Below are 72089 nucleotides of genomic sequence, written 5' to 3'. Positions count from 1 at the left end.
GAAAATGGGCAGGAAAAAAGACAGAAATATGCAAGCAATTAATTATATTCTAACTTTACTACCTGACCTCATTAACTGCAATAGATCTGTGAGTGCCCCTTAAATGCCCATTTAACTGCCTATACAGATAATCAATGTAATACATTTCAATTGGACAGGAAAAAGTGCTCAGTTAAGGACCAGTGATAAAGCAGCAGAAAATGAGGAATCAGTAGAACATGGGATGACAACTGAAGACAGATGGAGACAAGCAGTGGAAATTGTACGAGGAAAGAGATTTATATATATATACCGTACATATACATATATATATATATATATATATATATATTTCCTTTTCACTACTTTGTATGATGCCTGACCTGAGTAATTTCAATGGCCCTGAACATATGTTGTGAGATTTATTATTAATATATCATTGTATGAGATGTATGAGAATTGGTATCCACAGAAAACTCCATGTGGAGAGGTTCACCAGGGAGACTTACTGAGAGGGAGAGAAAATAAGATGCAAAGTCTATGTTGGTCTCTAACAGAAGGGAAGTTCATCCAGACATTGGCTCAAGTGGGCTTGCAATGCATAATTAATTTTGGCTCGGGACGAGCCCCTGCTGAAATTATTGGTTGAATCATATATAGCATGATACACACCAACTGTCTTTCATTGAGGCTGCAATTCTAATTAGAAAAGCTCCCAGAGGCCTACTCTTGCTTTCACCGTGCCATGTTGGCTAATTGTTGGAGCTAATCAAACACTTGGACACTAAATTTCAAAATGGCAGGAATTCGACAACCAAAAGGGTAAGGTGATGCATGGATCAACTTCATAAAATGAAAGATCAACACATGGAAGCTAATTAAATGCTGGAGACATTTGTCTTTTCAAGACACTAAAGATTTCCTTGAACACTGAGGCTTTATTGTCAACCGCACTGCACTCAGTTCTTGGTAAATGGCTCCAAGACAGGCGTCTGTGACAATTGTTCAATAACGACCATGTCTACAAAGTTTCACACTAAATGCATTTCCACAAATACTGGCCCTCTGCACTCTCTTAACTAGCCTAAGTGTTTACTTGGTCTGTGTGTTATAAAAAGCCAGCTAATAATGAGCCCTATGTTCCCATTGGAATGAATACTGTTATGAATCTTGGGCGTACAGTTTATAATCACTTTTTTTCCATTCTCTTAGCTTGTGGCACATGGCCATTATTTTCAAAAGACACATTGTCATGCATGTCTTCAATTCAAAAAATCAATTGTCTTTTACATGACAGTATCATGACATATGAATCTTTTGCACAACCCTTTCATGGTTTATCAGTTATTTTGCCTATCCTATTCTTTTCATATTGTAATATATCACCAATAAAAATGTATCTTTTGTAACACTGTATGAAAAATTTTAGTAATTAAAATCAGATATCATAATTGCAATCCAGTAGTTTTGAAGCCCTAGCACTTATCCTTCTGCCACTCACACTTCGTCTTCTGTCAGTTCAGCTACACTATTGATAGCATTTCTAGTTAAGTTATAAGCCTCTGCTTCTTTTACTTTTTCACAATATTACTGTCAAACGTAGCTCCATTACACTTGCATTTAGATATACAGACTAATGTATTTATGTATGTATGTATGTATGCATATAATTCAACTGGAGTCACTGTGTCCAGTAATCCTTCATTTTAGATATAACTTTCTGAAAATAACACTAGCAAATAGGATAGGGAGATAATCTGAAGAAGACAGAAAAATCCAGATGGAGTAAATCGGACTGAAAATACATTCTTGAACCCAGTAGCATTATATTTACCTGGTTTCTTCCCAAAATGAGCAAGAACAAGATATTCAATTCTTGCTTCTTCTTTTTATTTATTTTTTATTTTGCATATATAAATACATTTTTTGTTATTTTCAGACTCAGAAAGCTGCATTCCATTTGTCTGGGAAAACAATATTTGACGTTTCAGCATTTTCATACAATGTCAGAATACTTTACAAACTACTAAGTTGTACCATTTATTTATTTATTTTTCTTCTATTTTTTATCCTGTAATTTGTCTAGTTAATGACAAAGCACTTTAGTCCCCACCCATACTCTCATGCACAAATATGACGGTGTATATTCATCTTGTTTTTTTAGCCACATATGTAAACTTTAGTCCTCCAAAACAGCACTCCCATTAGCATACGGAAAATATGGCACATAAAAGTGTGACTGAGTGTTTTCTTGGGGCTCGAATAAACATTAAATAACAAAATTAAGAAATGGAGGCATGTTGCAGAAGACAGCACTTTATTCTTAATTTATTGAAACAGCTCGCTGACAAAGTGGACACAAATCACTGACAACAAGCGCACATGCTGCCCATTGGCATACATGTATCTTGCCTACGTCATGCCCTGAGGGGGTAAAACACACTACACGCTCGCTCACACACACACACACACACACACACACACACACACACACACACACACACAGACACAGACATACACTGTGGAAAGTCACTTGAAATAAAATAATAAATACAGGTCCTTCTCAAAAAATTAGCATATTGTGATAAAGGTCATTATTTTCCATAATGTAATGATAAAAATTAAACTTTCATATATTTTAGATTCATTGCACACCAACTGAAATATTTCAGGTCTTTTATTGTTTTAATACTGATGATTTTGGCATACAGCTCATGAAAACCCAAAATTCCTATCTCAAAAAATTAGCATATTTCATCCGACCAATAAAAGAAGTGTTTTTAATACCAAAAAAAGTCAACCTTCAAATAATTATGTTCAGTTATGCACTCAATACTTGGTCGGGAATCCTTTTGCAGAAATGACTGCTTCAATGCGGCGTGGCATGGAGGCAATCAGCCTGTGGCACTGCTGAGGTGTTATGGAGGCCCAGGATGCTTCGATAGTGGCCTTAAGCTCATCCAGAGTGTTGGGTCTTGCGTCTCTCAACTTTCTCTTCACAATATCCCACAGATTCTCTATGGGGTTCAGGTCAGGAGAGTTCGCAGGCCAATTGAGCACAGTAATACCATGGTCAGTAAACCATTTACCAGTGGTTTTGGCACTGTGAGCAGGTGCCAGGTCGTGCTGAAAAATGAAATCTTCATCTCCATAAAGCTTTTCAGCAGATGGAAGCATGAAGTGCTCCAAAATCTCCTGATAGCTAGCTGCATTGACCCTGCCCTTGATAAAACACAGTGGACCAACACCAGCAGCTGACATGGCACCCCAGACCATCACTGACTGTGGGTACTTGACACTGGACTTCAGGCATTTTGGCATTTCCTTCTCCCCAGTCTTCCTCCAGACTCTGGCACCTTGATTTCCGAATGACATGCAAAATTTGCTTTCATCTGAAAAAAGTACTTTGGACCACTGAGCAACAGTCCAGTGCTGCTTCTCTGTAGCCCAGGTCAGGCGCTTCTGCCGCTGTTTCTGGTTCAAAAGTGGCTTGACCTGGGGAATGCAGGGATGTTTCTACTCCAGACTCAGTCCACTGCTTCCGCAGGTCCCCCAAGGTCTGGAATCGGTCCTTCTCCACAATCTTCCTCAGGGTCCGGTCACCTCTTCTCGTTGTGCAGCGTTTTTTGCCACACTTTTTCCTTCCCACAGACTTCCCACTGAGGTGCCTTGATACAGCACTCTGGGAACAGCCTATTTGTTCAGAAATTTCTTTCGGTGTCTTACCCTCTTGCTTGAGGGTGTCAATGATGGCCTTCTGGACAGCAGTCAGGTCAGCAGTCTTACCCATGATTGCGGTTTTGAGTAAAGAAACAGGCTGGGAGTTTTTAAAAGCCTCAGGAATCTTTTGCAGGTGTTTAGAGTTAATTAGTTGATTCAGATGATTAGGTTAATAGCTCGTTTAGAGACCCTTTTCATGATATGCTAATTTTTTGAGATAGGAATTTTGGGTTTTCATGAGCTGTATGCCAAAATCATCAGTATTAAAACAATAAAAGACCTGAAATATTTCAGTTGGTGTGCAATGAATCTAAAATATATGAAAGTTTAGTTTTTATCATTACATTATGGAAAATAATGACCTTTATCACAATATGCTAATTTTTTGAGAAGGACCTGTAGCTTATTAAAGATTTTGCTGCCCGATAGAACCATCATCATGGAAGTAAACATGGAATTTGTATTTTGTGCAAGAATTAAATATCGGATGTATATCCATTTTGTGGAGAAACATTTAAGTGCCAAAGTGTAAATGCAATGTGCATACCTAACTTTGTACAGTTTTAATAAATGTTTAATAAATATATTTTACATTTAACATTCATGGTTTATTTAAAATAAATGATTATTATCCCCTTCCAACATTTTCACCTTCAGCCCACCTGAGTAAATAAAGAGGATATTGGAAGTGTGTCAAGGTATTTAGGCTTTGCACTCGTAGAGAATGCAAAGCTGCTTTCACACAGAGAATCTGGAAATATTCAGGTAAAGTTGTTCCGGCATTGCAATATTTTTGTTCATTCACACTGCCAAAGATTACCGGTAATCTGTGTTTGCATTCACACACATACCGGAACATCCCGTAAAAACAAAATTACATCATAATGGCGTCTAATACGCATCCTCTGGAACCACAGCAGACGTTTTTTTAATATCGGGGAACCTGTTTTCTTTAGAGCAGCAGCAAAATAAAAATGTATTATTTCGTTTCTTTGCATTTCTTTACATAATGTGTATGCAGTGCATAATGCTTAATACCTCATAAGGTTATTCTCACACTTTAAAGATGCTGTGGCAGGGAGGGACAGGAGGAAAGGCCACTGACCGCGAGGGGAAGAGGGGCTTCTAGCCGACCGCCTGGAGTGGTCTGGGCTGCTGCAAGTGGTGGAGGAGTCTGCCGCCGACGACCAGGCTATGGCGTATCGGAGAACCGGCGAGAATTTTTTTTTTCTCTCTCTCTCTCCGCTGTCACTCCTTATTGGCTCCCGGAAAGGAGGGGGGATGTACATCATGGCTCTCTCTGGCCTGAAGGAAAGGAGGGAGGAGTGTGGCATGGAGGAGGATGGGGCTGGGCCGTGATGCTGCACACTTGGTCCCTAATCAGGCTAATCAAGCCCTCAAGAGGGATAAAGGCAACCGGAGGTGGCAGTTCGAGAGAGAGAGAGAGAGAGAGAGAGAGAGAGAGAGAGTTATGGGCAGCTGTCCTGCATGTGTTTATGTTTGTGCCTTTTTGTTTTATTAAAATATTATTTATATTGTCAAGCCATTTCTCGCCTACACCTTTCCATTGAACTGTGTTACAGATACATTTATTGTGTGATGAGTCTTTCCACCTTTCCAATATACTGGTGAAATTAGATTGTAGACTGTCACACAAAGTGATGTGGCATGCACTTCATTAAAATATATTATGCTTTTAATTTAAATGAATATAAAAGCTTTTAAATCACTCCAAGCTTCATACATTGGCTGTTTGTGGCAAATGTCACTCATTCATGTGCACATGCTTCAGGGTTAAGGATGAATTTAGGAGTTGATAGAGAATGTTTGTAGCAGGCGTTTTGAGATTGATGAACCCGATCTAAACCTATTTGGCTCTATCTGGTTTGGTCAACCTGAAACTTACTCTGAAATTCTTAGTTTATTCTACTAGCTTTGTGCAACAGGCCTTAGATGTGCAAACTATGTTTTGTGCTCAAATGATGAGTAACTCCTTGGTCTTAGGATCACTCCACTTCACAGCCATTGTTGTCGTCTGTACACAAACATTCTCTGCATTTTTCATCTACTTTGTTATAGCTCAAATGGTTTTATTGTTGCATGATACCTACGTCATCACAACATCAGACATCCTTCATGGCATCGGCTCTACTATTGTTCACAAGGAGAAGTTCCGGGATTGATCTTGGTAATGTTACTAGGATCTGATTCTGGGAACAAATTTTCTGACATTCAGGCTCCGGCTTGTGTTCACACAGGTTTCCCAGTGATTATTCTGTGAAAGACAGAGGTCTTATAGGTGGAAGCTTCACATGGCTCAGGTCTACTCAGATCTAAGACAAGCCTAACTTTTTATTCAAGATCTGGAGAAGCAGGTGTACAGTATATCCTGGTGATCTCTGACCCTTTTTCCAGGTGTGGAAAAAAGAAAGAGTAACTACTGGATTGTCCTCAGGCGAGCCAGGGATCAAAAGGCTAAACTAAAGCTGTACACACATATCTACTCTAAAATGTTGCCAACAAAGCAGCTGTTGCAAAGGTCATGGCAAGAGCAAGTTTGACTTTGATCTGTTCTCCACTGTATGAGTGAGAAATTGCATTACACAAGAAACCCCCATACCCATTGTGCACTGCTATTCACAATGATCTATTAATTTCAAAACTGAAAAAAAATTCAAAAAATAACAGGGGACATTTCATACTATCAGGTTTTCCCAACATCTGCACTCTCATTGATAGTTTACAAGGAAACTGCTACTCCCTGCTGAGTGTGAGTCTGCGATTCCACAGTTTCTTCTCCAGGACCTCTTTTGCTTGTTTTTGCTGGTCTGTCAGGAGCTCCACAAGCATAATTGTTTTACTTGAATGCCAGCTTAGTAATGGCCACCTTGTTTCCTCTCCAACGTGGATGGGGGAAAAAATGGTTTTGCCGTACTCTAGCCTGCCAGCACTGAATGACAGTTTTTTTTTTCAATGACAGATAATAAGGAGTATGAGCTCTTAGAGCAAAGAAGAGAAGAGTAGGAAGTAAACAGATAGATGGAGAAAAGATGATGGTTGAAAGATAAAATAGTATGTAGCGAGAAGAGAGGAAGCTTTTAGCTCTCAAAACTGTGGATAGGGTTTTTCTTGTCACTCTGACAGGGTGTTGACATCCCTTTGTATCGCAACAATGCTCAATAACACACATTCAGAGATGTACTGTACAGTGTTGAGGTAGAAAACTCAATATACTATGAATTAGTGTTTAACTGGGCTAGTAGAAGTATTAATTTAATTTGTGACTTTTCTTTAAGAATTCAGTCTTTTCATTTTATGTCATTTGTATTACAGTTATTCAGCAATCGGTTGCAATATTTGTGATATTAATATGCGAATACTAATACTAACAAAAATTAATAACTAAAATTAAACAGGCGTAATATTAATACTAATAATATTCAGGTTATCACACAAGACTTCCACAATATCCCCTGTTATTGGTGATAGCACTAAGAACTCCAGTTCCAGTACATTGACTCATTGTACACAAATCCTACAGTTGGCATTGCACTCCCTTCAGGATGACCACTTATGACTCCCCCATAATTTAAGCGCTTTAGCTTCACCTCACATTATAGCGACCAGACCAGGTTGATGTGTCTATACAACCAGGCCCTGCTATTCCTGGATAAACCCCTCCAGACTTCCCATTTACACTTTCTCACTATTCCCTTGCATCATACTGACTCAACACCCCTTTTCAGGTCAGCATTCTATTCTTGTGTGCTGACTATGAAAAAGTATACGCTACTGTATGAGAAGATTTTCAGCACTTTCTAAGCTAGTGCAAGAATTATTGTTTGTTGTTTCACCTTTATTCAGGAATTTGTGATCCCAATGTTGGCCTACACATAACCATTAATAAGTGTTTTTAGCATATGTAAACTGAAAACAGAGAAGCTATATGTTTTTAATAGTGGTCGACAGATATGGGTTTTTAATGGCCGTTGCTAATATCCAGAGAGCAGGGTGGCCGATTGGCCGATACAATGTTGATATATCACACAATTTAATATAGTAAATAACATAAACACAAAATTGCTTAAAAAAATAATAAACTCTTATGTATCAGTAAATTTATTCAATTTCACACAAAACTAAAAAATAATATTGTATTTTAAATGGATAGAAACCATTTTCTTCAGCTTTCTGTTTAGTCATCAAATGTTTTTAATTTATTTGCACATGAAGAAATTGTTAATATACAATATTAGAAAGAAGGAACTAACAGTAAACAGCAGTCCAGCAAAGCAAAGCTAAAAAGGAGCTGGCGCGTTACACCACAAAATGGTCCCGCGATATGCAGAAAAAGACATCGAACAACACCCCCCACCCTCGCTCAACTTTTGGGCCAGTTGCTATGTAAAATCCTGGGATGATTTCTCTTCCCAGTCCAGCACTGTCTCTGAACAGTTTGAAAAGCACAATAATTTCGTCCTACCTCCGTATACAGCCTCTGGAGGCAGCATTTTCCTGGTTTCAGATGCAGCCTTGAAGTTGCACTCACACGCTTGTGCAGATCCAGCAATCTCCTGAAAGTTAAAACAGACAGGATTGCCTGCTTGGATTGTCATCATGATTTGTGAATCAAAGGAACTTTTGATCCTGATACTGAAGTTTTTTATTCTGGCTGATAGAATATGTGCTTCAGAGGAAGATATTAGATGAAAGGTCGACGGGAAGAAAACACTGGATTTTCATGAGGTTCGTGAATGCTATCTGTTTAAACGAGTTATCTGCATATTTGCAAATATTATATAAAAGTTTTAATGTTATTTGCCTTTTATCATTAGAAAAGTTATATGGAACTGTTGATGAGAGACTGTTAGAATACGTGCTTTAGAGGTAAATAAATGCTCCACAGGATGCTGGATCTGCTGAAGTTGTGTGAGGTGTGTTTATTACATCTGTTTAAATGAGATATGTGCATATTTGCAGACAGTATATGATATTTGTTTTATTGATATTTGCCTTTAACATTATGATCTGCCACGGCTCTGATTTGCAGATCGTTTAAATTACACTGTTGCACACTGGTCTATTATTGTACTAACACAATGGCACGTAACAACAAAACGAACCGTGACTGGTAGTTTATATGTGTCAGTCCCTTCACATGCAAGCAGGCAATTTTGGCACCCTCAAGAAAAGAATCGGCCAAACGAAAAAATTAATCAGCTGATGCTGATAATTTAAAAAATCTGAATATCAGCCGATATTCTGACTTTTTAAATTATCGGCATAGGTTGATTTATTGGCCTCGGCGATATATCGGTCGACAACTAGTTTTTAATATATATTTTTAACCCTATATTGTAAAATATAATATCTGTGGTTTCCAACAGTCCCCATACCAGAAAAGAGCTTTGTTATGTGTGTACTTTTTGAAAAAGGCAAGCAGATTTTTAACAGATGCAAAGTGCTTTATTTCAGATGGAGGAACATGCTTGTTTATAGCAGATATTTTAGTTGAATTCTTAAAAACACTTAAATGCATGCTGTTTAAGGATTTGTTGAAACAGAAGTTTGAAAAACAAACTATGCAGGCCTTAGACTTCATCGCATTTGAGTCTTGGATAGCCTTGAAACTGGAAGCTATAGGATAGGAAATAAATTGGGCAAATTGTTCTGTGTATACACAAACTTGTGAACATCAAGGTGTCTGACATTTAGGCTGGACAAAAGAACAAAGACTGGACAAAAAAGAAACCATAAGAAAGCAAGAATAAATATAAAAATATATATATTTTTTTTATCTAAATCAAGTCTAAGTCTGAATAACCACCTCTGGCCAATAAAATGAACAAAAGAGACTTGTCCAGACAGCACATACTTGAAAATACTCATGTTAATGGTTGTTCGCATGACTTGAAGGCTGCTATTCTAGAGACAACCTCCACAGTTTTAAGGGCACAGTTGATGGGCAATAAAAGAGAGTAGAACAAACTGCCTGGAAACCCATGCAAATGCTAAGACACACTACATTTGTCATTCGATATAAACCAATTTGCTACACTTTAACTAAACTGATCAGGAGATCCCGAGACATCTGATAATTATTCTGCAAACAGCAGCTAAAAGTCTCTTTGTTTCATTCATTAAGTAGCACACAAACACTTACAAATTAGACATTTCCTGTGCCACATGATTATCGTCATTATTCAAGACTGAGCAGATTTACCGTGTCTACCACTGCCAGTGGTAGGCCACTTAAATCTTCCGTGAGCCATTGAGGGGTCCGATATGGAGATTCCAGAGGTCTGGTATGGGTGCCAAATGCTGCCCCGTTCCTAAGAGAGGAGGTCCTTCCTCAGAAGAATTTGCCAGGAATGCGCTGTCACGAATAGCGTGAGGTCTGAGAACCAAGTTTGGGTGGGCCAGTGTGGGGGCCACGAGTGTGACTTGTCCCTCGTCCTCCTTGACCTTGGGCAGACCCCGGGGCAAGCTGTGTGCCAGGACGTCTGTTTCGAGGGGGTCTCCCATCAGGGAATACCAGATCGGGCAGTGGGAGGATTCCCAGGAAGCAACAGGTGCACCTGTGCTTTGCCAAATCGACTCCAAATCAGCTGGACCATCTGGGGATGGAGTCTCCATTCTCCGCTGAGCATCACCTGCCATACCATCATGTACGCTGTGGCGTTGAGGATGCTCTGGATGTGAGTTGCCCACAGTGACCTCAGTCGCAGCTGACTACGGAGCAGACGGTTGGCAAGTTGTGGCATGCGACTCGGACGGAAGCCACCTTGGCGGTTTTATATACGTCGCTGTGTTGTCTGGCCGGACCAACATGCGCTTGCCCATGATCAACGGCAGAAGCCTCTGCAGGGCGAGCAGTACCCCCAAAAACATGAGGCTGTTAATATACCAACACATTCGCGGTCCAGTCCAGGAACCAGCAGCTGCGTACTGTTGCACACGGCAGCCTAACCTAGTTTGGAGGCATCTTTCATAACCACGACGTGCCTGGATGCTTGCTGTAAGGTCTGAAGAAGTGGCGGGAAATTGGTGTAATAGCAATGCAATGTGTGCGATGGTACCGTGCCCATCTCATGACTCATGTCATGAAGCCAGTGCTGGAGCGGTCTCATATGCATCAACCTGAGCAGCGCAGCCATCGCAGAGGACGTTATATGCCCCAGGAGCCTCTGAAATGTTTCAGTGGGACCACTGTACTCTGCCTGAATGACTTCAGGCAGTTCAGCACTGACTGAACACACTCACTCATGAGGCACTATCATGGAGACTGAATTTAACTCCTTCTCGCTATAAGAGATATTCTGAACCGGGGAGAGCTTGCTCTTTTCCCAGTTGACCCGAAGCCCTAAACGTCTGAGGAGCCTGAGCACCAAGTCCCTGTGTGAACACAGCAACTCTCGAGAGTGTGCTAGAATCAGCCAGTCATTGAGGTAGTTGAGTATGTGGACACCCAATCCCTTAACGGGACAAGAGCTGCCTCTGCAAACTTTGTGAAGATGCGAGGGGACAGGGACAGGCCAAAGGGGAGGACCTTGTACTGGTCATCTAAAGTATACCATAGGAAGACCAAGAAGTCTCTTTTGTGGCAACTCACCACACATACGCAACCTGCCGATGCCATATTGTCAACATAGCATAGCATAGCTAAACTAATAACATAGCACAGCATAGTCAACATAGCACAGAATAGCTAAGCTAATAAATTAGCGGCTTTTCATCGAAAGCCCATACTAAACCATAGTATAAAAGCGAGGTTAGCACCCAGTGGCCTGCTACAGTTAAATATGGCTTCTGTTTGAACAAACTTGAAGCGATTTAACTGTTTAAATTCTCAAATTTTAAACACACTTTTTTTGTCTCTTTCTCACTTACGCATGTCATAAAATGTTTCCTTCCTCTCCCCTTGAGTTGAAGAGCCGATTAAAATGTATAATTTGTTTCCTTTATTAGCACTTTTATGAATTTAAACTATTAGATAATAATAAGTCTGAAGCACTGCAAGTTTACAGAAACTCATTCTTATTAATTATCTACCATCCATCAGTTTCTAGCTTATTTTTTATTACTTATTAGCTGATTTATTTTAATTCACTTTTGTGTGTTGGGCATTGGAGCTAGTTCTGTTCTGTGGAGGGTCCCCACAAGAGCCGGATCATCTCAACCCCAAGCCCACAGTATAAGACTCTCACAGCTTCCCCACTGTGGAATTTTAAATTGACAAAGTCCCTCAAATACAATTTTTCTGTTGCACAACCACGATAAATGGGCACCAAGCCTCAATAAGTATCCCTGATATAGCTATTAAGCATAACAGCAGAACATTAATTAGTGGATTTTGTTCATTTATTCTTGTTCATTTTCCATTTTATTTTTAATTCTTTGTCTCCCTCTGACTTTGTCTCTAGACTGTAAACATAAAGGAGAGGACAGCCTATTGAACCACAGATAATTCTGGTTAAAATACCTGTCATCAATAAGAGTCATTTTGAAATGTCAAATCATTAACAAAATTGTGTGTGTTCTTCCTAGTCTACCCTCACGCAACTAATTTCATAATGTTTATCAACACAATCCAAATTCTGGCATCCAAATGCAGCCTCATCCATAAATAAATTGCAGACAGAAGTGCCAGGTAACTGTCACCGCCCCCCAAGCGTGCCTTTGAGGCATCTGTGGTAAGCAGTTCAACTGTACCGCATAAACAGGTGTATGGTGTCATCTCCTGCCAGATTGAAAAAAGAATAATAATTACACTTCACTAGTTGCTCACATTCACCAAAAACAACAATTAGCTGTTACTTCTTCATTTGTGTCCCTACACACTGAAGCAAACACCTAGCTTTAACAATACACCGAGGCATCTCTCCTTATTCTTCCACTACAGTGTGCAATGTTGCTGAAGACTGAACCCACGGCCCACTGGAAAGATTTGGAAAGGCAATACTGAGAGACAAGCAAGGAAAAATCACCAACTACCTGCCCCACAACCTCATAGGCCAGATGAAACAGAGCGACAAGAAAACCACCCATCTGACACAGGAAGTAAATGACCTAAAGCTGCAGTCCACAAAGATCCAAATTGTGCTAACACATGCCATGTGCCCTAAAGACCAGCTACAAGCTGAAGCCCAAGATCGATGCAAGGCATCCGAACAACTGGAACAAGCATCAATGAGAGAAATCGAATGGCCCCAGCAAGTCATGACACCTGCCAAGCACAGAGAGCATCAGGCTAAAGCCGACCAAGGGAACCTGGAAAAGAAACTCCAGCATGCCAAAGCCAACTGGAAAATGCCAGGTTTGATGTGAAAGGCATGAACTCTCGAATCAATGTGAATACGAATTAAGGCGAGAGCTTAAATGGACAGGCATCTCATAGGAGCACCCTTCAACAAAGCAGCATCCACCAACCAAAAGCTGCCATATGATGAAAGAAATGAGGCCCTGCCGCACAAAACCTCAGTGGCCCTCTTCAAGAACCCCTCTCCAACCGCAGTGGAAGGTTAAAAATCTTAACATACCCTGAAGCAGCATGTGGAATGGATTTTAAAAACCTCGACAAGACAGCAAGGAACATTGAAACGTTTACACCATATCATCAAATCCATGCTTACCTGTGTGACATAGACTTCCACCTGAATATGAGGCCTCAGAAGAATTTATACCTACTATGGATAACATCCAGCCATGAGGTACAAAGTTTTTTGAAAGACAGTCAAACCACACAAAGTCTGACTACAAACTTCTTAGAGAGGCCCAGATTAAATAATTTTCAGACACAGAGTCTGAGCAAGAACTGTTTCACACCCTGAACACCACACAGGGGAGGAGAGAGATCATATTTGCCTAATACCATAGACTATGACAAGCCTACTTCAAGTCCCAGTATGAACCTGAGGTGGAAGAAGAATTCAACTTCAAAAACAAATTCCTCCAAAACCTGCATCTCACAGTGAGCTATCATCTAGGAGTCACAGCCTGTCCTTGCACGATGACAGCTCAACAACTGTGTGACTTAGCACATAAGGCTTATTTTAAACAAAGAATTGCCTCAAGAAAGGCCCACAAGGCATCATCAGTCTCAAGCCTTGCCTCTCAAAACCAAGGGATGGCATCAGAAGATATGTGGCATCACATATCAGCCTCCTCCTTGATACTGTTTATAAGGACGGGCAATGAGGATGCAGGAATTGGCTGAACAGTCAACAAAGTTTAATTATATAAATTAACTTAAAACCAATATAAACAAACATGCAATGTGTGTTTTTCTTTCAAACCAGCGTCACCGGCAACCCCTTATCTCACTCTCCTGCTGATCAGCTGATTCAGCACTGGCTGTGCTCCTTCACGGTACACACAAACACAGAACTAAGCCTGCAAACCAGATAAGCCACATGCAGAACACTCACCGGTAATGCTGATGCTACTCACAGCATATTTCAAGTAGAATCCACCCAAGGCCGACCATAAAGACATTTCTTACTCATCCTGTCTCAAACAATGACAGGAATACTGGTGCCAAGCACAACACTGACCGACACGGCCCCAGCTTATGGACATAAAACTCAGCCATTAGCCTTAATCTCAACCAAATTCTAATTCACAACATGACAGAAACTCAGGAATACAGCATCTCATGTATGACGAGCAATATACAGACATCAAGAACTGTGTGAAAGACTTATATGAACTGTTGCTCCATTAGCATCGACAGTCACCTAGAGGATCCAGATTAGCCAAGACACAAAGCAACAATCTTCAAATGGGTCCACCGAAACCAAAGTCGACAGACAAGAGCTCCAAGACGAGAAAAGGCGGGAGCTTGAAATAGTCTGACAGATTAAAACAGTCTCACATACAGCCTGAAACAGTCTGACACATTTTAAAACAGTCTCACATACAGCTAAAACAGTCTGACAAAGTTTGAACTGTTCTTACAACACACCTTTAACACACCCAACAACTATAGGAAAATATCCAGCTGTTTTCATCATAGATAAAGCACCCAACATTACTGTAAAACCCCAGCATCAACATTCATTTCATACAAGTACACACTAACCACTCAACACAGGTTATGTTAACTTACACGCACATTATGATAGGAAACACTCAATCTGCAAAATGCTAAAGCTAATCCAATTACCCAGTTAAGAAAGTCAGTGGCACTATATCAATATTGACTGCTGTGGCAGGGCGGAGGGCGGGGCCGGGTCGTGATACTACACACCCGGTCCCGTATTAGACTAATTATGCCTCCGTGAGGTTTAAAGGCTGACTGCAGAGGGCCGTGCGGGAGAGAGAGATAGTTAGCGGACAAGTCCGTCATGTGTGTGTTTATGTTGTCTTTTAAGTTTCTCATTAAACCTATTATTTATATGGAAAAGCCTGTTCTCGCCTCCTCCTTTCCATTGAATACTTTACACTGGTGCCGAAACCCGGGAAGGAGGAGGGATACGCCGTAGTAGAGTTCTCGCCACTACCGTCCACCCCAACGGAGCAGCCGCGGCCATCTGCCGGGGGACGAGGAGCCCAGCCGCCTGAACGAGGACGATGGCCGCTGACCGTGAGGGGAGAAGGGGCACCTAGCCGACCGCCTGGAGTGGTCAGAGCCGCTGCCAGGGGCGCAGGAGTCGCCTACCGGCCACTGAAACGCGGCGGGGTTTAAGACCGCCGACCGCGAGCAGGGAGGGTCTCACTGGCGACCGCCTGGAGCGAGAGGACCGCTGCCAGGGGCGGGGGAGACCCCTTCTGTTCCCCGAGAACGCGGTGGGGTGTTTCCGTCCGCCAGGGGCTGGAGGACTACCTCAGATCCGCCCGGAGAGGCGCGGCTGCCATCCGATAAAGGGTGGAGGAGTGGCCGAGGAACAAGCTGCGGCGTATCGGAGAACTGGCGAGTAAGAGGTTTTTTTTTTCTCTCTCCTCTCTCTCTCTCACTGTCGCTTTGCGTTGGCCTTTATCCTCTTTTAAATTTTACAGTTTTTTGGGGGGTACTACACTGTTACAGGAAGTACCCCCATTTTAATTATTTCTGTTTCCCTCCCCTTGTCCCCTCCGTCGTCCAGGTATGGGGATGACCTGCCGGCAGACAGCACGGAAGGCACGCCCTCCCCCAGGGAAAGGGGGGGGGGTGTACGTCAGGCCGGGGGCTCCCCAGCCTGAGAGAACGAGGGAGGATTGTGGCAGGGCGGAGGGCGGGGCCGGGTCGTGATACTACACACCCGGTCCCGTATTAGGCTAATTATGCCTCCGTGAGGTTTAAAGGCTGACTGCAGAGGGCCGTGCGGGAGAGAGAGATCATTAGCGGACATGTCCGTCATGTGTGTGTTTATGTTGTCTTTTAAGTTTCTAATTAAATCTATTATTTATATGGAAAATACTTCCATTGAATACTTTACAACTGCTTATGCTTTTCATTCACAATACACCATGAATTCATAGAGCATTCAGAAAGCAGTGTGCAAATAAGATATTTATCCATTAAATGCCATGATATTGTGGACAAGAAACAGTCCCAACTAAATTGAAGGAACTTACCATGTTACACTACACAATTAAACCAAAAGAATGCAACCATTCATGTTTATGACTTAACATTCATTACTTCCCGAGTGAAGAGTGTCAAACAAAGCTCAATCACTCTGGTTTTAAATAGGTACTCCTTCACCCTTGGTTCTGAATCACAACAGAAACAAGGCGGAAGGAATTCTCCTAACTAAACTGATTAAAATCACATTTCCCAGTCAAATCCAAATGAGCCTTTACTGGTTTCCGAACCACAAAGAATAATTAAAGATAACATTAAACATACATACATTAAAATAAGCTTTTAGAATCTATCATTTCAGAATAATTTATGATATTATTAAACAAGATTTAGGGAAGTTAAAGTCAATAAATTACCACTGCATTGAAGTATGGTAAAATAAACAACGAATAATTATACTTAGCCTTTATTCAGTTTTATTAACACATGATAGAAAAGTAGCAGCAAAACTTCGCAATCGCAGAATGGTTTAATCAGTATACACTTCAGAATATTGTGCATCATTCATTGAGTGCATGAGTGCACTACTACTTCTGGGCTTAAAAGATACATACATGCAGAACTTTTTATCTTCTCTCTTCCATGTTCTACTTAACGACTGATGTGGCCCCACTACCAAAATAATTGCACACCCTTGCTCAATTGAATATGTTAGACTAATACTGTAAATTGGCAAGCAGATTTCCTTAAATCACAGCAAACACACAAAAATTCCTACATATTGTGAACCAAGGGCATAGCCAGGAAATTACATTTAGGTGGGCCTCAATAAAAATGGATAGGCCATGTTTTCGCGCAATGTTTTTTAACCAAATTTTACTTAACACCAGAGAAGCTGCACATTCAAATAGTTTTTTCACACTTTCAAGAATCAGAATTTATGTATTTGTTACACTATTTTATAAATATATATTTGAAGTCAAAGAAAAACCTCTAATATTCTGGGTGGGCCAGGGTCTAAGTTGGGTGGGCCACCCTTGGCTACGCCAATGTTGTGAACACACAAAATGCTATATCATAACTTATATATGTGTATGATTTTGCAAATCAGTATGTTCTAATCTGCAGGCACAGCATTTTGTTGTTGTTTTTAGATCGAGAAAAAAAAAAGCAATAAATGTTTTGTACCTAAAAAAACGAACTTTTCTTTACATTGTTTTAATAGCATTTAAACATGTTCCCTTTACAAAAAGCTTCACTAAGATGCTGCGCTGAAAAGCGCTTTGGGAACAATCCTAGGTGTGACCGAGCTGTGAATATGTGTGTAACACGTCAATGAACATTGACCAGAATTTATAGCCTCGGCTGATGAAATCATTAGATGCACCTATAGCCAGGCTATAAATGGATGCATCACCAGAGTGTCGTCAGATCCTCTTTTTACAGAGCGATTCTGTGTGTTTCCACCCCTTATCTCACTCAAAACTTTCTTTCCTCTGCTAGGAGTTAGAATTTGGTTTGGCAGTGCGCAGTGAACCTTTTCTTCTTTCTCTTCTTTCCAGAAAATATTTATATATATTTATAAAAAGAGAGAATGACTGAAAGCTAGGGCAAACGATGTTCCCCTGTTCTCGCTCTATAGCCGAAGACGACACACATCAGTTTTGCTCTGTTTGTTTGGGGGAGGTGCATGCTGCTCTCACGTTGCAGTGGGGCGGGTGCGAGCACTGAGATCTGCTTTCGGGCGAAGTGCTTCGCGCTCGCCTCGCTTGCTTCCGGGAGTCAGCTCTTGCATGGATTTTGCTGAGGAGCAAGAGACAGGTTTGTCCCTTTCTCTCGCTCTCTCCCCAAACCCAGCTGGTCCTTCCCATGATCTCGAAGCGCGTTCCAGCACCTCTTCGGTTCATGAAGGGACATCGAATCTCTACCCACCTTCGAGCTTTCCATCCGCAATAAAAAATCAGCGGAGGAATTGAGACCCCCAAACCCTCCAAGTTAGGGGATAGATTTTTATCTAGTAATCTGGGGAAGGGAATGCCTCATCAGTCCCTTCCCTTCTTTGATAACCTCCATGAAGTGTTTTCTCACTCATGGAGGAACCCCTATTCTTCCCGTGTTCACGTACCCTCGACGTCATTATATTTGACTATCGTGGGTGCTGAGGCACCGGGATATTCAGTGATGCCGCCGGGCTCGGCATCGTCACTCAAAAAGCCCTCTCTCCCCTCAAAGCCTTGTAGAACAACCTCCACTTTAGTGGGAAGGGCTTATCAAGCAGCAGGTCAGGCTGGTGCTGTTCTGCACACTATGGCTGTATTACAGGCGTACCAGGCTGACCTGCAGATCTTTCTCTCCGCACAACCATGCAAAAAGCCCATGCTATTGGCCGGTCTATGTCTGCCTTGTTCACCACGGAGAGGCACCTTTAGCTCAACCTTTCGGGCATCAAGGACAAGGACAAGGTTTTCCTCCTTGATGCCCCAGTTTCGCCCACTGGCCTATTCGGAGATGCCATGACCACGGTTTTCTCCAGGTTCCAGGAGGTGAAAAGCCATGAGGAAGCCTTCGGCAGTTCCTCCCTCGCTGCACTTAGGGGGCAGGTCCTTCGGCCCCCCAGACCCGCCTCGGTCCTGTTAGAAGGGAGACTCAAAAGCAAAGCGTGGCGAGTCGTGCTCCTCCTCCCAGGGATTGGGGACAGTCTCAGGACCATCATTTCTAAAAAGAGAAAACCCTGATGGTCTTGCGCCTAGATTTAGGGGTAGCTCCCCTCAGGATGGGGCGTGTGCTCCACTTCACCCCTTCCGGTACCCCTGCGAAGCCTCTCCATTCCCGCCATCTCTTGGTGTTTCGGGTGGCAGAGGCTCCCATCAAGAGTTGGGTGTTTTCGCTGCTCCCTGCATTTATTCAGGACGCGAAACACACAATTTAAGTAACTCGCCACCTTCCGTGTTTCAACAGTGTGGTTCTCACTACCGTAAACCATAATTGTCATGTCCACTGTGAACAGCAAAAAAATTAAAAAATTTAAATCTCCTGGTTAAAGGGGCCATAGAACATGTTCCCCTACCAGAGAGAGAGTTAGGTTATTACACCAAGTACTTCCTGGTTCCCATGAAGGGTGAGGGGTGGCGTCTGGCTTAGATCTTAAAGCTTGAACTGCCCAGTCTGGGTATTCATGTCCTAGATGCTGCCTATCAAGATGATCGTGTCTCAAGCCCAAAGTCTCGTTTGGCTGGTCACCATCGATCTTATGACGCACTTCTTTACTTCTTCATTTAGAAGTTCTGCCACAACACTGGAAGTTCCTGAGGTTCACTTTCAGGGGCGAAGTCTTCCAGTATCGGGTTCTTCCATTCGGCCTAGCCCTTTTTACCTGCACATTCACAAATGCATGATGCAGCGCCGGCTCCTTTGCCACGCCGGGGCATCCGCATTCTGAATTACATACGACTGGCTGATCTTAGCGCAGTTCCAGGAACTGGCAGTTCAGCACAGGTATATCGTCTTAGTTCATCTGGTTTCTCTGGGGTTTAGGCTCAACACCAAGAAAAGCGTCCTCTCTCCCACTCAGAACACTGTCTATCGGGGCATCGTATTGAGTTCAGTCACAATGCGGGCAACACAGTCTCCCACTAGAATTGAGTCCATTCAGAACACCTTGAGCAAAGTCAGGCTAGGTCAAGGTTGCACTGTTATCAGTATCAATGATTTCTAGGTCTCAGGGCGACTGCATCCTCGGTGATCCCTCTGGACCTTCTGCTCATGAGACTGTTTTTTTGTTGTGGCTCAAAGCCAGGGGATTTCTTCCAAGGGCCAAATCCCCTAGGCTAATAAGGGTTATGCACCGCGGGTTTTGTTCCCTTTCTATGTGGTTCAGACCCGCTTTTTACCTTGGGTCCCACTCTAGGTGTGTCTCGTTGTCACAGGCTGCTAACGACAGATGCCTCCCTGACGGGCTTGGTAGCGGCCTTAAGTTCATCCTGAGGCTGTCATGTCTTGGTTTCGGGTGGGCAATACAGCGGCAGCCTCTTACATAAACTATCAGGGGGATCCATGTTCATGTCGGCTGAATTTCTGGCGCGTCGGATTCTCCTTGGGGCCCAGGGCAGCTCCTGTCACTCAGAACAGTTTATACCCCTGGATGCCCGTATGTGGGACCAGATTTACTGTCCAGGCCAAAATACCGACTGGGGAGTGGAAACTCCACCCTGAGGTAGTGGAATAAATCTGGGTGAGAATTTTCAGAGCAGAAGAGAACCTTTTCGCCTCTATGAACAGCGCAATGTTTCCTCGATTTCTCCCTGAGTCACCCAGCCCCCTTGGGTCTGGACGTAATGACACCTACATGACCCGGAATGCGTCTGTATGCGTTTTTTCCCGGTCTCTCTGCTCCTGGGAGTCTTGGCCAGAGTTCCGATTCCAAACAAGAAGTACCTTCTTTCTCAGGCACAGGGGAATGTATTTCATCCCTGGCCCTTTTTCATGCTTGGCCCCTGTTGGGTACCAACTGAGGTACACAGGGCTTTCTCCTGAGGTTATCAAGGACAGTTTAAGTGCTAGGAATCCCTCCACTTAGAACTGATCTGGATAGATTTAACAGGGCAGAAGAGGACCCCTTCGCCTCTGTGAACAGCGCAATGTCTCCTCTACTTCTCTTCCCCCTGAACATAGTGGCGCTTACATGGCACAAAAAGCACCTGTATGCGTTTCCCTCTACTGAAGTTCATATTACAGAACCAGCTAACTGCCAGTTCTCTTCAGTTCTGGATTTTCTGTAGGAAGAACTGTCAGCAGGCACATGACCCCTCCACTGCCAGGATCTACGTGGCCTCCATTTCGGCTTGCCATGCCTCGGTGGATGGGGCGCCCTTTAAGAGGCATCCTCTACTCGTGTGCTTCATTCATGAGCCATGCGACTGAGGCCTCCTGTTAAGATTAGGACCTCTTCGTAGGACCTGGTAAGTAGTCCTTGATGGTCTGCTTAAGCCCCTTTTAAACCTCTAGAGTCAGCGTTTGGCAGACTTCTGACTCTCAAGCTGTTTTTTCTTATGGCAATTATGTCTCTAATGAGATTTGGGTACCTACAGGCTCTGTCTCTTTTGCCAGCCTGTTTAGAGTTTGCCCCAGGAATGACCAAAGCATTTTTGCACCCTCACCCTGACTAACTGCCTAAGGTGCCTTTCGCAAAACTCGCTAAGCCTTCTGCTCCCTGCCGTATGTAACGCCGGAGCAGTAAAGACTTTACAAGTTTTGTTCGGTCTGTACCCTTCAGACTTATGTCCACCGCATTGGCCAGTGGCATAAATTCAGGGCAGCAATTCTTCCCTTGGAAGCCATAACCGGGTGGCAGTCACCTCCTGGCAGACTATGTCACTTTGAGTGAAGGATGCTACTGGCCTGGCCTACGAGGCACATGGTCAAGCTTCGCCAGTAGATATTAAGGCTCACTCTACCGGAGGGCTCACCTCCTCTAAAGCCTTGGCTAGAGGTCTCCCTCTGTAGCAAGTGTGTGATGTGGCAGGTTATCCCCTCCGCACACATTCATTACATTTTTATAGTTTGGAGGTTTTCGCCACTCCGGGTTCTTATGTCCTTGAGCCTCTCACGCTCTTGTGAACACACTACACAACCGTAAGGGGTCCGGACAGCCACAGTGTGGCGGTGTAGGTATTATCTTTCACAAAGCGCTTTTCAGGGCAGCATCCTAGTGAAGCTTTTTGTAAAGGGAACGTCTCAGGTTACGTCTGTAACCCTTGTTCCCTGAAAAAAGCGGAACGAGATGCTGTGCTTCTTTGCTGCACTGGGATGCCCCAGGACTGCTCTTCAAAAAGAAGTATCTGACGACACTCTGGTGACGCATCCATTTATAGCCTGGCTACAGTTGCATCTAATGATTTCATCAGCCGAGGCTATAAATTCCGGTCAATGTTCATTGACATGTTACACATATATTCACAGCTCGGTCACAACTAGGATTGTTCCCAAAGCGCTTTTCAGCTTTTTTCAGGGAACAAGGGTTACATACGTAACCCGAGATGATTTAATCTTTTAAAAAACATCTCCACTTCATACAGGGCACCCCCTCTATTTTCAGAAGCATCCTCAGTGACTTTGATCTGGAACCGGGCCTGGATTGAGAACTATGGCAACACTTGTCCGAGGATAAGTGAGTAGTATGTTTGAGAGTTAATCACTACTGAACTGTCACTAATCAAGATGGGCATTGAATCCCTCTGTTTGGCCAGACTTATTGCATCTCTCCTAATTTAAAACAAATGCTTTAATTGGACACTCATTCTCACAATCTAGAGCCCACTGAAACCATGTTGCATTTCATATTTGGAAAATGGCCATATTGCATTATTGAAAGAAACAAGAAACTGATTTTTTCAGCAATTACTTTTTATGCTTTTGACTGTACTGATGATGCTGCAATATTCCCTTGAGCTGTGCTCTTGGAGCTCTTTTCAAAAGGCATTTCTTTTTACATAGGTATTTTTGTCACCTGCTATACAAGATTCCCTGTCACCTTTAGAAATGATACGTAATGGCGGGTTGAGCTTTTGCAGAGCTGCCTGTCGCCATTGTCAATATAAATGCAAATGAATATCAGGGTTCCGAGAGGCAGTGGCATGGTTTTGTCATGATAATGTCTGGCTTGCAGTGGGGAGAGGAGGTAGATCAGGTATTGAGCTGTGCATGATGCCTTGGGATTTGAGGATCTAAGGAAGATTTTCTAAAGTTGGGCCACATTAAAAGGTTTGGGCATGTCTTATGGTAAGAGAGAGGGAGAGCCCCCTCCTTTGATTTGGCACATTTGAGAATAGAGGTGCAATCAAGGATACCCTTAGCAAAAGCAGGGGAAAATAAAGTGCCCCAAGGCATTATCCATCTATTTATTCTGAATAAATGGTCATGTGTGTCAATGTCTGTATTTACAAAGTGGCAGAGTAGAAGCTTTTGAAGCTTGCAAGGAATGCAGGAAAAAGCTAATGGGATGCACCTGTTGTGCATCTACATTATTTTATATTTAGGATACTTTCCAGGTTTTCTTAATATTTATATTTTTTAAAAAATGAAGCCCTGCTCTGATATACTGTATATAATAGATGGCCAGGGGAACCATACTATTGTGGAGGCTGTTTGACAAAAACCTTACTGAAGCTCACCACATTACCTGGGTGATTTATGGACTCTGCCACTGAGTCTAAGTTAGCTCTAAACCAAAGAGAGACTATGCATACATCTCAATATTCTCAAAAACAAGATGATGTGACAACGTGATTGCATGAGATATATCAGCACATACTGTTGAATTACTTGGGGCATTTACACTTGGTCACCTCATGCATTTTCACTGATTGGATTGCTATCTGATCATGAAAGGACCAATAGTAAATGCTCTCCAAAACTGATTTGAGATGGATATAAATCCAATCACTAAAACTATATCCGGAGGTGGTTTGATACACATTCCATTCGAATCCTTTTGGCTTTTCAAACCACGTATGTAAACTTTACTCTACCCAAAAGCACTACATCAGGAAAATGTGAAACGTAACAGCTGCTACTGAGTATTTGCATAGGGCTCATGTAACTCAACAAATAATACCAAATTAAGAAACAAATGGAGGTAATAGGAGTGACAGGATTTTTTTCGTAATTTATGTCATGCAGATTGCTGTAGTGATGGGAAGTTCGGATCATTTTCCTGACTTGAAACTTTGAGTCTCGTTCAACAAAAAGATCCAAACTTTATTCAAGTAATTTCATTAATTTGAGCAGGATATAATTAAAATGTTACATTTTCAACAGCTAAATCCCCCCAACATGTCTAATTATGAGTTATAATGTTATAATGCAGCCAAGGACAAATTATGATAAACAGAAATTATTAGTTTACCTCTCGAGCCATCTGGTCCGAGTAGTTAGTTCCTTTGTCACATGACAGAGATAACTTGAGAGTTGATAATAATTTCTGTTTCCTGTGTGAGCAATGTATAGAGTATACAGCTGTCACTTGAGAAAAGAACGAACGTCTCGGACCAAAAGAGTTGTGAACTAATCATTTCTGTTCTCTGTACAGTGCCTATTTGGTTTTCACGTAACAAACGAACGTAGGTTACACAATGTGCGGCCAACGCAATATGAACAAATCACTCTCTGACGACAAGTCCCAGGGTGAAAATACATAGCATGCATAAAAACAGACACTAATGCATGATTCAAAGTCCCTTGAAATCAAATAATAAATCACATCTTTAAAATTCTCTGGCCGGAAAAATCACAGAAGTGAACTTGCATATAGCATGGGATTTGAAGATCAGATTTATATCTGTTTGGTGGAGATACATTCATGTGTTTACTAATTATGAGTCACTGATACTGCGACTTCTGGTAGAGTAATGCTGCCATGTTTGTCTGCCGGCTTCTTTTCAATATATTTAGATGCTTTTGATTAGTGGCCTTTTGCTGGAGTGACCTCAGGAAATTGAGTTTTATGGTTCTCTTTTATGGACAATCTTAGGGACTGTTGACTTTTTAGTTTGTTTTTAAATCTACGCTACACCAATTTGAATGAATAACCTCAAAGGAAATAAACACTGCTGTACTCACCGATGGTCTTCGTCGGGACTGCTATGTGCAGTCATAAATAGGCTGTATGATTCCCTGTCCATCGTCCATGTCCAGTGAGGCTGGAGGGCTTATACTTTGAACTTGGGTCGTGCTAGTCGAATCATTGAGGATGTTCTGCCTTCTGTTGCCCATCATGTCATTTTGGAGTTTTGCTGTTGGCACTTGCCAGTTTCAAGGGAGAGCTCCCTGCTTGTCTGCCGTTTCACACAATCATAATTTTTCCAACATGGGTTTTATATTACTCATCTCTGGATTTACGGCATTTCAATTCCTCCTCCCGCCTGTCAGATGGAGTATACAATTATTGTGCTGCACTTGGAATCACATGTCGCCCCGGTATAGACCCTTTGCAACCACGTGACCACGACCACGTGACGACACCATGCTGGACGGCAACATCACTGGATGCACAGGCTAAACACAGTAGTAGATGAGCGGGAAATTTGATTAGTTTTTTAAACAGTTTAATATAGATAAGATACCACTAAACTGCATGGCTTCTTCTATTGAAAAAGTTGTTGTGCCGTTATCGGTCGAGGTCGGGCATCTGCTAGGTCCTCACAAAGAGCGGTATTTGGAGAAGTTGGAGATAGCAGGTTTGGATACCGACCCATACCTTCTTCCTCCCTCAGTTTTTACAGAACTCATTAAATCGCCGGATCTGCCCGACTTCGGCCCACACGATTTGTAACACTACGTGGTAAACGGGGTATCGCCATACACGGGAGCTGATCTCAAAGCTTTTAAAAGTCTGGATGCTTACCAGTTCTTTGTAGCTGGCTGGGTAACAGGTACGCGATGCTATGCTAACGGCCGGGGAGCTACCTCATAATGGCAAAGGTAAGACATCAATCTATGGTTTATTTTGTATTAACATCTATTTTTTACTTAAGTAAAGATTTATATAACACGTAGCCTATGATTTTAGAGGACATTGTCGGCCGTGGCTTTTTAATGGATGCCTGGACCATAGACTATAAAAAGGCCTGGACGCATCCCTGCTCTGGGAAGTGCAGTCATTAATTATCGATCACACGTTAATCCATGCTGTAAACCACGGAGTATCTGTGATCAGTAATAACCACATATAATTGTAACATCTAGCCATCTTTATGTTATTATATTCACTGTAGCCTATGTTAAAATTTGACCTGGTAAACACAGCATTGTGATTAAGATGTATTCACAAGGTGCATTTATGGTGTCACTGCAGCAGTAAACAATAAAATTTATGTAAAAATAATGTATTTATGCCACTTTTTGTTTTTGTAGGTGCATTATAGCCAGTAAACCACGGAGTATATGTGATCAGTAGCCACATATAATTGTAACATCTAGCCATCTTTATCTGTGATTATATTCACTGTAGCCTATTTTAAAATTTGACCTGGTAAACACAGCATTGTGATTAAGATGTATCCACAAGGTGCATTTATGGTGTCACTGCAGAAGTAAACAATAACATCACAATAACATTCATGTAAGAATAATGTATTTATGCCACTTTCTGTAATTGTAGGTGCATCATAGCCAGTCACTGTCTGAAACCCAACTACAACCATGGGTATCTTTGAAGAAGGATGGGACAGTCTTGTGTGGCCACTGTACATGTAAAGCGGGCCTGGGAGAGGTGTGCTCCCACGTAACAGCTTTGCTGTACGCATAGACTATGCTGTCAAACATCTGGGAGACAAAAGCTGCACTGATGGGCCCAGACAGTGGGGACTACCTCCTTTGAAAGCAGGCAAGGCTTTGTACTGAAGAGGGATCGGGAATTGATTTCTCAAATCCTGCCAAAAAGCGTTGTGGTGTAAACAACCAAAGCCATTCAGGTTGTCCATCTGGGAAAAAAAGTGGGTGTGTCTGCAGCAGCTATAGAACAATTCTACAAGGCTCTGGATAATGCAACTCCAAACCCTTCTGAGAAGAGTGGTATACTACGCATAATGCCGCACTACTGTAAACAGTTTCAACCAAAGGTGGTGTCACTGGGTCTACCACATCCCCTGACTGAGTTATACAGTGCTCAGAACCGGAAGCTGTCTGCCTCGGACCTTGAGAAAAAATGTGATGCGGTATTCAATGATATGGAAGTCACACCAGAGCAGGTATAGTCATCCCTCTTAATCTCATATGACTAAAATGTGCTTGAAGGTGTCATGTCTTTAATTTCATCTTCTATAATTTACAATGTTGTAGGCAGTAAATGTTGAGGAAGAGACACGACAACAGGGAAAGTCAAGGCTATGGTTAGGTAGGGCTGGTAGGGTGACGGCATCTAGGTTCAAGTCAGCTGCAAGGACAGACCCTACAAATCCTTCCAAATCCCTAATTAGGCAGATCTGTTACCCTGACCTATGTAGATTTTCAACAGTTGCAACCAGGCATGTGTGACATAATGACACAAACATATAGTTTCTGTTTTTAATTTCACCATAGTGTAAGTGAGTAAAGAAATTAGATGTGCTTTGAACTTATGTTTCAACTATGGAAATGTATGCAATACATGTTGTGTTCTAATGTAGAGGGCCCCTGCTTTCTTAAAAAAACATCAAAGTAACAAACACAAGACAAAGAAATGCGTTTATCATTGGAAAATTTATTACAGTCAGTATTACAAATTATCAACATTAAATTACAAACATGCATCCCTCAATCTTTTTGAGTGCCCTTATCTATTTTTAGTCCCAGGTGTATGGTGAAGGTCCTTTTCCTATTTATTCCTAATGTTCCTTTTAAATGGTTCCTGTTTAGGGATGCACGATGATATCGGCACGACATCGGTATCGGTCGTTAAAAGCTTAAAATTATCATCATCGGCAGATATTAATATTTCTATACTATGCGCACGCGACGACTGTGAACGTAGCATTAGCACCAGCAACTTAAACTTCCAACATGTCAGCTGTGTGGAGGAAAAGACTCGCGTCAGTATCGAGTTCTCTTTCGGGCTTGAACAAAACATAACACGTACAAATTATGCCAAAATGTCAGTTTTGTCGAGTGTCCTCATAAGAGCAGTCTTAAATGATTTAAATAAAGTCTTAAATTAACGTAGAGAGTGAAGTGCACACTGCCGCAACAGCTTTTTATAAGCGGTGTAAAAAAATTAGTTTTGTTTTCAAATTAGCGCAAATTCAAGGCACAATAACAAAACAGTGCTGCTCCGCACGACCACCATTATGCATGCCCGTGCAAACACGCGCATTTTACGTTTGCCTTTAAATTAGTGGAATGTATCTTCACCGTCACATCCCTACTCCTAAGGACTGAAGTTTGAAGTCTGAACTTAAAAATAAAATGTGGCACAGGCATATCATTTATTCTCCTCATTTATTCTAAGTGAAATAATTTATCTATTTTTCAGGGGTGAATGTCTGTCTACATTTGTAAAAGTATATATTTATGGTAGAATCAAATGTTGTTTGTCTTTTGTATTGCCTTATCTACAACACATGAGTGTAATAAGATAAAGGCAGTACAGGAGAGAGACTTTGATTTGATTTCTCTTCAGTAAAATCAAAAAGCCAAAATGAGTTTGAAAATATCAGCATATCGAATATTGGCCAAAATCCAATATTGTGCATCCCTATTCCTGTTATATTTAATTTACATATTTTTAAACGATTCTGTGATAGAATATGATACAAGAGAATATTATGTGCTATTAAAATTAGGCCAATTTTGGGTACTGACATCTATAGTACTTATAGTTCTTAGGAAATGAGAGAACAAATCCAATGAAAAGAGCACTCAAAGAGTTACGATGACTTAATAACATTATTTTTCTAATTTACAGATGGGGATGTGAACATGAACAAAAAGCCAGAGAGACGTATGAGGCGTACACTGCACAACATCATCAGGACCTAAGTGTTCGTGATGCCGGTCTCCACATTGATACCTCCCGTCCCTTCCTTGGAGCATCTCCAGATGCCCTGCTGTCCTGCTCCTGCTGTGGCGATGGTATTTTGGAAATCAAGTGCCCACACTGTGCCAAAGACACCGGAGTCCTCAGTGCCACTGAAAAGAAACATTTCTGCATTGAGAACACAGATGGTACACATGCACTTAACAGAGATCATCAATACCACTACCAGGTGCAAGCCCAGTTGTTTGTGACGAGGCGGAAGTTTTGTGACTTCATGGTGTGGTCTACATCCAATTTTTTCATACAGAGAATTTTGCCTGATGCTGACTTTTTTACAGAAGCAGTGCAGAATGTCGAGTCCTGCTATAGGTCAGCCATTTTATCTGAGTTATTGGCCAAGACATATACATGCCCAGATAGACTGCTGTCAGACAAAACACAGTCCACAGACTCACAAGAATTGGAGGAGTAGTAGGGTGTTGTTCAAAACATGAAGTGAACTACTAGAATTGTTGGCTCTTTGTAAATTATAGAGTGTGGTCTAGACCTACTCTATTTGTAAAGTTTTTCGAAATAACTCTTGTTATGATTTGATACTATTAATAAAATTGAATTGAATTATTTAGTAAGATTTGCCAGTGTGTAATTCTACATGCATTTAATATCCTTTTATAAGGGACAAAAGCACGGTCAAAAGATTGAGGGCTGGTTTATTTTACAAAAACATCTTTCAACACGTTTATAAAAGCCAACCTAAATTAGAGAGAAGCATAGACATTTAAGTGCAAAATCTGCGTTGTTTTTTGTGTCAGATACAGATGACACTGTTAGACACGGGCGATCAGTGTGAATGGGTAGACTGCACAGCCCTATCACGCTAGATGGTACTTGCTCATTACATAGCTTACTCATGTTACAAATGACAATTTGACTGGGTCTCCATCTGGACATGGATGACGGTATGGTATTACAGAAATGAATTACACGTAACTGGGAAATTATTCTTACCTTGTAAAAAATACTCGCTGCAAATCATGGAGTACTTGGAGGGCTGCCAGTCCTTTCGGCTGATAGCAGCAACCCATCGATGCCTTCTCTCCCCATCAACTGGTATTCGATAAAACGATAGATTGGTTTTACCCTGTCTATTAGCACACCCCACGGCACAACACGAAATAACCATTTTATAACACGAACGAACACAAACCACACAAACACGAACTTGTTTGGCTTGCCGTCCGTCTACAGAATAGCTCTTCCGCCGTCCGTCATGGCGTTCAGAATTCGCGCGAGTAGAGCGTGAGGTCACGTGCAAAGGATCTATTTCCATCGAGGGTCACGCCAACATCCCTGCATATTACAGACTGATTCCTCTGACAACAATCACATACCGGCCGTGAAAGTGATATGAAGCTGTGTGTCAATTTTGATATTCTCAGCTTGCTGAAACGCACATCTTTAGTTCAACGCAAAACACAGATGTCACAACTATTAAGATGGCCCTCATTAATGCATGATCAGTATCAAACAAATATTTTATTCTGAATTACTTTTTTAAATTTTTACGATAATTGTACCTTTTATTCATCACTGAGGCTTGGCTGAATCCTGGCGAACAAATGGCCCTGGGGATCTAACTCTGCCAGGCTGTGACTATTTATATTCCCCACGGACTTCAGGGCGAGGAGGTGGCATTGCCACTGTATTCCAGTTTTGAGGTCCAATTATTAAAGATTGACTTCTTGGGTCCTGCTTTCTCCCAGAGGTCTGTACACAACTTCATCCATCAACTTTCGGGCTTTCTCTCTGGACTGGTCTCATTGTGATAGAATTCTGATTCTTGGGGATTTTAACATTCATGTATGCTGTCCATCAAATGAATGAATTTATCTCACTCACTGAGTCTTTAAACTTTGTCACTGGTCCTACTCACAATATGGGTCAAACGCTGATTCTTGTGTTATGTTATAGTCTTTCAGTATTCAACTTAGAGGTCTTAGATATTGGCATTTCTGACCTGTATTCAGTAATTTTTGAGTCTGTATCTACTTGTCCTCTCCCTACTTTTTCTCAGCCCTTACGTCACTCCTGGTTCATTTACTCATCTACTGCCAATCGTTTTCAGAATTGTAACTCATTTCACAGATGATGTTTTAGCTGGAACCAACACTGAATCATTGGTTGAAGCTTTTAATAAATCTTGTACTTTTACACTTGATAATGTCACTCTGCTTAAGTCAAGGAAAATCAATTGTTTTTCACAGCCTTGGCTAAATGATGTCACCCGCGCTCTAAGACAAAAGTGCAGAAAAGCTGAGCGCAAGTGGAAATGAGACAAGCTTCATGTCTCTTATGATATTCTAAGAGGGTTTAACTATAAGAGAGGTGTAAAGCAAGTGGAAGCCAAGTTTCATCTACATTAATCTCTGATAATGCAGATCGACCAAAGTTATAGTTCAGAACAATTAATTATGTTTTAAACCCAACTAAAAATGCTTTTCTGGACACCACCCAAGAGACATGAGAAAAATGTTAAACATGTTTTCTCACAAAATTGAGCAGACTAAAGGTGCAACTGTACCAGCACAATTTGATCAACCACTAATTCTTTCCCCGTCAAGCTCCCTGACTCACTTTGAACCAGTTGCGTCAGTTAGAACAGTTAGCAAATGTAGTCTCTAAGATGAAGTGTTCCAGTTACAAGCTGGATATTCTGTCTCTGTGCCTTCTTAAAGAAGTTTTCATGACTATCAGTTCCATTTTGAAAGCTATTAACAGCTCATTAGCAAGTGGAGATATTCTAAGAAATTTAAACATGAAATTCTACATCCTTTTTTAAAAACAACAATTACAGACCAATCTCTAAACTGCCTTTTATTTCTAATATCTTGGAGAGAGTTGTTTATTCAGAATACTCTTATCTAAATACATTTAACATTTTAGATACATTTCAGTCTGTTTCAGAACCTTGCACATCACTGAATCTGCATGTTGAAGTTCACCAATGATATTTTACTCTCCATGGATTCAGGTTCACCTGTTGTCTTAGTTATATTAGATATCAGTGCATCATTTGACACATTTGACCATAATATTCTTCTCAATCGTGTATGGTTGGCATCCAGGGTATGGCCCTCCTTTGGTTTCCTATCTAACAGAAAGGACATTCTCTGTTAATTTGGGTATATTTTCTTCTACGTCGGCTCAATTAGAGTGTGGTGTCCCTCAAGGCTCCAACCTACCCACAAAAATGGGTAGGTTGAAGGAGTTTTTTGTTGTGCCTACGCAGGAAATACTTGACTGTCTTACAATAGACCAGCTGTGGATTGTTATTGAACATTACAACTTTGAAATATCTTTAACTAAAAATAAAAAATTAACACTGTCTGATGAGGATGTGCTGTTAACGAAAGCCACCTCAACCCCACATGTGCATTAGCTAAAGTTTGAAAAGTTTACATTTCAGCAAATAATTGAGGAAGTTAAATTGGCACAAGAAGCTGAACTTTTGAGATTGATTGCTGAGGGACAAGCAGTCAAGTTCAAATGTTGAGCGATTATTGAATATCATGAATATGATTAAATTATTGCCCAAATTTAATGAAAAAGATACAGGTGTTTTTTTTTCTTTGTTTGAGAATGTGGCTGGTGATAGAGCATGGGATGATGCGGAGCGCACTCTCTTATTACAAAGTGTTTTTGAAGGTAAAGCACAAGAGGAAGTCAGTAGCAGATAGAAAAGGTGTATAAGACCGTAAAAGATGCTGTTTTAAAAGCATATGAGCTCGTCCCTGAAGCTTACCGACGGCATTTTAGGGGTAAGAAAAAGGGGGGAAAACAAACTCTTGTCCAGGTGGCTAGAGAGCTTACCGGTCATTTTCCTGTTGGTGTACATCTGTTGGTTTAAATCATTTTGAGAGTCTTTGTGATCTGATAGTGCAGGAACAATTTAAAAACATTGTTCCTGACCATAGTGCCACAAATGTTAATGTTCGCAAGGTCAAAACATCAGCCGAAGTAGCAGTTCTCTCGGATGAGTTCACATTGACTCACAAAGGTAATAGTGACTATATCCACAGGGAATGTCGCAAATATGAGGACAGGGGTAGTTCAACTTCACCAAAGTTAGATCAGAGTCAAAACATGGATCCAAACTCCACTAGCAACTACTGCCTGGAAAAGGGGCATTGGAAGATAGAATTTCCAGTGCTTAAATGTAAGCATAAGTCTGCTACCGAAATTATCATTCTCTTCTGAGTCGATTGCAAGGAGTAGTGTTTTGATCTAAGGGATTGGGTTACAACATTTTCTGCATCCATTCATAAAATTTAATTAGAATCAGATCTCGTGTAGTTGATATTTCTCTGACTTTCTTTACCTGTAGAAGGTGTGGACATTATTTTGGGAAATTATTTGGCAGGAGGACGCGTGTGATGTGCTGTCCCACCACTTTCCAGACATGTTCCACCGTGCCACTGTGCATCATTCCAACATGCATCGGGAGACACAAATTTAAATGAGCAAGAAAAATCTCTCCTCTTCCTCTGTCGATCTCCTGTAGAGAGCTGAATTCAGGTCAGCAAAAAGATGCAGGTTTGGCTAAGTTGTTTGCTGAAATTAGGCTCAATGAAGATCTAGAGAGTGTTGCTAGTGGCTATTTCATGCAAGATGTAGTGTTGGTTCATAGATGGTCACCATTTAATGACAGTGCCGTGAGCGAACCCATGTTTCATAGCAGCTGACTTGTGTGACTTGGTATTACAAACCGCTCATGGTGATATAGCCGGACATTTAGGGGTTAAGAAAACCTATGATTGAGTGATGCGCTACATCTTTTGGCCTCGCTTGAAGAGAGATGTGGATAGTTTTCTTAAAATGTGTCATACCTGTCAACTATACTGGCAAACATAATCAGGTCATAATGCCTGGACCACTATATCCTGTTTCCTCAGTGAACCTGTTGGAGAATGTAAATGGGTTTTGATGCAAGTTACTTTTAGCAGGTAAGTAGGCCAAATCAAAAATGAAAACATGGTTTGATCATAGGGCTGAACATAGAGAATTTAGCCCTGGTGATCAAGTGCTTGCGTTGCTCCCATGACAGGTTTAAGCAAAATTTGTGGGCCCTTATACAGATGTTTTATCAGGTGTCTGATCAAAATGATGTACTGTCAACTCCTGGCCATAAAATATCAACTCTGACTTGTAAATCTATTGAAACTTTATTACAGTCATGCATCCAGGTCGGAAGACGCTGTCCACGGTGCTGAAGTGAAGTCAGTTGCGCTGTTCACAGGAAATGTATGTGCCTCTTCCTCGCATATGGTGGCAGCTTGTGCTATGGAGGGGAATATTCCTGATGACTGTGTTGTCCAGCCTCACCTTCGTAATTCAGAAAAATTGGCAGAGTTGGAAAATATGTTCGGGCATTTGTCAAAGGTAAACTATGTAGTGAATGTCTCAATGAAATTTAAAACATACCAATTGAATAATCCAATTACTGAAAGAGAAGCATTGGCATTGATTTGTCATTTCAACATATGTACATATATGTGGTTGGAAGTTTGGTATCTGTGGTGGTGTTTTCTGACCACAATCCTCTTGCATTCTTGGCGTAGCCCAAATCAGCATCTTATTCGTTGGGCATTGTTCTTACAGCCATACAGTCTAGAGATCAGTCATATTCAGGAGTGGTCTTCTCTATTTCCTCTCTCTATCTCTCTCTCTGTTTGTATGTTTATGATTTATTAATTGATTTTTTTGTCTGTATCCAATGTTATGGCCCTGGGCGTTGATGATATGTTTGTCCACCAGATGGTGTTCCAGGGTGGAGTTTAGAAGCAGGTGTTCTGAATTACCTGAGATGAAGCTGGAATGAGCAGCCCATAAAAAGGTCTTTCAGCCCAGTGTGTTGACCTCCTCTCACCAGCACCTGGATCTGCATTTTTAATTGATTATGGTATTTCTTAATAATAATAATAATTAAAAAACATTTATATTTTATGTTAAATTGTATCCACGTTTGGCCACCCCTTCATGTTACTCTGCCTTGAGCCAGGTGGTTTGTAACTAGAGCATAGAGGAAATCATGAAAATAATGTGTTTGACAGTCTGTGATTTTACAAATCCTGCCACATTCTATCACAAGGACATTATGATACCAGAAGAGCATTTATGATGACAGCTCACTGCTTAAAAATACATTTCCAGGGAGAACAGTTGAAGATTACAGTTCTTGATTCAGAGGTTCTTGACTCAGTGGGAACATGTTGAGATGAGCCGATCATATATAGAATCAGTTACTGAAACTTTAACAGAGTAAACCTAATCCTGAATTAAGGGTACGGATGTGTTGGGGCTTGAAGGTTGTCAGCTAATGAAAATGGATTGAAAGCAGTTTTCGATATAAGAGGAAACAAACTGGGTGAATAGGACTGAGTGAGGGGTAGTGGATGGAAAGTGAGGTGGTATAGTTGACTAGATACTATACCCTTGCCCCTTGCTGTTCTTCTGTCATGCTGTTTTCACCATTTAAACAGCAATAATCTTCTTTAATGTTGACAAAAAGTAATCACATCTCTGGTCACTTTTCCCTCTAATGGTAATGAAGAAAGCAACCTCAGAAACATGGGTTCTGGTCCCATGGGAACCAGGACGTCATTGCTTTCACATAAACAATGATGAACATGATTCAGAGCATTTTTGCATTACATTTTTGCTCTAAAATTATTTCTAAACGGTTAGGTGTAGGATTGGGGGTTGGGTTAGGGGGTTAATAAAATATGCATTCCTTTTGACTATATTATATAATTTACAACAAAATACAACTCACTTTTGGCACCACTCTATCACCTGAAAACTGAAGCTCACATGTACCTAGTTTCATCTTCAGGTGGCACGCCCATGGGCACACAGTCTGTCCTCTACGTCTGATGCATATAGAACACAACACTGGAAAATGCTTTCTTGATCAACTTAGTGCAAATCTGATTGGCAGGGCAACACCCCTGTTTCAGTAAATTTATTCCAGTGACCTCTGACTGCTGAGACTTAGCCACCAGAGGAGCCAATGGCAGCACAAGCACCATCTTCTAAAAGGATTCTAAAAGGACTCTTCTAGCCACGGCAGTCTGAATGAGAAATAAACAACCAGGAGCCTCTCACAGTTCTGTTCTCAAGAGCTGGCCCACTTCCCTATGCTATCTTTCTGTCTCTATCACTTTTTTCATCCACCAGCCCATTGCTTGGATGTCTAAATATGAATTAAATGAAAAAAGGATATCATCTCAATATTCCTCTGTAAACGGAAGCTCCTCATACTTGTCTGTTCTCCCCAGCCATTCTCCAGATGGATGCAGTAGGTAGGACAGGTAGAGGGTGATGGTGACTATGGGTTTCTGGGTTGAAATCACAGTGGGACATATCCAATTTCAGCAACAGCTATCCTCTAATTAGTGATGTCTCCCTATGCATTTTCCCCAGCTGTTCCTTTTGTTGTGATAAAATAAATTGATACATGATGATGAACAAAAATTAACTGAGCAAAAATAAGACTTCATAAGCTAAAGAATATTGTTATTTTTGGGAATACAGCTCCTGCGAATAGGTGAGTAAAATTGCTATTTCAGGTGGGAAGCACGGAAAGCAATTTGAGTGAGGTTTTGATAAAGAAAGAGAAAGAACAACAGGGAAGAGGGAAGAGAGAGAGAGAGAGAGAGAGAGAGAGAGAGAGAGAGAGAGAGAGAGAGAGAGAGATTGAATGATGCTGATGCAAGGCTTTGAGTGGGGACCTGCTGTTTTAGTTTCACCATGCTGAGAACAAATGGCAGTAATCTGAGCCTCTTCTGTGCAAATAAATACCATGATGTGTCCTTTCACTGAAGAGAGAGAGAGAGAGAGAGAGAGAGAGAGAGAAAGGAACAAGAAAGAACACTGCAAGAGACAACATTGCAAAGACTAAACAAATGGCAAATTAGGATTTCCCTAATCACTTAAAAGAGCCAAAGCCAACAGAACACCTTGTGATTCCCACATACATTACACTGAAACATTTTGAAGCATCCCTTCATTAATAAACGACGTTCATGTACTTTTTCTAAGAGAGTTATTAAGTAATCTCTCAATATGCAGTCCCAAGTGTCCGTAAGGCACTTAAAGGAGACCGTACAATGATGCTGTACCTAGCACCAATCTACATTCAAACATTGCTGGTTGTGTGGATTTATAATGGCATAAGTGAAAATTAATCTAATAGTTTGACATTAAGACAAAGATAGTCAAGACACATTATGAAACTTGTGTTGTAGACTGTAGAACATTTCATAGTCATGTTTCATATTGTCCTAGAATCAACCTTGGCATGCACATGCTAGAAATGCTTCAAAGTCCTGCACACCTCAGTCTTCTCATCGAGAGATTAGTCATGTCTATTTATTTATTAATGGCCCTCTTTTTCACCTCTCTGCATCATGTCAAAATGATTTTTCCTCATGGCGCCTGTTATTTTGGAAGATTAAGGAGCTCAAAGTGGGGTGTTAACTCTCTCATACCCCAAGCTTAAGTGTGCTAATTTAAAGCTTGTAAAGAGCCCTGCACAGTGAGTGTGTTTACATAGACGCCAGAAAGCAGCTTATAGCAAAAACACAGCTTACTGAGGGAAAGATGCGTTCCTGTTACATATACTGTATAAGCGGCATACTCTTAACTCATGTATACATCCGGCTTGTTGAGAAAGCAGCGTTCTCCATAGCAACGTAATATCCTGTGAAGCTTATGTAAATTATGTAAATGTAGCTGTGTTAGTTTCCTTAACTTTCTGTTGCGACCTGCAGCAGAATTGCACAGCAATTAACTTTTATGTAAAACTCCTGGATTCCCTCAATATATGAGCACATAGATGCGGAGGTAAGGGCCAGTCAATAATTTACACTAGTATTTGTAGTAAATTAGTATTGTTTATTGTGTATGTGCTTTCCCTAATGTACTCCGAGTTATGTTGAAGTCTTTCTGCGTTGTTTACTTCTTGTTCGGCTCCATCCGATAACGTGTGTTACCCGGGTCTGTTCACACACATGCGCACTCTTAAAACACCTGTGAGAACGCTGCTTGTGTGTTTACATGGCCAGGTAAGCTGCATTCTGTGAAGAAACCTAAGTGAGTTAAACTACGTTCTCTTAATACCTTAAGTAGTGAAAGAAAACCAGCGTTCTATTTTACATGGCGTTTCAGAATGCCACTTTCTGAAAAAAACTAAATAAAGCATTCTTAAGTGCATGTAAACGGGGTCAGTGAAGCACCGGTCTAGGTCTCCATCCACTCTGTTAAGGCAGAGAGTATATGCTCTCCAACTTCAAGAGATAGTTCTCCAACAAATTAAAATTATGTTATCATTTACTTGCCCTCATGTTTTTCGAAACCTGGAAGCCAGTGAAGTCTTACGACAAAATAGCAACTTTTTGCCTGTATCATGAAAACATCCATTGCCAATGGCATGGCAATCTTCAGATTCATTTTTCTTTTCACCGTTATATGTTTTATTATACTGTGTAGTTACATTATACTAGCATATCCCATATTTAAATCTTCTAACCCAACCCCATTTCTAAACCTAACCACTTGTCAGCGATAAAATATATGTAACAGGCAGGTAAATGTAATCAGAATAATTTTATTTACATTACATACATTTGTATATTTTTCATCACCTAACCCAACCCTTGCACCTAAATCTAACCAATATTATAACAAAAATTTGACCAACCAACAATTTAAAATACAGCAGAATATAGAAGTACAGACTCATGCTGCATTTAAAGTCTCCTAAAACCATAATATCTGTGTGGGGAACAGAGTGAAACTGAAGATTTTAATCAAGTAAAATCTTTGAATTCAGTTTTTCTCATAAAAAATTGGACTAAAACTCCATCCGTGAAGCAGACTCACTCTCTGTCTTCCAAAAATGACTTAAAACGCATCTTTTCCAGGAGCAACTAGTCACTAACAAAAAAAAAAAATTGCACTTGTATATGTTTTGAATACTATTCTGATGCTAGTGAAACATTGTAATATGGCACTTTTGTACCACTGTCTCCTTAAGATGATTTGCTGATGTTTTGCTCTTTTGTATGTCACTTTGGATAAAACTGTCTGCCAAATGAATAAATGTAAATGTAAAATTGACTCCCTATTGAGTACCATTTAAAGCTTGCTTGTAAATGGAAATCCCCTGCCCAGTTTCATCAACACTACAATAACACTACAAAAAGTGTTTATGTAGTTCCAAAAGTTCAACAAGAAATAAGGTTTCAACTAAATGTTCTAGAATTGTGTCACTTTAATTTTAAGTAAGTAATTAAACATGCATCAAATAAACATGTATGTACATTTTAACCTGTTTGTTATTTGTCATCTACAGAGCTACAAAATGCTTATTTTTTTTAAATCCACATCCATTTGCTGTGGTTCTATGGATGTTTTAAAGTTATGAAAACATTTACTCCGGTGGGGCCCATTTGTGGGGCCTATATTTCATGAGTGATTGTGTGTACTCCTGGCTTACAGTAACAGCAGTTAAACAAAATGCAGAGCATGATACTGATCTCATTCTACGTCTTTCAGTGATCTGAAAATCACATGAACTCAAACACACAGCACACTTGCACACACCTTTTTTTCAACTATGTTTAAAATAAAATAGTTGTCTATAGAGTCAAATGCCAGAAAAATAAATGTGCCCATGTCACAGCTTTTTAAATGAAATTTTTATTCATTGACAAACTGTGGGCATCTTCTAATGGAACCAGTTAAAATGAACAGACTTGTGAAAGGGTCAACAAATGGCTTTCTACATTTTCAGATAGTAATAGAGATGGTCAAAGACAGATTGTTCAAAAATGATTTGCTTAGTTTAAAGACATAAAGTTACTATTTCAGTCTTTCTTATTTGTTTAACTATAACTCAACTATCAAGGCAAGAGTTCTGAAAGTAAGGAGTGTGATTTGTAGCTTAGAAAAAGTTACTGTACAAATGTCTCAAAGCCTCTGTCTGCTATTGTCCATTACCAACAGGCTGTGTAAGCAACAGTCAATATTATTTTACCTAATAATTTTTATTTCATATTTGCAATGTCTGGCAATTCATTGTAACATTTTGCAAATAATAACGTGAATGTTTGAAAACTTCAATAACCTGAACTATAGAACTTTGCAAAGTGTTTAATACCAGGTCACTCAAGGACACTAGACAGGTTGAGAAAAAAGAAAGAAAAACCTGAGCCTCAAAGCTTCTCTGCTTATGTTGCAGTGGTGGAAACATAAAAATAGCATGAAGATGAAAAGAATCAGAGTGCCATCAGCTGTGTTGTTTCAAATTGCATTGAAGGGTACATCTACCATGGTACACATTAATATCACATTGCCTGCTCATGAATTAGACAGACTTTCTGTCAACCGGACACAACTAGCTTTCTTACTCTCAAGGCTACCCAGCAGCAGACATAATATCCTAGAAATCATAAATATCTAATTGTGCTTTTTGCTAAATTCTGTGGAACAGCACAAAAAATTTGAGATGTAAGATGATGCTTTCAGCCAGCTGACACAGGAACCTTAGAAGACCTTCGTCCAACTCGGTAAAAACTTCACACTCACCATGAATGCAGACCAAGGCAACAGTCTCCTGTTGTGCATGCAAGTTCTGTGCTTTTTTTCTTTCTATTCTGTTAATCAAGGTGACACAGTCCTCCAACCCTGAATACCACTTCTCAGTTCAGGTCAAGTTTAGTTTAAGTAAATGTTTTTTTTTTTTTGACAATTTCCTACCATAGGCCTTGCTTCATCTTTGTTACCAATATTCAGAATGTCACATTTAAGATGGGGTTTCCGAGGGTCCTTAAAAGTCTTAAAATGCCTTTTTAAAGGGGTTAAGGGAATGGAGAAGGCAAGAACAGGCTTATCAATATAAATAATATTGAATTAAATAAAAAGACACACACAAACACATACAGGGCAGCTGCCTGTAATTCTCTCTCTCTCGAACTGTCGTTACCGGCCGCTTTGATCCCTTGGGTGCCCCATCAGGCTGATTGGGGACTGGGTGTGCGTCATTCCAGCCCGGCCCCTCCCCCCTCGGCTCTACAGCCTTAAATTCAGTTTTCTAAAATGTAAGGTCATAAAAAATCTTAAATATCTTAAATGGTATAAGAAAAGTTTTAACTATCATTTAACCCTTCTATTGCATACAAAATCTGCATACACCAGATTGCAAATGCAAATGTGTATGATTTTTAAGCTAATAAAACATTCATAAACAATTGTTTTAAACAAAAACTATATTGTAGCTCATTGTTAACTTCTTAGCTATAAATGTATCTACTGTATATTTGTGGCATTTTAACTAAAAAAATCTAAATGTTATTAAGTATGATGTCATTTTTTTTATATATATACATTTTTTTTGACATTCTTTAAAATTTCAAAATATACATGAACTATAGTTAAACCAGTGTGATACATGTGAAGATATTTATTTATTATCAAGGTTTATATGAAATTTTATTTAAATATAACATTTCATTACATTTATATTAATATTTAAAGTGAGTATTCCTAGTAATTCTCCTATTAACTACCATATTCATTAATGACTCATTACTGCTGAAAAACAACTCCGTAGTCAAAATCTACACAACCAAATATTTATTTTCCAAACAAACATCATCAAAAGAACTGCACAACACAACTACACAACATATATACTTGTATAAAAAAAAATGTAAACCAAATGTATTCTGTTTATGAACTGATGAATCTTTATGTGTGATTATGCTGTAAGCTGGTTCAATATCAGATCAGTCTATAGAGACTGGCAGAGTAAAATGTAAACTTTTCTTCCTTCAACTCTTATTCAGACTACAGTATGCTTGAACTTTTAGGCAATTTTTCCTTTGATATAGTTAATTTGTTGTTTGTTACATACACTGGCGGTGATACATCAGGTGAAAATTCACCCCTCACTTCCTGTAGCACTTGAAATATAGATGTGACTGTCTTGTTGAGCACTTCTCACACACCTTACAGTCTAGCTGATCCCACAAAGGCTCAATGGGGTTAAGATCCATAACACTCTTTTCCAATTATCTGTTGTCCAATGTCTGTGATTCTTTGCGGACTCTAACCTTTTCTTTTTGTTTTTCTATTTCAAAAGTGGCTTTTTCTTTGCAATTCTTCCCATTAGACCTGCACCTGAGTCTTCTCTTTACTGTTGTACATGAAATTCTTGACAGCAATGAAGCTGTCAGCTGAGGACATGTGAGGCATCTATTTCTCAAACTAGAGACTCTGATGTACTTATCCTCTTGTTTAGTTGTACATCTGATCTTCCACATCTATATCTGTTAGAGCCAGTTGTCCTTTGTCTTTGAAGACTGTATTTTACACATTTGTATGAAATCTTTTAGTTTTTTGTAATTTCAAGCATTGTATAGCCTTCATTCCTCAAACAATGATTGACTGACGAGTTTCTAGAGAAAGCTGTTTCTTATTTGCCATTGTTGACCTAATATTGACCTTCAGACATGCCAGTCTATTGCATATTGTGGCAACTCAAAAAAACAAAAAAAACAAAAAAAAGACAATGTTAAGCTTCATTTAATGAACCAAATAGCTTTCAGCAGTGTTTGATATAATGGAAAGTGGTTTTGTAGTACCAAATTATCAATTTAGCATGATTACTCAAGGATAAGGTATTGGAGTGATGGCTGCTGGAAATGGGGCCTGTCGAGATTTAATCAAAAATGACTTTTCAAATAGTGATGGTGCTGTTTTATACATCAGTAATGTCCTGACTAGACGTCATGATCAGATGAATGCCACTTTAGTGAATAAAATTACCAATTTCCTTCCCAAACTGCAAAATCTGAACATTATTGCTAACTTTTGGCTGCATTGTATGTTTTGTCATTTCTGTGTGTGAGTGTGTGTTAAACTGTGTATGTGTATGTCTGTGCTTGTTTGTAAACCAGATCCAGTCCTAATTTGAGACAAACTGTGTGAGAGAGTTTGAGAAAGAGGCTAAATGTAAGTAAAGAATTTTTAAGAATAATCAAATTCATAAATGTGCATAATATCATGTGTAAAGCAACAATTGATGCAATAGGAGGGTTAAAGAGGTCTTAAATTTGGTGACATAAAGACCAGAATCACAATATGTGGATAAGGACACCAACTCGCTCCTCCCCTTCTCGGTAGACGGCCGTGGACCCTCCAGCTCTCGGCGGCCGGCAGCGACCCCTCCGTCCCCAGGAAGACGGCTGCAGCTGCTCCCCTGGTGTATGGCAGCGGGGAGGACTCTGCGACAGCGCATCCCTCCTCCCTCCCAGGTTTCGGCACCGCTGTAACAGTATAAGGACGGGCAAGGAGGAGGCGGGAACTGGCTGAACAGTAAACCTAGACTTTAATGGTAAACTTAAAACCAACATAAACAAATGTGTAGCGTGGCCGCATACGTCTCTCTCTCTCGAACAGACATCTCCGGCCACCCCTTTATCTCATTCTCTCACTGATCATCTGATTCAGTGCCGGCATTGCTCCATCATGGCCCGGCTAAGCTCTCCTCTTCGTCAAACTTATGTTTGTTCATAATGTAAGAATATATTATGAACATCCATAATCCTAACCATAAAGAGCATTTAAGGCTGATTAACCTGTCGGGGCACCTTTCTCCTATCGCGATCTTGCAAGCTGTGCAGGAGCAGGGTGGCACGATTTGGGGCACATTTCACCCATCTGCGTACTTGCGAGCCAGGGATGGGCCAGCACAATTCATGGCACTTTTCTTTCATTGTGATTTTGCAAGCTCTATGTGGGGGTGGCCTGGCAGGTACCCTGTCGTGCCATCCCAGAGAGTGTTACCCCCCTAGGTGCCTGCCTATATCGCCTATGCCAGGATCCGCTACTGGTTATATTGGTACATAAACCAATTTTAATATGATGTATGTATATACTGTATATGTGGAAAAACTGTTTTGAGTATATACTTGCAGATACCCTGTTTTGCTGATAATCAGTGTTACAAGATGTTACAAGGCATTGTTGAATGTGTGACCCATCCTATAAAATAATCTGTGATACATGATTTATTGTTAGATTGTGTGGGTTTGTTCTGTATGAACATATGTTATTTTTATTTGTTGAGGTCTGAAAAAGGGTCTTAAAAAGTCTGCATCAATCCTTATAGAGGAAAATTACCTTAACACAGACTTAGGTGATCTATAACCTGCTGTCAAACCATCAAGAAGGGCATCTGTTCTGTCAAGAAGTGAAAGGTGCAGATAGTCCAGACCCAGACACCTAAAAAAGGCACTCATCATTAATGACAGGTGGCATTTACTGAGTGAAAGTGAGTCAGCACCGTGTATACTTGCAGACTGATCTGATTGTGAATTAGGCAATAGTAGGTTGAAAGCTCTTCAGCTGGAATCGATCTGTGCTTACAAAAATCTGAAACACTGCCCCCAGTGGCTGGAAAGGTTTTTGGAACATATGGGCACACGAATGGGTGAAATGTCCAGAAAGTGGTGCAAAAAGCATAGCGCACAGATCTGAAGAATTTTGTACATTTTTTTTGGGGGGGGGTTAATCTGGGTAATCTGGATATTCGGTGAAAGCATTATGCTGTGTAAAGGTTGATGATTTTTGTGTCACTAGGGGCACACAATGGCTTGGTTAAATCTGCTTTGTTGTCAATGTCAAGCACCTGACCAGGATGTGTCTGTACAAAAAGGAAACAAGAGATATTAGCGGATGGACAAGTAAAAAAATCTCAGCCATACCTCATTGGTTACTGTAGCTCTGGCTTTCCAACTGGCTTTCTTACAAAATATTTTGTGAGCTATTGTTGAATTACTTGACTGATGAGTATCTTCCTACAACAGAAGGACAGACTAATGTTCAATTCCTCTCTGTCTGATGCTCAGCCTCTTACACTCCCTCTCGATCTCCTATAATTTCTCATCATGTTTTTCAACCACATTGAACATTCTTACATGATCTTTCTCGCCCTCTCTCTTACTCTTGAGGACCAATACTTTAATAATGGGAAAAAGCTTAATTTCAATATTACCCTCGCCCCATTTCTCCCTTTTTTTCCTCTTTCTCTTTTTCCCTCTTCTTTTCTATGTTGGTGAAGTGCTAATGGGAGTGTAAGGGTGAACAAGTGCTACATTATTGGCAGGCAGGCAGCTGGGAGGGAGGGCTGTTTTAGGATTCAGCCAGAGAAGCACTTTGCTGCACAAGCCTGGGACTCCAGGGACAATGTTGGATTAGTGGTCAGATATGGTGACACCTCCTTTTAATTTCATGGAAAGGAATATGTTTGTGTTTGACCTGTAACACGCATGCCATAGAATTCAAGTTTGCTAATCCACAGTGATCAATTGTTTTTATTTATTTTTTGTATCACCCTTGATGAGTCTTTTATTAAAAGCGGGGTTGCCAACTCTCACTCTTCTGGTGTGAAACACACACTTTTAGGTTATGTCTCACACTCTCATGCTACCAAAATAAATCTCACTCCAAACAACAAGACAATGTAATTCAATGCAAAATAAATAAAACATAGTAACAAATCTTGCTCACATGATTTTTCCATCAGCATTAGACTTTAATTTTCAGGTCGCCGAAGCAAATGTACCTGCATACCATACATCAGCATGCTTAAAAGATAGAATACCCAGAGCTCTGAGATATAACAAATGTGCGACATAACAAGCCTTTTCTCAATACCTCGACAGAGACCACAAAACATTTGCACCTTAAGAAAATGTGTCATTTTTATTCTGTAGTAACCTGTAGTAACAGAAAGGTTATAGTTTCAATTAGGGGGACTCTGTTGGTAATCATTTTTATATTATAATTTATATACAGTATTTGGTCACTATATTAGGTGTCTTTAACTACTATGTACAGTACATTAAAATAACATTCAAATACATACAATTCAATGTATTTATGTAACTTGTGGATGACGGTGTACCTCAGCTATCACCAAAAAATATTTTTTGGACCCAGGAAAGTTTTTGCCGTAATGTATGGATATTTTGAAATTGTGAATGCCAGGTTAATTGGCGATAGTGAGCTCAAAAATCTAAACAAAAATGTATTATAATTATTATTATATATAGGTAATGCTGTAGTGTTAGACATTGAACAGTAGGCCTACTAGTATAACATACTGTATGCACAATATGTTCAGGGTGTACTCCAATATTCCAGTGGAAACAGAGGACTTAAAGACAAATGACAACCCCATGTGCAGCTGTAGCTCTGGATGTAGCGTTGTTATGTGTATGTGTTGTCATGCTGGAGGTCTGGGTTTGAATCCCACCCCTTGACATAGTTTTTCCCATGTCTCTCACTTAATATTTCCTATAATACTACTTATAGTAATAAATAAAAGAGATTCCTCACAGTGATTTGATCACAGTGAATGTCGGGGAGTTGAGAGAGGGATTTGATCCAGATAAAATTAACCATGGCTTTACTGTATTGAAATTTTTCGTAACCATATGTTTTGGTGGAAACTATATAATTCGGATGTACTAACCATGGTGTTACTACAGTAACATGTTGTTAATTCTAGGTAATAGTAACCAGGTTTAATTTTGTGGTTAATATGATTTTACTAGAAAAATACCACGGTGATACTATGGTTACTGTAGTAAAACCATGGCAAATTTTTATAAGGTAGGGTTAGGGGTAGGGGATTGGTGTAGGTTGTCTGTTGGACTCCAAATTAACACAATACAAATGCTTCAGTAATGTCACTATACTGTATGTTAGTATTTAAACTGGTGTGTAAGAGTATCTGCCACTATTTGCACTTAGTGCAAAGAAGATGCTTTTTGTTGCTTTTTACTATTAGTGAAAATAGCACATATCGCTAAAGTCTATGCCATTTATTAAATCAGAGCTAAAAACAAAAAAAGTGACTGCAATGTTATATGGTGAAAAATAATCGAACCCTGACTGCGATATGACGATGTAAAAGGCAAAAGTGTGCAGATTTGTGATTTGATGGTACTAATACCAGAAACAGAGGCTGAGGTTACACGGGTTTATGTGGTGGAGAGAGATTAACTGAGTGAAGGCTATTCCTAATATGAGATATTGGATTTTCTTTTTTTTTTTTTTTTTATGAAAATGAAATAGGCTACTTTGTGTGACGGCGGCTACTTTAATGGCTGCTTGTTGATCTCCTAGAGTAAACCGCATGCATCACTGAAGCGCTGTTTATTTCCTAGCCTGTCATTTGCTGTGGACGTCGGTTGGTACGATTTTCCTCTTATTGGTCGAGCCTTATGCTGAATCTGATTTGAGAGACAGTGACGGTAGTTTTCTTCCAAATCCGTCAGTCCACACTGCTCGCGCGCTCACAAACATTGCAGACGGTTTCGGTGGCGCGAGCTGGAACTATCCACTTACGCCTCTTCTTCTTTTATGTGCTTTAACTGCTTCTTTAAATCGTCGAGGGAATCTCTTGACCTCCGCCGTTGGGTTTTTCAGTTTGTTTTTGTTTTATTTTGCGGACATAGTCAAAGGATTGTTTTGTGATGGGTGGTGGAAACGAATCACGGATTTTTGTTCTTTTTATGGAGAGACCAAAGTGAGCAGATTTCCTACTGCTGAAAAAAACAAGTTTTGTCTTGACAAGAAGCAAATGGTGGAATAGAGGATTCTTTAGGGGCGAAGGATACTCACTCCAGAGAATAACCGAAATCGTAAAAAAAAAAAAAAACACTGTTTTCCAAACAGAAAAGGGGGTCTCGCGCACAAAATTGGATTTTACATTTTGGCTGACTGACGCAGCATCGTTTTGGAGTATCTTATTTCGGAGATGTGCAACCTTTTACTGTACATTACAGGGGGGAGCAACTATATCATCTAAATCAAAATTGGACCAGGCTAAGTTATGGAGATGCCAATGAAATAAAACCCATATCTCCAGGTCAAATGACCGCTTCCGCTCGTTCTCCAATCTGACCACATTATTTATGACATGGAAAAACGAGGACCCCACAGCGTCCTTTATTATTTGATTCTGAATGCACCTTTGCTATTCTGTGTAAATGGTGAGTAAACTTGAGCAGCCTTCGGTGTCAGAGGTTACCAGTCTTTATTTAGTCTAATGAGAGATCGCAGATTTCTAAGTGATATTTTTGGTAATGTGAAAGTATTGCATTAGCTACAGTTGACTATATTTAAGCGACTATGGATGAGTCACGGGTGTTTATCATGCCATAGCGTTGCTGGTTGAACATGCCATTAAATGCATATATGAATACGTTTTTGTTTCTATACGTGTGCAGAACAGAACACACTTCCACCCTAACATTCAGATTCAGTTTATACCAAAGCACTTAAAATGCTTCACAAAACTCTTCCCTTGATAACAAAAGCAAAAGCTTTTTCTTCTTGTCAAATCTTAGTTACTGGCCTATTTGGTGTCTCTATTCAAGGGGATTCTTTTAACAAAACTATCTTGTTGATGTGTTTTCTTTATAAGCCGCATTTACTGAAGTGCCCAAAGATGTGAGTGTCAGTGAGGGCGAGGACATTGAGATGCCGTGCGCTTTTCGAGCTGTCGGAGTCTCGCCGTTCTCTCTGGAGATTCAATGGTGGTACCTCAAGGAAGCAGCCCCTAAAGAGCTCGCACACGAACTGCAAATTAGCGCTCCGGTCAACAGAGCCAAGGTAAAGGGGCTTTCTTTTAAATCTCAGAGCCGCCTAACAACAGGCGGTTCCCTTTAAAGTTCCTTTTCGGAGAACTGCGGCGAGAGTTGCACCAGGAGTGATGTTTGACGGCCGCAGTGGGATGGGACAGGGTTTCACGTGTTCACATTTACAGTTACGTCTCTATCTTCATCGATGGATCCCTTGTGATGAGTGATCCCAATTAGGCGTAGTCTACTAAAGAAACCAATTAATAATTTACGTGTTTGAATTGAGTTGTGCCTGTGGGTGGGCATCCATGAAAAGTATATGAATGTCACGCTCGATTACAAAGGGCACAACTTTTTTTGTTTAACTCTAAAATGGATATCAGCTTTGGAATGAAGCCTACTGACTTCTCTGGGGTAACTAAAAAAAAAATATATAATAATAATAAATAACATATTCATGTGACTCTTATTGATCATTAATGGGCTTGTAGTTTTTTGTGTTCACGTATGAAACACTATATCTCATCTATTGTACTAGTAGCCCAATATGAATCATTTATATGAAAGATACTTGAACAATACATTAAGAAAGGGAAACGTATCTGCAGATGCTGCTGTCCATGGTGCTGAACCGCAAATGTCCTCTTAAGTTATTAACGCCGTTTTTCAGTAATAAAAAATATATATATATATTTTTTTTTTATTTAATAGTTTTTTTGTTGCTTATTTATGTTATGATGTCCTCTGTTACAGGTTGCCCACAGGGACGCCACGAAAATAAGCGTAAGTATTCAATCAATTTTATTTAATTATTTTTTGGACAGTAACAAATCATGCAATTATTAGTGTTTGGCATAAATATATGGCACATTGGTATGAAGAAATAATGGAAAATAAAGTAGTCTGACCAATGGGAGAGACGTTTTAACTACAGGAACGAAACTGTCCTTCACAAAAATGCCCCAAGTGATTGCACACTCATAAATTAATAGCCAAAATGACGTTGAGTACATTTGTTTGTTCTTTCGGTGACGCGCAAATACTGAAGATTTTTTATTTTTTTTAATAAGGTCATCAAAATTATTACTCTTGAATATCCTACATTCTTTTACTTTTAAGGACTGACAGGTGACATTTATTTCCGTGACGGTTTTCCGTATAGCCCAATTTACATTCTGAGAGACTGAGTGCTGAGCTTTTTTTTTTTTTCTTTTGCACCAGCTCATACATATTTATGCATTTGTCAGATGAAACAATATGACAGAATCTCTGATTTCGTTACATAGTCATTTCTCTCTCTTCATGAGCAGACGGTGAGAGTCCAGGGCAATGCCATTTCCCACAAGCTAAGCCTATCGGGTGTGCGGAAGGAGGACGAGGGAGTGTACGAATGTCGGGTTTTGGACTTGTACTCTGACGAGTCTCAGGAATACAAGGTGCAGGCCACTCTGCGCGTGACCCCGCACGAGGGGATGCTGGCCGAGGAGGCCGTGTCTCACATCCAGAATCGGTGGCCACTGAGGAACAGCAACACGGCGACGGGTGAACGGGCCACCTCTGAGCCGGGTCAGGGAAAAACCCGCGTGCCTCCGCCTGTCGGAATTGGACCCGCTCCCGCCTCAACGACTAAAGCTGCCTCTGCAGTCAAGTCTTCAGCCTCGCCTCAGCCGGGCAATTCATCCATCCTGAGACAACAGCACGGTTCCGGTAAGTGAAAGTGCAACAGCGACACCGAGTGGTCAAGAGAGGAAGATTGATAACAGCGCTTTATTCAATTAACATGTCTTGCAATGGCCGTGGGTGGCCTTGTGTTTTCAATTGTTTACAATCAGCACAATGTCACTGTATGAAGTAATCTAGTCAACCAATACACCATTTAAAAAAGTCTCACACTTTTAATACTCAAAGTTTTTTGGGCTTTGAACAATTAGAATCAACAAAGTTTATTTTTGGTGTACCTTTAATGGAATGCCTAGTGGTAGTGTGCACTAAAGCATGTGGCTCATACCAATATTGAAATGCCAAATGATGAATTATGCTTATCAATCAATCAATGTTTGCGGTGTATGACTTTCAATATTGCTGTTATTACCATCATGATTCAGTACATTTTGTTTTTGGCATTCCTCCTCAGAGAGCTGTCTATATCTGCAGCATGTTTGGAAGAATTGTGCATGTGGAGAGGCATCACTCTTACAAACAGGCACACGCAGACAAATCAATGAAGCACATCTTAGAATAATCACATTTTACAGTCGCTGCCGGAAGTTTTAATTTGTCCCCTTGCCATATCAAACCAATGTCTGCTAACCCAGTAGACAGTCTGGGAGAAAACAGTGTGTGTGTGTGTGTGTGTGTGTGTGTGTGTGTGTGTGTGTGTGTGTGTGTGTGTGGGCATGTTTATGTGGTTTACGAGGACAATTTTTTTAGGTTACAAACTAGTCATTACAAGGGTATTATGCAATAAATGTTGTTTATGAGGACATTTCTAGTGTCCCCATAATATAAATATCTTAAACATATTAAACAATGTTTTATTGAAAATGTTAAAATGCAGAAAGGGTTAGGTTTAGGGGTTGTGTTCGGTTTAGGGGATATAATCTATAGTTTGTACAGTATAAAAATCATTATGTCTATGGAAAGTCCTCATAATGATAGGTAGACCAACATGTGTGTGGGTGCGTTTGCATGTGTGTGCGTTTGCCTGTGTGTGCGTTTGTGTGTGTGTGTGTGTGTGTGTGTGTGTGTGTGTGTGTGCATGACTGTGTGTGATTTACTATACATGTGTTTATGTATCAGTCTATGTTCCGAGAGAGAGAGCGCGATTAGGAATGAAAGGTTGACATCACCATGTCTGTCTGAAGCAGGAAGTGCCACTATCATTTACCCTGTCTCAGGGCAGTCTCGACTCTTTTTGTTTCTTTATTACCATGGTGCAGTCACATTGAAAGTGAGGTTATCTAGACCAGGGTTTCTTAACCACTAGATCACAACCCAAAAAAGAAAGATCTTTTCTGTCATAAGTACAAATTAGCTTTTTTAACATGAATCGGAAACTGTCACCGCAGGGTAAAGGTACATCTGCTACGGTTTTGCGGCTTTTACTGTAGTATACCTTTGCCTCGAATAATATATTATATACACAATGTATATTAACCTTGCCATCCCAGTAACAGAGCAGCAGTGAGCAATATGAAACTGTGCAATAAACAATGCATTAAATAATTTTTGCATTAACATGTGGAAAGTGGAATAAGCATTACATCGGATATTACATATTTGCATGATAAAACCTTAGCTACATATATTTCTCACAAAAAAGAAAAAACAGCTTTATCTCACGAAAGGAATATTTTTCTGAACGTTTCACAGCCATGGTTCCAGTCTTTTATTTATAGCATAATAATATTACTATGAAGCAAAAATATCTTATTTTAAAATTTTAACCGTGTGCTGTGTAAAAGACAGATGTACAGTATATGAGTTGGTTTGGCTTCATGGTGTGAAATACACAGAGTTTTATGAATATTATACCGAAAGTCAAACATGAACTTTACCACACTCAGTTTTATGATGATGTCAGGAGCATGTGAATGAGATGAAATATCAGATAGAGAGATGACAGAAGTGTCTCTGTTTATAAAAGTGTCCATGGTGCAAGTGATCAGACATTATTTTCCCTGCCTTCTCATTCTGGAGCGGCAGAGCTGTGTGAGAGAGTGGAGCTGATTGCCGATGATTTGCTCTGCACACGTGCTCAGTGTTGGGCAAACTACTAAAAAAATTTAGCAAGCTAAGCTACAAACTACTCAACAGAAAAAATAGTGAAGGTAAGCTAAAAGCTCCACTTCAGAGAAAGCAGCAAGTTGCACTATAAGCTACACGCAGAAAGTAGCTTGCTACATTTAAGCTACTTCATATTTTTTCAACCGCAGATGCACGGAGCATACCTTCATAGACAAAGCATCTTAAAGACTTATTCACTTGATGTTTATCAAAGCTTTGGTACAGTATATTACAGTTTAGTGCAATACAGTATAAAAGTATACAGTATGGTGCACGTTAAAAAAACACACACACACATAAAAACATGTCAATTCATATTTAGACATGCTACTTATGCAAACCCACGTTAATAACATTTAAAGTAAAAATGTTTACTACCTCTACAAACATGTTCAATATGAAAAATCACTATCTTTACATTAAATTTCTCAGATTTAGACTACTACTTCTATAAACACAAACCCATTTAAACTTCATAAATTTAATTTGCACATTTTTGTCTAAAAACTCTGCGTACATACAGTATACTATTCATCTATATATTCATCTAAACATTACAGAAATATAGCAGCTGGACACAGAATTACAGGATATATCATCAGAGGCCAAATTTCTTGTATGAATGTACAGTATGTGTGTGTGTGTGTGTGTGTGAGAGAGAGAGAGAGCACATCTGGGCAATAACAATGTGATTTCAGATGGTATCAGATGGTAATACCATGGTACTTTGATATACAATTACCATATTTATATACCATTCTATATTTGCTTGGCGCTTCAAAGTACTTCTAAGAATACCATGTTAATACCATAGTAATTTGATATATGATTACCATATTCATATACTATTTACATAGTGCTTAAAGGTAATTAAAAAATAATACCGTGGTACTTCACTATATGGTAATTTACCATACTCATATAGTCTACCATTGTATTAACCTAGTGCATCCAGGTAATTATATGTGTCCAATAAACATGTTAATGGCATGATACTTTTTATGTGTTGTCATGTAGGCTAATACGTGTTTTGATACTATTTCGTTTGGAAAATATATTTACCTGCAGAAGTCCTTTTCAAGCTGTGTGTTAGGACACATTTTTTTTCATTGATTATAAGAACACTGCAACCAGCATTATATTTATGTTCCATGTTATAAAATACCCTCTGAGCTTATTGGCAAGTCAGAATGCAAGCCAAATGTTTCAGCAGTGTGTGCGCAAGCTTTCTGAGGCATTCCGATTGAATTGCGAACCGATTCAGACCGCTTTCCTATCACGTTTGACAAATATATTTTAAAGAACGGACTCAGATGAGCGATTTAGTTGTGATTTGACATCTTTAGTTTTTATTTAAAATTGTCGATAGTAAGCATCGGGTACAAGGCATGATTAGAGGTGTAGCATTTGTCAACGCTATGCTGCTATCTTGTCAAAAATATAGCTTCGCTACTGAAAAGCTAGCTGATTTAAAAACTAGTTGTTGTTGATAACGGAAGTAAATTTACCCTTCGAGGGCCACCCCCGGAAGTGAGAAATGTGGAAGTGTGAAAAAGGCCTATCACCAATTAGAAGGATAGAACTCTACATTTGCAATGTTTCTGGCAACAGTGACCTCTATTGTTGAATCGTGTTAAAATCGTAAGTCAGAGGCAGCAAGTCCGAGGCTGCATTTCTCTGATGTTAATTACTAGCTATCCAATCACAATAATTGATAAATGCTACAAATCGTTCTTTTTGGACAAGGTCTCTTTACATAGCGTTGCATACGTTAGCAGGGCTACTCAACACATGGCCCTCGAGCCATCTTTTGCGGCCTGCATTATAATTTCATCATAAAAAATATATTTATCAATAGCCTATCAAATGTGCAGGAATTGATGGACGTGAGTGCAGTCAGGGGGGCAGTCTTCAACATGGCAGCCTTTAGCTCAACTGGCTCTAGGAGCTCAAATGGGGCTCTCCGCAGGCCCAGCAGGGGAATGAGGCGCAGCCTAGGAGGATTCAGCCTCATCTCACCTCTAAGGAACCTGATGATCATGTCGTGCTTCCTGAAGGACTTACCGTCCACCGCGTCATGGTGCACCGCTATAGCAACATACACCTTCAAGTTGGATGGGGACAGCTGCCCCTCCAACCTCTCCTGCAGGAAGGAAAGCACCAACCTGACTGCGCATCTCTGGGGGTCTTCACCTTGGGAAGAACACCAATTTGTGAACAAACACCACTTCAAGGCATACAGGCGCCTTGTAGAGGGAGCCCTGGCCTGAGTGTTTTTGTCTACCACCACCGGTGGTAGGCCACTTAGATCTTCTGCGTCAGATCCATGTGTCAGACATGGAGATTCCAGAGGTCTGGTTGTGTGTGCCAGATGGTGCCACGTCCCTGAGAGGGGAACTTGCCAGGGAGGGGCTGTTGCGAGGAGCGTGAGCTCTGAGAACCAAGTCTGGGTGGGCTAGTAGGGAGCCAACATGATAACTTGCTCCTCGTCCTCCCTGACCTTGCACAAAGTCTGTGAAAGTAGGCTCACTGGGGGAAACAAATACTTGCGCAGCCCCCTGTCCAGGAGCCCACGACTGCATGCATGTTGCACATGCTGCCCTGGCCTAACTTGGAGGCATCTGTCGTAACATCAGGGGACCCCTGGCCGCAGAAATGCAAGGTCCGTCAAAGGGCTGAACAAGTGGCGGCGGAATGGCATGATGGCCATGCGATGCATACCACATTGCTATGTCCATCTCGGGACTTGAGTCTGAGGCCAGTTCTGGAGCGGTCTCATATGCATCAACCACCCCAGTACTAACCATCGTGGCCTCATACCCGTAGGTAGAAGGACCGGGGTGGGGAGCAGCTGGAGTGGCTTTCCCCCTTAAGAAGGAAAGCCGCGACCACAACGTTGCCATGGTTATGCTCTCACAGTGAGAGCATGAGCATCCACGAATGCTGTCTCAGTGTGGCAGTAGCCTAGACAAGTGAGGCAGTGATCGTGGCCGGCAGAGGCGGAGAGTTAATGACTGCTAACAGGAGCTATACACAGAAAGAAAGGCATCTTTAAAAAGATGCTCTCCGTCAGTCCCACTCTTTTAGAGGAAAATATACTCTTTTATTATTAGAATATATACTCCCTTTTAGCTGTCGAAGCACCCAGGGGCATTATCTGCACTTATTTGTGCACAAGGGGAAGAATCCGCTAAAATGCACCGTATATCCAACAGCATACTCAGAAGCAAATGGAATGGCAGTGGAATTCAATGAATGAATGAAAACTGCTCGTCTCTGAAGAAAAAAATCTGAATGAGTCTTTGCGAGCCAGATCATTTTATATTCGTAGGACCGGGCGAGTGACATGCAGATCCCACTCGCCAATTCCCATTGGCCTTTTCTCGAAGATCAGAGGTGTTTAGGGCTCCCAAGGGTGACCACTAGTTTCAATACATCGACACAACGTCGAGTGATTGATATTGTATATAGGGGACTTTTCTTAAATGAAAGCAGTGTATTTTGTGAATTAAATAATTTTTATTTGATTTGGGATCATTAAACATGATTTAATTTTATATATATATATATATATATATATATATATATATATATATATATATATATATATATATATATATATATATATATATTGTACAAAATATCACTTTATGTTGGACAAATATATATATTTTTTTCAAACCATGGTTAAACTCTGCTGTACATATAAAGAGTGCATGCACAAGACATGATCGTTTGATGCATAAAAGGTCCAGATTCTTGTTATGCTGCTTTAAAAATATCAAGGAAAAACAAAGGGGGCACATGGTGTCTACTAATAATTCTTATATAAATAACCACAGTCCTTAAGATTGCATATGATTTGTACATATTAAATTGTAGGCAAAATTAATAAAGCAACAACACTGAAAAAGAGAAAAACATTTACTGCTCTTTTCTGGATAACTTTAAATCCTTTAAAACTGAACATAAAATTAGGATGAGAAATTGCTCATTTTAATTTATGGATACAAAGTCTGATAGCATTAAATCAGAAATCTATTAATGTATCAAATCTACAGTATAATCATTCTGTGAATTTAACTTTTTCCTGCCATATTTTCCTGTTACCAGTCCATGTTTTCATTATTGCCATAAACGACACAAACAAATTTTAAAGTTGAAAAGATTGTGGTTTTCTGGGTCGATTGTATCACTCGGGTCCAGTAAAATCCAAAAAGCTAAAATTTGCACGTATGCGAGTTTCAACGGCAACACATATGTTTTATCACTTGTAGAGACATGTTTAATTACTTGTTTAACGTAAATAAAGGTAATTAGAACTGAAAACAAATGTTATGGTATTATTTGAAGATGTTCAATGACATAGCCTATGTGCTCACAGAGAAATATTTGACTGATTTCAAATGATAAGGAAAGTCTGGTAGACCCGATTATCTAACAGCCCTTGTAAACCAGTCCAACATAAACAGCGAGATTTTTATATACTAAAAAACAATACAATCACATAATTTCCGATGTGAACGTTAATAAGCATTTGATAATTTTATAAATGTTGGCCTATAGTCTATATTTCACCCAGAGGGGCACCTCATCCCATGTGGGCAAAGGGGCTGTTGCAAGGGCCACTGTAGCTACCCCCTGTGTAAATACTTAGAACAAAGTGTACTACAGAGAAATTTTATGTCAGAGTGGGATTTGAGCGAATGCTTATTTACCGGTGAGTGTGAACGGTACTTGAGCGGAGCGTCTGCTTGAGCCGTGAGAGGCTGAGCGGTGCGCACACACGCTATTGACACGCGTTATTGAGCGGACTGTCACACCGCTTACATTCGGTAATTGAGAGGACTGTCACACCGCTTACATGCTCTGGTGTGCACACTCGGTCTGTCAATAAAGAATACGCACTCTCAATCTCACCTGAGTCACTCATCAGCGTGAATCTATCTAACCCGTTTGAATAGCTTAACGGAGATATTTGCTTGTCATTAAAACCGTCCAAACAGGAAAAAATAATAGTTTATCCTGCAATAACGGTGTTGAGATGCCTTCACACAAATGCTAATTAGTGATATGCTTTACTTCACCACAAAACACTAAAGAGGGTGAACAAGTCTTTATTATTTCTCACTGGAGCAGTCTCTTGTTTTGGAAATTAGTATCTCAGGTGAGTGTTATGTTGAACACTCATGGAGTAATAAGTTGACAGTGTCTTTGACAGTGACAACAGAACTGATCATATTTATTTTCTTTACTGCAATGAATGTGGGAGAAAGTGGCGCTTTGAAAAATTTAAACCAAACCATGATACAATTGTTACATCTGTAATTTATAGTCTTTCATATAAGCTTGTATGATATTATATTATATTATGTTATAAAATTAAGAAGTCTTATTATAAAAATATTATATATAATGTATATATATACATATTCTGCTCTCTCTCTCTCTCTCTCTCTCTCTCTCTCTCTCTCTCTCTCTTCATTTGTGTTTGATGTTTGAAAATATTTGTATATTTATGAAATTATTAGATATTAGGCCGCTATATTATAAGCATATAAACATAACCATGGGTCATGGATGACTGGCATTCAAAAAAAAGTGGGTCGCAGTGAGCAAAAGGTTGAGAAACAGACATCACCTTATCTTCTTAACTCTAGCCACGGTGTCAGGGCCTCTGTTTATGTGGGCTTCAGTGGGGATTTAAATGCTTGGGTATGTTTCTGACTCCTGCAGACAACGGAAGATGATTACATCAAGTCTTTAGTTGAGACATAGGAGTTTGTTTGTGGCTGAGATGCATTACCCTGCAGGTGAATCTTAACCCTGTAGACATAGTAATACAGTGAATTCAGAGGCATTTTACAATAATTGGAGAGTGTTACTAGGCAGTGATTTTCTGTTGTTTGTAAGTCTTATGAGAGATTGCTGTCAAGAGTTGTGTTCTGTTCTGAAAAGTAATTGATACTTATCTTTACCACGGATGCTTACAATTACTCAAAAATACAGTCAAAACATTAGTAATGATGCACATTATTGTTACTGTTTGAAAGGTTTTCATTTTAAAAATGCATTTTTACCTATGATGGCAAAGCCCCATTTTCAGCAGTCAATACTCCAGTCTACAAAGAAAACACTGTATCATGTAATCTTTAAGAAAGCATTGTAATGTGCTAATTTGGTACTCAAGAATGTTCCCTTTCTTATAATTAGAACAGCTGAAAATGCTTGTTCTACTTAATGAAGTAGCCTATGGATATCGTATGGAAGTCACTTAACCCTTGCAAGTAAAATATTGTTTTTAAATATGACAAATTTATCTAAATACTCTATATCATGCTATTGTTCTTTTGAGAGATGAAGGCTATTCCCATGCACTACTGTCTTGATAGAAAAAAGATAATTGGATCAGACCAGCACATAGAAGTGGATGGCACAGATGCATAACAAGATGACAAGTAGATCAGAGACTCTAGTTTGAGAAACTGACTTTACTGTCATTTTGTATCCATTTAAAGCATCCTTGGTGAATAAAATTATAGTTTTCTTTCAAAAACATACATATATTTTGGTGATTCCAAATTATTGAATGGCAGTGTATAAAATCTAGAAAATGTTATTTTTGTTATTTAAATTTTACATTGGCATTAATTAATGAAAGGATACATTTTTAGTCTACAATGTTTTTCCAGATGCTACAAGAATAATCAGCGTAAATGGTAAATGGTCAAACTTCTGCATCGTGTAGCTGCTTTACAGATCAAATCAATGAAAACCCAGTGTACCTTTCTTGCGATCACCCCAATGTACCGTATTTCAACCCTATTTTTTTCATGTTTACACATTTTTCTTTAGATCACCCTACTTTTACATTATAACTTTTTCTCTAGAAGTATAGTTTGAGCAATATGCAAATGTTTGCCACAAATACATCACGCAGAACAATAATTTACTAATTATTAATTTAGGTAATAGACAGATACAGCATGTAAGATATTTGTCTGGGAAGTTGTGATTTTACAGTTTTTAAAGGCATTCCAACAAGAAAAATTATTTGGCTCTATTTCAAAATCAGTTTTGACTTTTAATCAGGCTACAACAATTTTACATGTGAAAACAAAACAAACATGTCAAGTGTCAAGTGTTTATTTGACATACATTTACTTAAGATATTTTTAGAACAGACATAGTTTTCTGAATGAAAAGTAAAAGCAGGAACTTGCTTTTGATATCCTATAAAAAACTGTGACACGTGCCATTTTTGTAATACCACACATAGTTTTGAACTATGAATGTGTTTGTGTGTGTTTGCGTATTTCTGTTTGTGTGTGTATATTTCTGTTTGTGTGTGTGTGTGCACCAACATGCCCAGCTAGCCCTATCTTTAGTGAAGCAAGACATGAAGGCAGCCATTTGGCGAGCATGTCGGACATTAAGAGGGCCAGTGCACTGATCCTCCATGGTATTTCATTCCAGGTTTCTCTCTCTTTCTGTTTTCTCTCACTATTGCTGCCCCATGCTATACTTTACCTACTTTAAAATCATGAATTAACTATATTTTTGTATAAAATAAATGTTCAGTAGCTAATTAGCTGTTTTATTTACCTTGGCTGGGAAATGTAAGCTGTGATTTTAACTTTGGTCAATAAACTGCTAGTTTCTCCCTGATTTGACACATTGTAGATTCAGTATTCTTTAATTGTGTATCATTATATTCTAAAAATAAACTCATTGTTATTGCTTGTTGCTGTACAATTTGAATTGTAATTAATTTCTGAACGTACAGTAGTAGCTCTCTAAGGTGGTAGTGTGTTAATACTGTATAGGCTGTTCATTGATAATTACATAAATGGCATAATTTTTGTACCCTTTAGCTTATAGTCATTATGAAACAAAACTACATGTTTGTGGGCTCATGCAGCATTTCATACGACAGAGAGCCCCCATATTACAACAATGAATATTGACAGGGATGTTTATACTTGTCTCTGACAGGGTTAGTCAGATTCATTCATATTAACCAGCCAGGCAGTGCACTGCAATCTATGCAATCTAGAAGGTTAAAGAGTCATCTGCCACATTTGAAGAATTGCACCTTTCAGTTCTGACAACAGTATCAGCGCTTGAGAAGAGAAAGAAAATGCACCCCTCCCTACTCACTCACTCACTCTCTCACTCACTCACTCACTCACTCACTCACTCACTCACTCACTCACTCACTCACTCACACACACACACACACACACACACACATGTTGTGTTTCCATGTTTTATGGGGACTTTCCATAGACATAATGGTTTTTATACTGTACAAACTTTATATTCTATCCCCTAAACCTAACCCTACCCCTAAACCTAACCCTCACAGAAAACGTTCTGCATTTTTACATTTTCAAAAAACATCATTTAGTATGATTTATAAGCTGTTTTCCTCATGGGGACCGACAAAATGTCCCCACAAGGTCAAAAATTTCGGGTTTTACTATCCTTATGGGGACATTTGGTCCCCACAAAGTGATAAATACACGCTCACACACACACACACACACACACACACACACACACACACACACACACACACACACACACACACACACACACACACACTTCTTCTTTTGGAAAAACATGCATCTGTCACTTTTCCACAATTTCATCTCATTGAGTGGCAGAAACAATTAATATTAAAGGAACGCCTGTGATGGGAGCTGATAAGCATGGCCTTTTGCACGCTGCCTGGTGTATCAAATTGCTTCTTGCTGCTTTTGCTTTTATTTGTATTTTTTTCCCAGCAGAGTTGAGTGTCATGTTTATCCTTACCGGAAAGGAAATAAACTCATTGCCCTATAGAAAATGGGTACCAATTCTCACCAAGGACAAATAACAAAAAGCTACAAAAAAAAAAAATTATAATAATATTAAAAATGTTTTATATATATATATATATATGCATGTAAGGAACACATCCTTTCAGATTGCTCATAATTCTCTCAGGAGAGCATTAAGCATAAAAACAATTGTCTCTTTGTAGACATGACCTATGGGCTAAATGTCTTTGGTGGTAATGCTCAAAAGTATAAAAGATTGTCTCAGCATACTATTTGTTTAATTAATTCAGAAGCTCATTTCATATTAATGTCATTCCTTCCTGATTACATGATTAAGCTCTTTGGGGTTACCCTAGGTTTAATTGAAGCTTAAAATTATTTTACAATTATTTATTAGGTTAGACTAATCTAATTTGACAAGTAAATTATAAGATTTACCTGTATATTCCTTTTTTATTTATTTTTTTCAGAGTAGTCAGTAAATTGAGAGAGAGTGAGAGAGAGAGAGGATGTTTGGAAGGAATGCTGAGTATCCCAAACTTGGCAGGTGATGATTTGGAGCAAGTTGAAGAGTGCTGCAGAGAGATTTTGAAAGAGCAAAGAAAGCAAGGGAAGAGAAAGTGACAGAGATCAGAGGCACAAGAAAACGCTTGCATAATATGTCTATTGTCCACCCACAGTGCACCACGACACATGCCACCCCAGGTCACCTTGTACTCCTGATAAGTGTATCTCTCCAGCTGCACAGCTGTTTTAATCTAGTCTTGTTTGTGTGCGTGCGTATTAGTGTTATCAAATTCCTCTTTCCTCTACCTCTAGGCTATGTTCAAACTGTCAGTTCCAATCCGATTCACATGTTCATATGTGGATTGAAATACTATTTAAATAAAATTTCTGGAAATCTGTTTCAGTCTGACTGCTCTGATCAGATCTCAGGTGGGGGGTTTATGGTGTGTTGATTGCATGCTTAACGTTTCCAGATGCAGGCCCCCCACTGCAAACATACATTCTCTAGATGTGTTTGTGCATTGTCACTCTGTGGGAAACACTTCACCACTCTCGCGTGAGTGTTAATTGTTTCATCTCTGCTTCGCTCATACTGGGATACTGCGCTTAGTTGTGTACATGCTGATTGCACCGGGGAAATCAATGGGAGCTTTGTCTCAATCTAGCTTTTGTTTGGCAACATGAGAGAGAGAGAGAGAGAGAGAGAGAGAGAGAGAGAGAGAGAGAGGAGAAGTAGATGGGGTTAAGCCTGAATATAAACACTGAATGTTATACACAGCAGAGAGAGTGTTTGGAGCATGAAAAATAGATAAATGATAGCTGCTTTAGATGAGTGTATAAGGAGGTTTCAGAAGAAGTGAAAGAATAAATTGAAATACCATATGAATGTAAGAAAGCTGGCAAACAAAATATAAACTATAATTACTTTTTTGTTTATTTAACATTATAATTTGTATTACTATTAAGTACATTACATTTTCAAGGTTAATGCTCTATTGAGTTTTAAATCAACAAAGCCTACCTTAAACCTAAACCTAACCATTAGTGTCTTAAAAAGCAAACTAATGATGAAAAACAGATACAGATTTGAAGATTAATGCTCTATCGAGTTTTAAATCAACAATACCTGCCTTCCTACTCTAAACCTTAAACCCTAAATCTAACCAAATGTGTCATTAAAAGCAAATGCGAGATGAAACACAACATTTCTGAAGCAACCACATCATTTTATGGTGCTTCTATGACATTTTTGACGCACACATTGACTCTTTGAGTAAATAAATAGGTAGATGCTACTTACAATAGTGCAAATAGTGGTACATATTATTTGCACCCCCACTCTAGAAAAAATAATGGTACATGCTGTTTGCACCCCAGTGCAAATAGTGGTAGATACTATTTGCACCCCTAATTAAATACTAACAATATAACGGCATCACTACAGCATATTTATTGTTTATTTAGAGTCCCACAGAAACACTACACCAACCCTTAACCCTGACTCTAACCCTAACCTTCCTTTACAAAAATTAACCATGATTTTACTAAAGTAACCTTAGTATCACCATGGCATTTTGTTGTAAAACCATAGTAATCACAAAATTAAACATGGCTACTATATAAACACCATTTTACTGTAGTAACGCCATTGTAAATTTAATCAGATATATGTTTTAAATTATGTAATGTAGCAAATATTTATATTGCAGTTACAAAATGCAGATGTTATTACCAATATCAGTATTCAGAACATCAGAGACAAAATTGGGCTGAACTTAATCCTAGTACACTTAGATATGGATAGTTTGCCATCATTAAGATGACCATGTACCCTGCATTGCATCAGGAGAATTTAATAGAGAATGTCAGGTAATTTGTACATGATCCGAGGGCTGGACAGAGTGAACATTGCAGTGAGCCAATAAACTAGTGCAAACTTGAGGTGCAGTCAAGGAAATTCTGCTTTTAAGGTGGCAAGACCTGCGGCAGTAGGCTTTATGTAGCATATAATAACAAATCTGAGAGAAAATGGAAAATGAGAATGAATGACTTAAAAATGAATGTGAGAGACTAAACATAAAATATAATGTGTGCAGGAAGTCTGCTGAGAATGAGACAGATATCTCTTAAATTCTCTAAAGAAATAGTTCACCTAAAGTTACAAAATTCTGTCAGCCATTAATTCATTAACAAGTCATTTCAAATCTAATCTGTTTTTCCATACATTGAAAGTGAATTGTGACTAAGGTTAGCATTCTGTCTAACATAATCAGTTGTGTTTCACAGAAGAAAGAAAGCAATACAAATTTGGAATGACATATAGGGGAGTATATGGTGAGAGAGTTTTCCATTTTAAATAAATTATCCCTTAAACTTAAATTCAGCAGAACTTGCTCTTTTTGGACCACTGTGAATTATCAGACCGACAACATGTTTTATCAGGGCTGATTTACCTTTCCCAGTATTACATATCTAGCGACACAAAAATATGAGAACCATAATCCCTAAAAAGGTTAAAGAATTTTATTAAGTGGCATTGACACTGATCACTGGGGTGTGTTTATTAAATATGTTATAAAGCGAACAGACAGATTATTATCCTTTTATAGGGGGTTAAATGAGGAAGAGGAGGAGATTATTGATGACATGTGAGTAATGAGCTGGACTCAGAAGCCCTCTGTGTCGATGTCGACAGTAATTATTTCCACAGCGGTCAGGGTCATGACTTTGCCATTTTAGCTGATTTGCACATCTGTTCGTATATTCACTTACCCTTGTTTAGTCTAATCTTCTGTGTATCTATCATGTTTCACTGTAAGAGATTTTGATTGTGTGCAGAGCTACAATTTCAGGTCAATTATTGGAGGATTCTGCTAATCAACTATCGTGAATACGGGGAGAAATTCAGTGGAATTGTTTCAGGGAAATTGCTATTCTGTACGTAGACTAGTGAAGTGGTTGGGTTGACATGTAACATTGGATTCTAACACTGGTGCCATTTGCATCGCATTAACATATCTCAGTGAATGATACAGAATTAGGAAAAATAGAGGAAAACCTGAGATTTCTATAAAGACTTTCAGTGTGTAAAATCAACATTAAGTGCTGCTATAATGTTTGAATTCACCAAAAGAGCATGAAATTGAACCATACTATTTTTCCAATACTCTCCTGTACCAACCCAACCAACCATGCAAAAGGAAAACACCATTCTCTTGTCTCTGCAAGAATGAGGATAAAAAAGAGGGAGGATGACAAAAAAGAGAGCGAACTGAAACTGATGAAGGTGCATTCATGGATTCTTAAAGTGACATTTTTGGCATTATTTACTTGCCCAACTGTCGCTCCAAACCCGTATGACTTTCTTTTTTTATAAAGTCTTCACAGGGTTTATTTGCCATAATGACATGGTATATTGACTTTGGTCTGTCAAACTAAAAAAAGGAGAAATAAAAACCATAAAACCAAAGTAATAATGGTCGATACGATAACTTTGTGTGATGAACAGAATTCAATTTAAGTCATTATTCACATTATTAATAAAGTAAAATCAAATATGGGATCAATGACAATAATCTTGTGATCAAATGTGCGCAATGATATAATGCGACAATTGTTGATGATATTAAGGTAGCCACCATATTCTATATTACATGGTTTTGAGACATTAGGGTGAGTTAATGACATAATTTTCACTTTTGGGCTCAGCTATTCATGTAACACATATGGACACACTTTAGAGGTCCATTGTAAGACATGCTACTAGAGCTTTGTTGTGCTAGTGCACTGTGCCGTGCAGTGCCTGTCACGGGGCAACCTGGAACACCATACTAATCCATTTGGGGATGATAGAGTAAATTGCTGTGAGATGGCCACAGGGAAATCCAAACTGTCGAAAATAGACGGCCGTTTCACACTCTAAAATTCAGGAGCACTCCAACACAGTTAGGCAATGACTCCTTAATAGTGTTTTCTTGTATTTGTGCACTCCAGTTGCTAAGGCTGTTCTAAAAGGTAGGTATCGTATTTTCTGGAATATAAGTCACGTTCTGTTATTTTTATTTTTTAATTCCGAAAGGTACTGTGACTTCTAGTCCAAAGCGACATGTTTATATAATATGTAATTGACATCAGACAGTCAAGCACACTTCATATGCATACAAAAAGATGAAAACATCAGTCATAGTTACGTAGTAGACATTTTAAGTAGACTATTCAGAGTATTTTGCTTATACCAAGTATGTTATGCAACCAGTTTAAATAGCCTGTCCACAATAATGTTATTGTGCTAACAAACATGATTACCAATACTCTTATCACATGCAACTCCTCACATCCCCACAAAATGATGTTTCATCACACCACTAGTAAAAACATTCAGTCAATGACTGTGAGTGCATAGGGTTATAATAGATAATAGGGTTGCAAATTCCAGAAATATCCTTGATCAACAGCCATTAATGTTAACCTGTTGAAGCTCATGTTCTTAATGAATAAATTAGTTTTTTAAACCTTCTATGCTTAATGAACTCAGAATCCCATGCTGCATTGCAGTGTAGTGGTGTAGTGGTGCTCAATATAGTGGTGTTCATATTCGGCAATTGCATTCGCGATCACATATTATCAATCATATTCAATCATTATAAACATCTAAAAATCACTTTATATGTTTGATGATATATAATCTGTCCTCCAATGCATCTAAAGTGTAAAGTGAGATTTTTTACGTTATGTGCATGACACATTAAAGTACTCAAGCTGGGGATCCTTCTATACAGGAAAAACTCACAAGCAAAACTTAAAGCAGAGGATCCTGATTAAAATGAGATGATCCCAAATACAACATGATTAAGTGCATACTGTAGATCCTGAGGTGACATGCTGAGTTGCTTAAGAGAAGTTTACTGGGTCCTAATGCCTCATACATACACAGTCAAGCTATCGGTGCAACTTATCTGTTTTTTGTTTGGTTTTTTTTGACCAGGTGCAAAGTTTATTCAGGTGCAAATTAATTTCCGGAAAATAGGGGAACTTAAATATCCTTCCTCCTAAAATATGCCAAAATCTGACTATTTCACCAAATAGTCATACATATGTGTGTATGCTATGTATATGTATGCTCATTCAAGTAACACATGGATTCTCTTATCACCTATACTGAAATCAATTGCAAGTCAAACCTCCTGTGTGCTTCACATGAGGAGCATTATTTGTGTGTACAAAATATCCATCACAAATCAGATAGGATGTTGTCGCAGACGATTGCAGTAGGTTTTGGAACAGAACCCAAGTGTGTAGGCTAATATGTGGTCTAAATCTATCCATCTGGCATGTTTATTTATGTAAGTTTGTATGTTTATGTGATGATCATCACAATCTGTTTCTGTTTTCTGATGTGCTTTTGTTGGCCAAAATTCAAAAGGCCTGTGGGCAACTGTTCTGCTGTCATTCATGGAGAGGAAATGTCATGTAAGTCCCACACAAGAGCAGTTAGCTCCCATAAAAGCCCAAGGGTTGATCAGTGCCCTATTGTTCACCACCTCCAGCAGAGCAGGCCTGCATTTCGCTCTTATAAAGTTAGGGTGAAAATGTGGAGTAACTGATATTCCTGTTTTGTGTAATCTCCAATGGAAACAAATAGGTGATATAAGAGCAAAACTGCTGAGCAGACTTTATAAGAAGAGCAATCTGAAGGACTTTAATGATGTGAAATATGTCCCAGATGCTGAATCAGGCATTGATACAGTAAATAGCCACAAGGTAAAAGCAATGGAATTAGATTATTTTTTGATTCTGTACAATTATGAAACATGTTTTTCCAAGGAAAAATAATTCTTGGGGGTTTAAAAAATTACCGGATATTTAATTATTAATATGATTGGCCATTTATAATAGTACACTATGCTTCTTTGCGTTGCAGATTTAAGCCTGCTTGTGACTGCTCAAAATTCTGTGCAAAGACATTATACCACACAAAAGCCAGACTAAAGTATGCCTGCTCTGACCCACATCAGCCCAGCATCAAAGACAGTTCTGATTCTGCTTTGATGCTGCATTTTATTTAGACAGAAACAAAGCAGCATTGAACATTGTTGTTGTCATGTTAGAGCATACAGTTTATTTCATAATATAGTTTCATATCTACAAGTAGCATTTCATATTTTCAATCATTTTCATATTTCTCTATTAATAATTGTATATGTAAAACTACTCTCAACATTAATTATGCAGATGTAAATGCTGTTAAATTCATGTATGCCACCTCTGATCAGCATTTTATAGTCTGTTTAAACACACCTACTATAAATACCGCTTCAGATGCAGTTTCTGTATTATAGTGTAATGATGGCTTATGATGTAATAAACATCTCTCTCTCTCTCTCCCCCTCTCTCTCTCTTTCTCTCTCTCTCTCTCTCTCTCTATCTCTATCTATCTCTTTCTCGATCACATGTGCAGGTTCCGGAACAATGGCAACCACTGAGCCACTACTTTACATCACTCTGCTGATCCTGCATAAGCTCCTCCCCTTCCTGTTTGCCTACTAAGAGACCACAGCCAAACAACTCGCAATGATTTCACTTTATATACCAAACGACAAAGGAAAGATATAACTACGTATATATAAATATAAATATATATACACACTGTATATATAAATATATCTACCATTATGGCACATCACACAGAGGGATGGGATGTGAAAAACTAATCAGCATATGACTTGGAGAAAATAAAAATATCGAAGTAATAAAGAGAAGGCCATGTTCGATTCTGGGACTTGTGTAGATGAACTATCTCACATTTGGATGTAAAATGGATTCTATAAGAAGCATGACAAAAACAAAATATTATAAAAAAAGGAGTCTATGTGATTTAGAGCTTCACAACTGTGTCCTACACACAACTTACATCCATAAAACGTTGCATCCAGTTTCCAAAAAAAAAAATGGCAAAATATTCTCATAAACGGAATGGATAATATTTTCATGTGGGCTGGTTTGAAGAGTGACAATGTAATGCATATTCATCTAATGTTTTTTTGTAAAAGAAATTGTTAAATTACAGTTATTTGATTTAAAACTGTGAATCAGAACCAAGTGATTATTACAGTCACTTGAAAAGAGAAAAACTTTATTTAATAGCAATTTCACATCTAATAACATTAGCATAAGTACCTGTTTATAACGTCTCATAAAACTAGTGTTTGCCTTGCTAAATGCATGGCCCTCTTTATTTATTTTATTAAATTGTTTTAGTTAAATTTGTTTTCAAGTTAATACGATTTAATTTATGATTGTTTAATTTCATTTAATCATTGTTCTATTTTTACAAAGGACAAGGTCACATTTTCATATCTCAATATTTGTATTGTTTGCATGAGCTGTTCAGCAGTCTCATTTCTCAAATCAGATATGTCAAAGAAGATGCTCAATCATGTCAAGACAATGTGTACGGTAATACTGTGTTTCCTCACATCTGACTTTTGAGTTCTCAAACATTAGTCTCATAATGTATAAAAATGCAACCTTATATATTTTGATCAAATAGAGCACATGTTACCATAGTTGTTGTTAGTCACCTCTAATAATGTTTATTTTTATTAAAGGTATGGTAAAGGTAAGACATTCATTTATAAAATTTTAAAAGATAAAAAAAAAAATAAAAACATTGGTACTGTATGTTACCAACACCAATTGAAATAAAGGTTGTTTCTTTAAAAAAAAAAAAAATAGTTTGTTAGGTTTTTGCATCACAAAATCACTTTGTATTTTTTATTTAGCCTACTTGCTCCACAGTCTCGGCTAAACACTCAAGCGTCCCATGGGTGTCATGAACTGTAATGTATTCTTTACTGTATGATAGGCCCAATTCCAGCTGAAAAAGGCATTACTCTTGCAAGCATTACCAACTGAGCTCAGCCGGGATACAACTCACAGTTAATTTCATTAGTCAAATGCTCGTCACCCTTTTGCAGTCATGTCAAATAACTCTTAACTCTCTTCTGGTGTCTTTGCTTAACCCTGCTCCACTCTCATCTGCTCTACCTAAACACATTTCCTGATGAATGGCAGAGGCATTGTTCCCTGCTAAAACACTGAGTTCTGTTGTCTTAATGGAAGCCTGGAAGGCATCACATAACAAACCAAACTCTCACAGACTTTGACATTCATTGTGTTTATCGCTTCAAGTAAGTGACTTTCACTCACTTTGATTTCCACATGCACAAAGAAAAGTCATCCTCCTTAAAGTGGAATAAATAACTGTTCACAAACTTAAATGAATCTAGCGGGTAAAGACAAGCATCCGGCGAGTCACCACAGCATTAGCATTTTTTTCTTCTTTTTTTTTTTAAACTAAATGAGCCAGGTGGCTTTTACTCAGCCTGGTGAAGGCCTCTCTGCCCCATCAAATTAATGAGTGTTTGACAAGGCCATTTATAAGTGTTACACAACACCCAACAAGGCCCTGAGTGCTCTCCTCTCTGTGGTAAATCATCCCCCATTGAAGTAAACCAACATAGCTCACTTTAATTTCTCTCCTGCTTCCTTGCAAAATTAGGGGTGGACAGCAACATCCCGCTGAGGAATGAGCATTAGTAACAAATTCATGCTTGTGTAATATACAACAGATAAAAATTACAGTGCATGATTATAATTGCTTTCTCACAAATTAATTCCTCTGTACTTCTTCTCTGACCATCTGTGACTATTGTCAGGCTGCAGAAGGATGTACATGCTCAACCCCAGAGGAACATTTAAGTGCTCAAAGGTTGCTCTATCACAGCTTAGGAGCCTTTGTATCAACTTTATCTCAGAGAGAAATAACAAAATAAACATAAGTGAGACCATTTTTAATGTAGAGCTATACAATTAGTCTTTTTGATTCAAAAACTGTTAATGGGATATAGCACTTGTGATAACATCTCCGATATGAAAGTTGCCTGAAAAGTATTCAGAAGAAACCAGCAGACCCGTTGCTAATAAATATCAGACAGAGGTGCAGTTGCAGTTGATATACCGGGGTATTTTACCAATTAATAGCAGCATGAACCAAAACACAGCAAAAGGGATTGTTCACTCAAAAATTTTAATTCTCTCATCATTTACGGTGAGTAAATTTCAGATGTGTTTGCCTTTCTTTATTCTGATGAGCACAAATTAAAATGTTTAGAAAAATATCTCAGCTCTGTTGGTCCAGACATTTTGAAGCTAAAAAAAAAACATATAAATGCATCATAAAAGTAATCCATAAGACTCCAGGATTTAAATCTATATCTTTAAAACTGTTATGATGCAATATGATCTCTGTGGGCAAGAAACAGATCAATATTTAAGTCATTTATTATGATCATTCCGCACTTTCATTTTCACATTCTTCTTATTTTGATTTAACTTACATTCTTTGAGCATATCGCCACCTACTGGGCATGGAGAAGAATTGAAAGTAAAAAAGGACTTCAATATTGATCTGTTTCTCATCCATACATATCATAATCTCTTCTGAAGACATGGATTTAACCAATGGAGTCTTATGGATTAATGTTGCGCTTACATGGTGTGCTTTTTAGAGCTTAACATATTTGGTACCATTTATTTATAATGTATGGACCTCCAAAGTTGAAATATACTTATAAAAATATTTGTTTGTGTTCAGCAGAAAAATGAAAGTCATACACTTCTGGTTGGGGATGGCATAAAGGTCATTAAATGATGAGATCATTTTCATTTTGGATGAACTATCCCTTCAAGGGTTAGTTCACCCAAAAATGAAAATTATCCCATAATTTACTCACCCTCAAGCCATCCTTGATATTTTTTTATATGTGTTTGGCTGAAAGAAGATAATATAATCTCTGGTTACTGTAGCACATGTGTGGGAGTAGCTGAAGCTGAAAGTTTGTTGTCACGAAGTACATGAAAATTTTAACATGTATTATTCAAATTGGCAAACCTCCAGGGAATCACCTGTTGTAAAATCAAAGAAACCCCAAACAGAGCAGAGCAGTCTACAAGCAAAGGGAAAGCGACAGCGAGTCCGTAATAAAACCTGAATCAACATCGGCTTGACTTTTCAGAGGTGTGTGTGTGTGTAGTGAAATACGTCTGTTTGTGTGTGTGTGTGTGTAGTGAAATACAGTAATTATACTGTAATTGGTGAAAAACCTTTCACTTGCTAATACGCATGTATTTTCTTTTTAACGGCAAAAATGTATATAAATAAATCCTTTAGTCCTTGGCTTGCCAAGGACATGTGAGTCTTGAAATGATGTTGACCACTGGTTGGTAACAATGATAATCTATTAGTTCATAAATTAGTTCCTACCATGGTCTATTTGGCCAGAATATTCTGCAGTTATAAATACTTTACAATGTTTGACTAGCAATCATTATGTCTAATGTTAACAAATGTTGGCAACTTTTGTAACATAATTTATTTCAAAACATCAATGTTTCCAATAAGCCAAAACAATAGCATATTGTATGGCACTAACCTGCTTAGATATCCGATGCTTTCGTATATCCGACTTTTTCTTTCTTTC

At 39.2% G+C, this 72089-nt stretch overlaps 1 protein-coding gene across 1 annotated transcript; it reads left to right on the top strand.

Moving 5' to 3' along the window:
- Positions 1–47128: 47128 nt before the first annotated feature.
- Positions 47129–69230, top strand: vstm2b (V-set and transmembrane domain containing 2B). The gene is made up of 5 exons (XM_052149604.1): positions 47129–47839; positions 48274–48461; positions 49184–49213; positions 49741–50137; positions 68006–69230. The coding sequence occupies exons 1-5, from the start codon at positions 47767–47769 to the stop codon at positions 68092–68094; spliced, it is 777 nt and encodes a 258-aa protein (XP_052005564.1). The 5' UTR covers positions 47129–47766; the 3' UTR covers positions 68095–69230.
- Positions 69231–72089: the final 2859 nt, after the last annotated feature.

The sequence above is a fragment of the Xyrauchen texanus genome, chromosome 2, assembly GCF_025860055.1.
Source record: "Xyrauchen texanus isolate HMW12.3.18 chromosome 2, RBS_HiC_50CHRs, whole genome shotgun sequence".
NCBI lineage: Eukaryota > Metazoa > Chordata > Actinopteri > Cypriniformes > Catostomidae > Xyrauchen > Xyrauchen texanus.
Note: the sequence above shows the minus strand (reverse complement) of the source record. Positions and strands in the feature narration are given on the sequence as shown.

What these genes read in the sequence shown, in the direction of transcription:
- vstm2b (XM_052149604.1), top strand. Translation starts at nt 47,767, where the DNA reads ATGGAAAAACGAGGACCCCACAGCGTCCTTTATTATTTGATTCTGAAT. An exon ending in TTTGCTATTCTGTGTAAATG is followed by an intron (nt 47,840 to 48,273) that starts GTGAGTAAACTT and finishes TTTCTTTATAAG; the next exon opens with CCGCATTTACTGAAGTGCCC. An exon ending in GGGACGCCACGAAAATAAGC is followed by an intron (nt 49,214 to 49,740) that starts GTAAGTATTCAA and finishes CTTCATGAGCAG; the next exon opens with ACGGTGAGAGTCCAGGGCAA.